The sequence below is a fragment of the Pituophis catenifer genome, unplaced genomic scaffold, assembly GCF_029215685.1.
Source record: "Pituophis catenifer annectens isolate HBS135680 unplaced genomic scaffold, rPitCat1.0.hap2 SCAF_3, whole genome shotgun sequence".
Classification (NCBI taxonomy): domain Eukaryota; kingdom Metazoa; phylum Chordata; class Lepidosauria; order Squamata; family Colubridae; genus Pituophis; species Pituophis catenifer.
In genome coordinates this window covers 45,813,248-45,885,336 of record NW_027256883.1, presented here as the reverse complement: position 1 = coordinate 45,885,336, position 72,089 = coordinate 45,813,248, and the positions used below count along the sequence as shown (strand labels likewise).

Below are 72,089 nucleotides of genomic sequence, written 5' to 3'. Positions count from 1 at the left end.
AGAGTTTACTATTATATTCTTAGATAAAGATAAAAGTGTGTAGGGGACATTGGATGGACAGAAGGAAAATGGAATTCACCAAAACTGAGTCTAACTGGGTATGACCCTCAGTATCCATCACCCTGAAAATTTCTCTTCCTTATCTCTCCTTGCCTTCACCTATCTCAACTTTACTAACTACTAATTATAGCTCTCTTTTGTCACATTAAAGAAAACTCAGATATTAGCAGCAAGTTACCATTGATAAAATCAGCACAATTACTTCATTAAAAGTCAATGAGAAAATCAAGTCTAAGTTCCCCCCCCCCATCCCAAAATAAAAACAAAAGAGACATTTTGAAAAGATATCATGAGGGACAGTTCCTAAAAAAGGGAGTATCCCGTATGTCCAGCTTATAAAAGTGAATGACGAAATTTCCAATAAAGATTTCTAAAACTCTGCAATGTTAACTGCAAACATGTCATAGATTTATCTTGAGACAGTGGAGTCTTCGGGAGGGAGGGGTCAAAAAATTCAAGATGACAAACATGATTGCATAACTGAAGCCTCATCCCTTTGTATCTGTGTACATTGTACTCATATAAAAATGGGTGGGGTTTTAATTGCATGATCACAACAGATAAGCTTGAGGTTGTATTTTTTTTAATATTAGTGGTTTCTCTTCCCCTTTCCAACCATCAGTTAACTCATGATTGATACAGGGAGACTATTATGTTCAAGTAATGCAAAATTAGAAATATCGTTTCAATGTTTCTACTTTCACAGAAGAGATTCTTGCAATTCCCACATAAAACAAATTATATTGAATAATTGGAGAAGGATGCTCAGTTCCCCTTAGTTTAAATGTACACAATTACTGGGGTAGACTGGCAACTTGAAATATCTGGGAAAGTAACTGTTTGGTTTTTTTGCTATCTATTTAGACCAAAAATGAAATATTTATTATTTGTTCAAATGAGCTCTTCTTGAATTGATAGTTTTATTCTATGACCACATGATGGCAGTAGTTTCCATAAATTGTCTTGTTAATGGCTAAAATGTAATTATCCTTAAATGTTCTTCTGAGTGATGGATTACAGTTACGAAATTTTTGGAGTTGGTTTACTATCTGAATTAAATATTAAAATATAGAAAAATAGATAATTTAAATGCTAAATGCTAAATTATTGTCTACTTTCTTTCACTTTATTTTGACAAACATCCTGACCAAATAAGAGATTCATCAAGGTACATCTGCAACATATGTTTATATTTCAAGATTCTTATGAACCCTGGACTACGGTACAAGTACGTTGCTCACTTTTCCTTCTCTCTCTTTCCATTTCCTATCTCATTTAATTTAATAATTCTGATGACGGTTTTTTAATCTTACAAATAATATCATGCAGAAATATAACATATCATTACATCCAGGTTTTGGCTTTCAATATGCTTATGTTAAATGGTTTTTTTTTTTAAATCAACTGTTTTGCTTTAATGGAGACAACTTTTGGTTTCTTGTTTTCTTTAATTAATGATGTGTATTCTTTTAGGCTCCCTAAGGGATAGGTAACTCAGCCCGCGTAACGGGGTAAGCTCTCGTTACTTGTCCCAGCTTCTGCCAACCTAGCAGTTCAAAAGCACATAAAAAATGCAAGTAGAAAAATAGGGACCACCTTTGATGGGAAGGTAACAGCGTTCTGTGCACCTTCGGCATTTAATCATGCCAGCCACATGACCATGAAGACATCTTTGGACAGCGCTGGCTCTTCAGCTTTGAAACGGAGATGCCCCTTAGAGTTGGGAATGACTAGCACATATGTGCGAGGGGAACCTTTACCTTTACCTTTAAGGGATAGGTGCTTATGGTCCCTAAAGGACATACATGATTTGGGATGGTTCTCCTTTATCAGATAGTATGGAGTGTGATTGTGTGATTGTGTGTGTGTGTGTGTGTGTGTGTGTGTGTGTGTGTGTGTGTGTGTGTGTTTAAATGCATATACATTCCTTTCAAGTTTCATCAAAGTCTGTTAATGTTTACACACCTTCATGCAAATCTTTAGACATGGAGGACTTTGAAACTACCAGTACAGGAGCTCTAATAACAAAGAGATTCAGTTAATCATGTAGACAATCTAGAGAGGCTTCCATCACAACCTTATCCTTCTACTCTTAATAAATTTGAAATAAATAATTTTAAAAAAAATTAAATAATTTGTAGGACAGCCACATCTCAACGCATATCAGTCTGAAAGCAACTCTAGATTCCATGACATCAAGCAGTATCAAAAAAACCTGAACTGATTCTAGCTTATTTATTTTTATGGATCCCTTCTCCTGGACCACTCCAATGAGAACAGACTGTGAAAATTATGCTGTAGATCCATTTTCCCATTGCAGACCTTTGTCAATTTTTGGTTCACTCTCCTCAATCTGGCTACTGAGTTTCAGATCCTGGTATAGAAACCCTTGTTTAGCAGCTTTGCAAACTTTCTCTTGTGTTTTCTCTGTTTCCATTTAATCTTTACCCCTAGAGCAAAGCAACCAAAGGGCCAAACTGATATGATTTGATTTGATTTGATTTGATTTGATTTGATTTGATTTCTTTCTTTTTCATTCATTCATTCATTCATTAATTCATTCATTCATTTTGTGTTGCAAGAATTGTAGAACTTGAAAGAGGGCAGAGATTTGGGCTACTTGTTCTCAGTATTTTTAGTCAGCAGAAATAAAGACCATGTTAGATCACCTGCAGACAGTTTATGAGAGTTTGGGGAGTAAAAATGATGATGGCATGGAAATGCCCACCATCCCTCAACTGCTCTTGTTCTTCTTGTCTTCCTGGCTGTTGAGCAGGCTACTATGACACTAAAATTATTATCAAAAGAGGAATCTTTATTATATAGCACTTAAGGAATGAGGTTATTTATGGGCTAAGCTGTAACGAACGTCTATGAATATTTCAGTGGTATTACAATTACTCAGAGAATGTGCTGCAATGAAAGAGTTGTAATCCAGGTGCTAGAACTAAAAAATATTTTGTTGGAATTAGTATCTCACTGAGGGGATGATGGAGTGATTTGCCCCCCCACACACACTTTTTTCCATTTCTTCTTTTTGCAAACTTAAAAATAGGAAGGTAAGTAGAAAAGAGCAGTGAAGTTAAGAAGGCAGACAATTTAAGAAGCAAGAATATCAGAGGCAGAATGCCTGAAAATCATCACAAACTGATGGTCAACAAAATTTATTCTGAAGAATTTTTTGTTGTCTTTTTTAAAAATATCCAGTGCACATTAAGATAAAAAACCAATGACAGTTGAGGTTATAAAAGATGATCAACTCGTTCAATTTCAAATATTAAGATTTGAACTCAATTTATAGCAAGATTTCAGTAGTCTTATAATTGTTTCCATAAAATTATTAATTCACAGTTGATTTTTAGCGATAGGTAGGTAAGTAGGTAGGTAGGTAGACAGACAGACAGACAGACAGACAGACAGATGAAAGATAGATGATAGAGATATAAATAAGATACTCTTCTTTTCTAAGTATTCCCTTTAATTAATGCTGTATTTTGAATTGAGTTGTGCATAATTCTATTTTAACATACACAAGGGCCATGGGACCCTTTCATTTTCCATCACATACTGACATCTTGTGGCCAATTTTTGCTATATAAGCATAACTACTAGGAAAGAAGAGAAAAATCTTTATCTCTCTAGATACCATGGAACAATACCTTTTGTCTTTCTTCATCACTGATTGTGCTGTCTTTGATTGCGAAGAGATAGTTCAACAGAACAACTCTTGGAGTGCTCCAAGTTCCATGGCTCTGTTTTAAGATATTCTTCATTATAGGATTCAAAACACATAGATGGGCAAAGATGGCATTTATTTGTCTATTTATTTATTGAATTTGAATGCCACTATTTTATAGATCCCTTAAAACTGCTGCCAAATCATTCTACATGCAGTGAATTTTCCTCCCAAAAAAAGATCTGTATTTATGTATTTGGAGATCTGTAAGTGAAGAATGGGAAGTTCATTAAATGTGATGTTCTGCAAAGAAAGACTTCCAAATATTTCTTACAGACAGCTGGATATGAAGTAGTTTCTGAAGCAAAAACAAAAAGAGCCCGAAGGGTATGGTGCCTGTTCTTCTGGCTCACACAAGTACGCACATAGAGTTTCATTTTCCTGGGATAGCAAAATACTTCTGAAGAAAAAAATTGGCAGTTCCTGGATGACACTCCCATGCTGATACTTCCATAAATGTGATCCAACCCTGCCTGGAAGGGAACATTTCAGTTAGTGCATTGATTCAACTTCCATTAGCATGCTGTTTTCAGGTTCCCAACACAGCCTCTCAGCCACTCAATCATTACCTTTCTCATATGTTCTATTTTGGCCAGTATTGGTGCCAGGATGTCAGATTTTAATAAGCAAATAAAATCTAATAATGGGTTTGATCAGTAAATGTTTCTTAGTATCATAATAAACAACCGCAAGAGATTTATCTTAAACTTTCACCTTTAACATGAATCCTAAACAAGAAATTCATTTTTCTCTGTAGCCTAAAGATACTTTGTTTTAAAGATTCGATGTAGCACTTTTTATATTTTTGTAGCTGAATCTATAGGTATGTGGACAAGCTCCATTGTAGCCCAAGGTTAAATGGATATCTTGCATCCCATCAGGAATGGATTACATGGAAGTTTGAGCTAACAGGAAACCAGTCCAGCCACAGGACCTTAAGAGCTCAGTTTTACCCACAAACTCTCCATAGCTTCCTTTCGTAAAAGGGAAATTGCTCAAATTGTAATTTGAGGTACACCACAAGTGGGAAATCAATGAGGTCACCTGAACAGAAGGCCTATGTGCTCTTTCTGCCTGGCCTTTTACAAATATAAGTTACTCGCTGCTGCCTGAGTACAGAAGTAGATGACACTGTCCTTTTCCTATTCCTGATGAATTATGTGCCATCAATTATGTGTCAGTTCTTAGCAACCCCAGAGACAGATCTAGCCCATAGTATCCTGCATCCTTGTTTTCCAACTTCAGTTCAATGCTATCCAAAAATCCAAGCTGTGTTAAGCACTTCAGAAAGTCATTATCCCAAAGTGCTTTTTCAAGAGGCAACTGGACTTTCTGGTTTTTCTTTGAAGATGTTTCACTTCTTATCCAAGAAGCTTCTTCAGAAAGCTTGAAAAAGCACCTTTAGGACAAACATGACCTGGACAACTGAGAATCTCTATAGACAGAAAGTCATAGCAATTCTAGTTCTGATTAGCTGCAATGCCTACACGCACCCCCCCCCCCCCGCCCTCCTTCCAGTGATTGCACATGACATTATGCAGCATATTCATCCTGGTCTGCCAGGCTGCTATGTTCTCTACTGGTTGGCAATTGCTATTTTGTAATTCATCCAACAACGGCTCATTAAATCAGTGAACTATCTTCGCCCTAAAAAAACCTTGCTCTATTCAACACCTATATCACCCTTTCTGTTCCTGTTCAGGCTTCTTTTCCTTTGCCCAAAATACTGCAAAGCTTTTTTCCTCCACTCTACTATTTAACTATAACAGCATAGTAATGTCCCTGCTTTCTTTCCATGAAGTCAAGTTACCCATTCTTCCTTGCTATAAAATTTCCACAGATCTACCAAAAAAAAAAAAAAAAAAAAAATCATAGGAATGTTCCTCTGCTCCTACCTGTTCCCCTATTGGTCTGATTACTGTACCATCAGAGCAATAACGGTACCACATGGAGAAAAAATAAAAAATGTGTTCGTGTTAAAGAAGATAATGTGGGAAGGAGGTTGAGAGAATGCATGTGTGCAAACATCTGAAAAGCAAAGGAAAGTAGGCTAGTGAAGACAGAACAGTCCCTAAAAGGAAAAGTAGGGCAATGCTAATCAGTCCATACCGGAACCAGCAAGCCTGATTACAAGTCAGGCCTTGTAGTGACTATAGTTCAGACTGAGCCACCCCACAGCAATTCAGAATGGTATTTCTTCAGTTGGGTGTAAGAAATAGCTGGGAACAGTCAGGAAATAAGCAGCTTAGGTTCCAGTGTGGAACTGCCCAAGGACAGTAGCATGGAATCACACAACTGCAAACATCTGGTATGCAGACACTCAACTTGTATTAGCACATCTTTTTCTAAGCATGTTTGCTTACTGGGATATTTTTTTAAAAGCTGAAGGTCATAATTTAATATGGCTGTGTTGTCCTATTATAGAAATATTTCCTACATTTTGCACTTTGCTTTTATATATAGATTATACTGAAGACTGTCCAAAAGCCATAACAAAATTATTATAAATAATATTGTTAACTTATTTAAATAGCACTTAAGGCCAAATCATAATACAAAACATGAATAAAACCATATAACTAAAAACAAAAATTCAAATCACCATCCTTATAATTGTAGTACCCTGATATACAAATGTTGGCTCCCTATTGCTCTGTTTCATTCAAAGAAGAGACCATTTTATATGTAAAATTTGGGTTCCCACATAAAATATGTTGCTCTAGACTCCACATCCCAGTGAGCCATCCATCTTATATATGTTTCAAAATAATGATAACTTCCAGATGCAATTCAAGATTCTGGTTCTCACTTGTAAAACCTTCAGAGCCTAGCTATCTGAGGAACCACTTATATCCAGTTGTCTCTGCCTACTCAGGACAGTTTAGTACTGTACTATAAATTCTTCCCAAATATACACTTAATTTATTTCTCCCAACCCTCAATTGCAATAGTCCTTGCTGTAAGACTGAATATTAGCAAGTCTGATCTGGGTCCAATGACTCTGTATTCAAGGGTTCAACAGCTGCTCCAAATAATAATGAACTCAGGCTGTCCCTCTCATTTACTAAATACTGAGAGTGCCAATATCCTTTCTTCTCCTTCTCCTCCTTCTCTTCTCCTTCTCCCTCTTCCTCTCCTCTCCTTCTTCTTCTAAACACAGTTGGAAATTCTTTGTTTCTTAGTTGACCTAGAATTTAACCATCTCTCAAATCTTCCAGGCATCACCATTTGCCTTTATCAGCCCATCGCGCAGCCCATCGCTTCTTAGCCTTTTGGCTAAGATTAAGTGTATTTAACATTAAATAACACTTAAATAAGAACTGAAATGCTCTGGAAATATTTGCAAGAAGGTAAGAATGGTAGCAGCAGCAAAATACTTAAGAAAATCAGGAAATCCCCTAGATTAAAACCATTTTTGCTGCTTGTTAAAAAATAAGGGAGCAGAAGAGTCATTGGAGGGGGGAGGGAATTCAACTCTGGAAAAAACTGAACCTTGAACTGAGACCAGACCCATAGCTGGGAATCAGCCAAGCTGGCAAAATGTTTTGCAATCTTAAACTTTATAGATCTCTTTGTAGATGTACTGAGATAACACGTAGAATTCCCAGCCAGGATAACATATGAGAATTTGAGGAATTGCAGTCCCAACATGTCTGAAAGGTGCCAGGTTGGGAAAAACTTGTTTGGTAGATCAAATCACTTGGCTGTGGAAGCAACAAAAAAAAATCCTTTTGAAACAACTGTGAAGACTGACTGCAAAGAAACTCTTCCACAGAGAATGTTAGTGTAATAACATCAGTTACTATTTAGCGTACTGAGTTATTTTATAGTTATTGAGAATAAATCAGTCTTGATTATCAAAAACCAGCAAAGATCCTGAAGAAAATCCTGTAAAATGTGAATCTATTGCAACAGGGTTTGTAGGGGTTGCAACAACATCTGGAACAGGCCTCCATCTAGATTTAGATCATCTGATGTTTGCAAGCAGACCTATTTTAATTCATATTCCTCTACGAAGCTGAAATAAAAAGTTACTTTAATCTATGCATTCAAAGCCAAATTTGGAACCAGGAATACACTAGTTGTGTGCAAAATGCTGGCTTGGTAAAAAGGAGAAAGATTAATGAAGTGGCTAAACAAGCTTTAGCAAAGATATCCATGCTAATTGAGCAGATGCATATTAATCAAATGGGCTCCTCCCTTTTACTTTTGATAAAGTTACTTTAATTTCTCTTTTGTTTCTATTTTTCTTGCTGAGGTCTGCAAAAAGTCAAAAATCCCTACCTGGTTGACCTGTTGTCCACGCATTTCTGTCTTTAAGTTAGTATAAGAACCTTTGAAAATAGTAACAATTTTGGAGGTTTTATTTTTAAGAACGTTTGAGAAAGCATCCCTCACATGGCAGCGACTAGGATTGTGTGTTCTTTGGAGTTTGTTTTAACCTGTCAGCAAATGAGTCATGTCGAAATATTATTTTGCAATCTTTGTTCTTCAGAATGTTAAGTATTGCAGTCACCTGGACTGATAAAACATGTTTGAACAACCTCATGAATCTTTTTCTAATAGCAGGGTTGAATCACACTAAACATGAAAAATCATGTACAGTATCTGCATTTTCAAACATGCTTTGTGGGAAGTATGTGTAGCTCTGCAATAATGTCAAACCTTCCAGAGAAGGAGGATGTTCTTTTCTTTAGTTTTGGCTATCTAAACTAGGTAGGACCAGTTTCTCTGCCAGAGACCAACTTTGGCAAAAGAAAAACTAGAAAGTTTTATCTTTCTTAGAGACAATAATGCACTTTCTAGATTTATAGCCCTCCCACGCATACAGCCCAAAATTTGGATCCAGTATGTAGATACCACAATAAAAAAGACCAACTAGAGAAAACCCACAAAATCAACATTTTCAAAAGAATAAAACACACAAGAGAAGAAGACAACACATGCAACCTTCCTGACTACCCTCATCAGCAGAAACAGTGATGACAAATTAAAAACACAGGTCTATTGTGAAACTACCCACACCATCCAAGTGCTCCACAACCAAAGTAACAACCCAACCTCCCATAAGAGAAGCTCTGTAAGTATACTATTCATATTAGCACAAACACACTGCACCATCCCTGAACATTAGAAAAACAAAACTAGAAGACATAACCCACATATAATCACAATATTAACTAAGAGATGGGGAGAGAAAGAGCAGAATGTACAGGGGTCCATCAACTATTGCTATTGATCCATTGCTAGCTAGCTATTTATTTATTTATTTATTTATTTATTTATTTATTTATTTATTTATGTATTTTTCAATTTATATACTGCCCTTCTCCCTAAGGACTCAGGGCGGTGCACAGCCAGAATTAAGAACATGAACTACAAATATTAAGAACAATTAAAATATATATAAATTTGGCCCAAAAAATTTAAAAATCACAAACCAATTACTGCTATGGACAGTCTTCAGGCTCTTGTGGAAGTCAGGAAGATGGTAGCCAACCTCACCTCAAGGGCAAAGATGTTCCAAAGGGCCACAGCAGATTTCTTTCTCGGCCCAACCGGTCAGAATTCCCTGACCGACGGGGTTTGTATTTGGGAAATAATTGGAAAATAATCCTAAAAATCAGACACCAAAACATAAGAAGAGTAATGTAGTGTATTCAATCCAGTGCAGGGAAGCGTGTTCAGAGCTCTACATTGGAGAAACCAAGCAGCCTTTACACAAGGGAATGGCCCAACACAGGTGAAGCCACACCTCAGGACCAGAATCAGTAGTATACCTTCATGTAAAAGAAAAAGGACACTCTTGACGACAATAATATTCACATTTTGGACAGGGAAGATAGATGGTTTGAGGAAGGAGTGAAGGAATCCATTTATGCTAAAGTGGAAAATTCTTCCCTCAATAGGGGTGACATATTTTTTTATGCTGCTTTTTCATCAATCCCCAAGATTGATTAGGACCACTTCAGAGGTTCAGCAGAGAGGTTGCACTTAGTGAACTACCTAGGATAAAGGATTTAGGACTTGGAACATCTACATTCCAATGACTCTCTGTCTAGTCACTTAATAAGCATATCCAGATTAGGTGAAAAATGAAACTCCCTGGAAGACATGACACCCTAACCAACTAACCAACTTGCTCAGACTGAAGAAGCTACTTGTATAAGCAACAAAACATTTCAAAGCAACAAGAAAAGAAATCCAGTTGCCATGCCTCAACTTCCAGACAACTGTACCTGAATGACTGAGAATTTTCATCAACATCAAAGGAGGATGTGAGATGTTTGCAGTCTTTGAACTGATTTTCTGGTTTAACTTTAATTGAAAATGCAAAAGATAGACAATAACATTTGCACAATTCTAGCTGTCCAAATTGAAGAGCAGGATTTGCAATTTCATATAAATCTTGCAAGAACATATGTTGAATTTATACACTTGCCTTTTCTTAAAAATGTCACTTCTTTGCCACTAAGGCAAAAAGAAGCTGGTATTTTCCCATTTTATATCCATCTCATGCACAAAGCCAGACTGATGGCCAAACTGAATTCACGCTGATTGGCTCATGTGCAGCAAGTATCATAGTATTGCTGGGCAGACTAGAGTCAGCATACAACAACTTCCAGTGACTCATACTGCCTCTCCACCCCAATCATCCATTGTCCCTTGGGACAAATGACTCACCCCACCTATTGGTAGAGCTAAATTAATAACTAAAGGAATGTGTGTTGATGCATGAAATGACATTTCTATATAATTGCAGTTACAAACAGTACTGTGCGACTTTTCTGTTTGTTCAGCATGAAAGCTATAATGAAAAGTTAAATGCTTGGGAATAATGGTGGATATATATTTTGGAGTTCCTCAAAAAAGTTATTGCATAATTCATATATGGTGCAAATATTGTATTTATAATGTCAAACAGTGGGCAAAGGTTATATACATAGACCTTTACTTTTATTTCATGCAGCCTTTAGCTTAATTTCAAAACTGACGTGCCAAACATTATCATGATTCTCATAAGGCTCATTTGTCCTTTCACTCTCAATATATTCGTATGAAAGAAAAGACGAAGGGGAAAACAGTGAGAGGGGGACAGTGTCCTTAACCACTTTAAACTCTGGATTAGTATTGCTCACATTCCAATTAAATAGTTTCTTTGCCTTTTCAATCCATTTATGTTGAAGAGTTAGTCATGTATTCTATTTGTGTTGAATAAAGCTTTTCAGTTTTTCATGGTTCTACTAATAGAAACATCTACTTGAGGCTGTGTTTGAAAGCAACTTAGTACTTGGACTTGGATGGAATATGGCCATTCAAAATCTCATTGGAGTTATACAAATATAACTTATTGTTCAACATGTTCTCTCAAAGAATTTAAATGCTTTATATTTCACCTGAGATTTGCTAGATATCCTGGCTTAAAGCACCTGCTGTGTTTTATTTTGGAAAAAGGTTGTCTAGGTAAGAACAGCATGAAGATTTGACAAGAAGAAAATGGATTTCATTGGGTGTTTTATTAAGCTCCTGTGTGCATAACTGAATCAAGGAGAAGAACCTATATAGTGCTGTTGATTAGATTCTGGATAATTTCTCCAAGAGAGTAGAATTATGCCTTCCATATCTAATTAAAAACCACTACCTTGCCTGCCAATCTACAAAGGCTAACTTCTCAATTTGCCGAGCCTGGCAGCAAAACAATGCAATGATTAAATATTACAATGTCTGCTAATGGCAAGACAATAGCTCCAGGAGTCTTTACAGCAATACTTTGTTCTTAGCCTTCTTCTGTTATTAGGTAGCTCTGAAGAAAAATAAATTGAATTTTCTTTTTACTGATCAAGACATTCACCAGCTATTTCTTTCAGTACAAAATGAGGTTTAAGGAAGAGAAAGGCAAAGAACATCATCCTGTCCTTTACTATGCTATCCAAGTCAAATTAACAATTTATTATAAACGCATTATCATTTTTATCTCTTTAAAGTGGGCTTAGGACCTATGGCTCTATTATGACTTGTGGACTTCCACTCCCAGAATGCCTGAGGCAGCATGGCTGGCTCAGGCATTCTGGGAGTCAAAGTCCACAGGTCTTTGACTCCCAGTCAAAGTCCATAGGCTTCCAAAACTTAGGAAGAACTTAAAGAAAACCAAGATGGTGGTAGTAATTGGTCAAGTTTTAATCTCTGTACCTTTGATTTGCTTAGATTTTCTTTGTGAAATAGTGCAGGAGAAATTAAGAGAGTTACCAATGAACTATGGGAGATATATGGATGTGTATCCATATATGTATTTCCATTTGCTAGGTAGATCTTTTTTTCCTCCAGAAATCATGAATGATACTAGAGTACATTCAAGGGGAAAATAATTAATTAGGGTAAGTCCCAAGTACAGAGCACATAATTATTTAGTTAACTGTAGCATGTATGTGTTTTTTTTTCTCCCATTCAATCGTGTCTAATTCTCAGAAACTGCCAAGAAAGTTCTTGCAGCTTTTTTGCAAGGTTTTTCTAGAAGTTGTTTGTCATTGCCTCCTCCCTAGGACTGAGAGAAAGTGACTGGCCCAATGTCACCAAGCTTTCTTTGTGCCTAAGGCAGGACTAGAATCTAGTCTCCAAAATTTCTTTACGCTTTAACCATACTACCAAACTGGTCAACGTTCAGCCAATGTATTTAAACACAAACATTGCTTTGGAAATATCTATTTAGCGTACATTTTTTCCAGATTAATTTAGATCACTTCTTTATTATGCTTTCCAACCCTGTTTTAGTCAGGGTTGGAAAAGTATCTTAAAACCTATTTTTAATTACTTATAACTAGCAATCAGATATATATTGCTGACTGAAAGAGAAAACAAACATGAAACAACAAAGCAAAGGAAAAAAGAAAACCTGAAAAGCAAAGGAAAACCTGAAATTATTTATTGCAATCAACTTTTAACAAAATTTAACAATTAAATCTTTTGACCTCACCTCTTTTCTTAGAATCAAGGATGAAGATTGCATTTTGGCCAAAGAAATGAACTAATTTCAGGTAACTAAATTGCCAGCAATATGTTCTCGGTGAGCAGAACCATTTTACTGCATTCAAATTGACCCAGATGCCTGGTGCTTGTCTGGTGCTTTCCCAATAAATGCATGGGAAAATATACATATATAATCTCTTGAAATTACCCTATAAGGACTCTAAGTCTCCTCCATGGATCCTATAGGAAGCATTTTAACATGAGACTACACTTCAGAAGAGCTATTTTACCAGTTTTGTAAAACAAAGAATTAGTCCCTTCACTAGACAAAAGATTTCTCTTTCAAAAGCAAACTCCAAAGTAATTCAGTTTTTAAAATAATCCACATTTATAATCTTGGTGCACCATAACAGGAAAATTATTCCTCAAGTTGTGATGACTGACTCCTTAAATCTTAGTAAAATGTATGAATGAATAAAAAACAAAATATCGGCTCAGATATTCACCCAGAATTCTTTTTTTTTTCTTTCTTGTATTTCCTTCAGGATAATTAAAATGACAGAAGGAATGGTTTTATCTAGATATATTATCTGAAACTGTATAAAATGATAAAACTGTGCAACTGCCTATGAACTGATCAGATCACAGTAATTAGCTAAACCGACCTGTATATGTTTATATTGTGCTTAATTCAACATTTGTTGAAAGAAAAAAGTGAAAGCAACAATGATTTTCAGTGATCTGGGAGAATGTGATATTTTAAAGCATAGCATATCCAACTCCAGTGAAATAGGCAGGAATAAAATAACTTAGAAAAATACCTTAGTAAAAATGTACATTGTGCTTTTAATCTGATTTGTATTACAATTTTTTTACAGCTGGATGAATTTTACTGTATCATTTTATATAAAATTGGCCAAATGCAAATACAATATAGCTGATACACAATAATGAGATATAATCCTTGATAAATCAAGGATTAAATACAATTGACAGAAATTGCTATGTAGTAATTGGTGAAGATTGTAATTTAAAAATGTATGTGTAGGAATCTAACCCTGTAACAGTTAAGAACCATTCTGGCTCTATTCTTAATCTACCATCACTGAAGCTGTCAAAATCCATACAATCAGAAAGTTCTAGAAAAGATTTACATTGTGCACTCAATGCTTGGATTTTTCACTCATCAACTCACATATAAAAACTGTTCCTGCATTTTCTTCTCTGTTAAATGTCATTTGATTGACAATGGTATTCAAAGCGCATCATAGTTATTATATAACTGTGCAACTTTGCAACACTTGTAAAGGATTTTGACTCTTAATTATTTTTCTGCATTGTAGACAGAAAAATGGTAAAGCCTGAGCAGTAAATAAACTCAAGCTACAACCTCAAACTATATCTATTCTTCCCAGTGAACATTAGTTAGAACATTAAAGAAATAAGCAGGTTTTACAGAAGTTATCTTTATTTTTACACAAAAGACATTGTATTGTTCATGTAAAAATGCTTTGAAGATAGGAAGTTATACACCATGTTTAAACAACTAGAAACTACTTAGAAACAGTTGCAAAAAACAGCAAATCATTTTAAATTGGAACATACTTTGCTGGTAAATTGTGATACTTTTAACTATATTTTTGTAATTTAATACATAAAATTTCAACTTTACATATTTAGATTTAAACATGCATTATTTCAGTCTTTACCTCTTTCCAAATGAGAGATTAAAGACTACAACTTTTAACATTCTTTTTAAGGGAGATTTTTCTTATTAATCTGACAAAAATGCATAGAAGGGACAAGCGTATGTCCCATTCTAGCCTGAACTATAGGTCTCAGCATTGCTGTATAGGAAAAAAATCTGAATAACAACCAACAGAACCAAAACTGAAACAGAGAAAGAAACCTAGAAAGAGGTTTATCTGCTATTGACCTGATAAAAACATCCCTAGTTTTAAAAAAATACAGACACCCTAATATATTTGCATTCCATAGCAATGAAGAATTCTTAATAATATAATTAAAAGATTTGCTAGTACAGGAAGTCCGACTTATGACCATGATTGAGCCCATTTCTGTTGTTAAGTGAGACATTTGTTAAGTGAGCTTTGTCCCATTTTACAACCTTTGCTGCCACAGTTGTTAAGTGAATCACTGCACTTGCTAAGTTAGTAACCTGGTTGTTAAGTGAATCTGGCTTCCCCATTGACTTTGCTTCTCAGGTCGCAAAAGGCAACCACTGGACACTACAACCGTCATAAATCTGAGTCAGTTGTCAAGCATCTGAATTTGGATCCCGGGGATGCTGCAAAGGTTGTAAGTATGAAAAAGGTCACATCACATTTTTCAGTGCCCTTGTAACTTTGGTCACTAAATTAAGTGTTATAAGGACTGCCTGTACTAAGTAGTTATAAAAAGAGGAAAGCATAGAAAACCCATGTCTAATCTACTTAAAAACCAAAAACTATAATAATATATGTACAAAACTTTGCCTGAATGTTCGAAGCACCTCAAATACAGTGCAATACTAAGTATTATCCCTATATTACAACTACAGGGCTCAGAAATCAACAACTTGGCTTAAGCCAAAGGCCAATTTTATGACCAAGAAAGCTTAACTGAAGATGTCTCAGTCCTTGTCACATGATTTTAACAATACTGCATGCGTTCTTATCAATTTTATTTATACCAAGTCTGATCCTGAATTTCTATTTTATCCTTAGCACATTATTTTCTTTTTTCTTCTTCTCTTAATTACAGCCATAGGCTTTTATAATGACCGTAATTTTTAAACTGACAAAAATTGAACTTGTTTTAATAAACTACTGGTAACACAGGCACTGGCAAAAGTTTGATAAAGAGAAATACATTCAAATCTAATTGCTATTTTAAGACAATGTAGCATTCTTTAGAATATAAATTATTCTGGAGGGTTTTATTTTTTATAATAGTTATGAAGAGGATACATTTAAATTATAAATGTCATATAACTGGGAGGAAGGGAAAGGAGCAGAAGATGGAAAACCACAACTACCCTCTATGGTTATAGTCATATAACCGTTAAAATTTACATGTAGTACTACAGAGCCACCAAATATCAGAACCTCCAGTTATACTGGACTAGAATTCACAGAATTCCCACCCAGCATTTTTGCTTAAATGATGCATATGTTTATCAAATAACTAAGATAACTTTAGTTAGTTTTAAAAAAAGTTTTCTCAAAACTTACAAAGTAACCCATTCTCTATGATTTTTTGGAAAAATAGTTAAGAATGAAGCCTTGATAAAGTCCATTTTCTTGCTTGTACTTAATCTTTTAAAGTTCACATTTGTTTTTGCCCTTAGTTTACAAACATACGAGTAAGCTAAAATTAGTAAAGTCTATCAAACTAAAAATAATGCAAAATGCAGCGACTATTAACCTGTTCCACTGCTTTGAGCGTGGCTTAGTAAGATTAAGTGGCCACACATGGGATGGACTGTGAGAAAACACTATTAAATTTCAGAAATTGGAGTCAAGTTGTTTAGTAAAATCTTGATCTATAATTTATTTCCTATTTTTCTGAGTTATTTCTTTTAATATTTAAGATATTAGGTACATCAAAAGTAACAGGATTTTGTGCTTTTATATCCAATTATATCAGACCTGGTCATTTCCTATTGATGCACTTAAATGTTCATATCAGGAATACAACCCGAAGTACTATTAGTAACAATAGCAATAGCAACAATACTTTTCTTTGAAACTATTTATATTCGCTAGTACATATAGCCTATCAGAACTTTATCTCTTATTAAAATATCTGTAAAATGTATCTGGACTCAATTGTATTTAGAGCACCTTAATCAAAATTAATTAGATAAATGGGTTATAATTTTTTCCAATTATTTACTTTAAGGAAGATTAGAACCAGCTCCATATTGAGGCTACCTGTGAAGATAAAGCTTCAGTCTATAAAAAAAAAGTACCTTCAAATACTATATACTTCTTGCCATTTTTTATGATTATAGATTTCTAGCATCCTATGTATTTCTCCAATTCTCTAAGTATAGGTATACAAATATCATGAATCTATATTACACCAGGATAATAAGGATCATGTTAGTTCATGCATAAAAATTGCAAAGCATGATTCATTACATGAATGGAGAGTCAGCACACATTGTCCCTTAACCAGTTTGGCTCTCTAGTTTGCTTTTGATGAAAGACAACAAAATGCAGTGCTGATATTAGTAGTTCTTCCCCGCCCCCCGCCAAGTTTTACCTCTGCTTATGATTAAAAATTACACTAAAGGAATAGCAGTAGTCCTCAGATGACCAAGGCAAATAACACTTTAATTTAAACTCTTGGAGAAAATTGTTGCCTTTGCATTTTGCATTTTCACTTCTATGCTTGTTTCTGCAAAGACATTAAATACATCCATTTATGCTAGCTGTACTGTTAAGATTATACACTAAATCATTTCTGCTTTTCATTCTGTGTATTGTCTAATTAAAAAGAGTTATTTAACACAGACATTTTATTCTATATAAGCAATTTTTTTTGTTAAAATATCTTTATTAGTCAAAAGAACAACATCCACATAAAAGAGGAAAGCATTAGCAGACTAAGGGGGAAACCAAACTTTGCCAAAGTACCCTTGCCAGTCTCCACTCCCAATCCTAAACAAAGATGATAAAGCCCAATTATGCTCAGTGATCATAAAATACTGGGTGTTTGCTAAGGAGAAAAATAGAGGAAAGCTAGAGATTATTTGACTGTAAAGGAAGGTCTTACAGAAAAAAATGGCATCTTGTTTTGAAAACAGAATCTTTGTTTTCATAAGATGCAAATAATTAATAACTGAAATCCTTTGTCATTTCTCTCTATAAAGCTAAAAATTTTGGTAAATTAAAGAAAGCTGCTGACACCCAGGCAAAAATAGATATCTTAAGGCATAATCCCTAAAAATAGGAAATAGTGAACTTCGCTTTCCTATGGTCAATTTCCCCAGTGGGGATATTCTAGGTGTGGCAGAGCTGCCGTTCCCAAAATTCCTAGTCATCATGGTTGAAACCTGAAAATTATGGGAGTAGCAGCCCCAAATAATCCCCATGAAACCCAGAAAAATAATAAAACGAGAATCTGTTGCATTTGGGAAGCAAGTTAATTACAGATTGACATTACAGCTAAAGAGAATCTAAAACAAAATAGAATGCAGCACCTGAAGTTTAGATATAGAAACCTTAGTCCTGAAAAACCTAATGTTAGGATGTACTTTTGATTCACCACCCATTACAGGAAAAACAAGAAACATAAATCTGGTGTATTCAAGATTTGAAACAGCTATTCTGCACAGCAGTGATGATTTTCCACCCTGTCATCTATCTCTTCACGCAGGTTTCTGCTAATGTCCTAAACTTTGGTTCCAACTGATCTAAAAAGTCAAGTGCCTCTTCTTCTTGCTGATCAGTACAGCAGCCTACAGAGCCCGCTGGCGATCCTCTTCCTTCATAGTTATATGAAAGAATATAGTCATCGGAATGCTTATGCTCTTCATCTTGCCCACAGAGATATACTTTCTGCATAGGAAAAAGAAAAAAAAGGTCATTTGTTTCCTTAAACTAACCACAACATATGCCATAAAATAAATTTCATTGATTTACCTTTTAATGTTTAATTTTTAATCAGAGTGTGTCCTCTAATGGGTTCCTATATACAAAAAATGCACATGATTGGTCTATATCATTCAATCTATGAAGACTTTAATAAAAAAAAAATCAGATTCCCACTGATCACAAATATACAACTTAGCATTTCTAAACCAATTGCAAATAAAATTAAATAACATTTGTATATAAATTAGTAATGATACACTGGTGGATCATACTGGCTTAGGTTTATTATTGACATGTGTACCTAGCCCTTCTACAACAAGGAGTCTCAAATTTTTAAAAATCACTTGTTTGGGTCAAATAAAGAAGAACGAACAGTATGACAGGTGGGGACAAAACAAAGCAAACAGACATTACAAATACCAAGTCCAAATATACAATCTTTCTAAACAATATGATAATTTATTAGCAAAGCAAAAAATATTTCACCTAAATCCAGAGACAAGAAGGCAAATAAAAAGAAGGTTCTATACACAGTAGATAATTCTTTATTCAGAGAATTCAGTGAGATTCCAAATAATTTATCAGACTGTTTCACAGATTTAGATAGTTAAGTGCAAGACTAAAAATACATGCTAAAGAAAATGGTTAGCAACCTTACCTCATTCAGACGAGGGTGTGTGAAATTCTGCCATTCTGAATAGTTGTATCTGTAGGTATCCATCATGGACTGCCCATATCCTCTTCCATCTACAGTATAATGCGCTCCTTTGGCAGATCCCAAGGTGTGTTGTTCCCTAACCGATTCTATGTTCTGGTTTCCTTTGACCATTTCGAAACTTTCCTGTCCCCCAGTTTTTACTCCAGAAGCAACCCCATGATCAGACGTAACTATATTTCCTGTTTTCACAGGAAGTATGTTCGGATCCTGAAAGGGGGGAAATGGCAAAGGTTTTTTTAGAATGTTTGAAGAGAAAGCAGTGAAGATTTAGATGTTATTTTACAGCTGCTTTAGATATTAGAAGAACCGTAGAAACAAAAAATACAAACTTTTCCAAGATATTCCATTTACGATGTGTAGATTTACTATGTGACCAATTTATTAAGCATCCCTGAACCTGCTTAATTGCAAGTAACTGTAATTTGTTTATCTTCATCACCCTTGTGTATGACAGAATCTGGAAAGTTCTGTGATATTAGGATTAAATGATTACATCTCATTTCTACCAGGCTGCATAGATTTATTTATTTTATTTATTTTATTGAATTTATATACCGCCCTACTCCCGAAGGACTCAGGGCGGTGAACAGCCATAGAATAAAACATATAAATACAAAATTTAAAATAAAATAAAATGAATTAAATAATTTGGCTGAACAAATTTAAAACCCCAATAATTTAAAAACAAATTTAAAATTTCCATTTAAAAAGGGGAAAGACTTAGGTCAGGCCAGATTGATGAAATAAGAAAGTCTTGAGCATGCGACGGAAGGTACGCAGATCCGGGATCCTCCGTATCTCCGGGGGGAGCTCATTCCAGATAGTAGGTGCCCCCACAGAGAAGGCTCTCCCCCTGGGGGCCGCTAGTCGACATTGTTTGGCCGACGGCACCCGGAGGAGCCCCTCTCTATGGGAGCGTACTGGTCGGTGGGAGGCTATTGGTGGTAGCAGGCGGTCCCGTAAACTTGAAGCCATCACATACAACCCATGGTAGAATACCAATTTTGATTCAAAAATCACAATCCAGTGGAAATTGATATTACATTTTTGTCAATGCCATATACATTCAGAAAACTATTAATCTAATGGCCAAAACTGAAAATGTTGCTCAGCATAGCCAATTCTATTTAAAACAGGGCAGTATGTGCATTAGAAAGTAACATATTTGCATTATTCTTGAGCTATTAAAATAATTCTATTGAAATAGCAGACTCCCGTGCAATATAAGAATCTAGCTGATACTCAGAATTTAAGAATTAAATGAAAAGATCTGTTTTTTAAATTAAAGCCATGATCATTTTTTAAAAACAAGCCTGATATTAATGGAAATATTACAAAATATTTGTTGAATCCCACCAACAAAGCTATGGCTTTCCCTTCCAGGCACTGTAAATAATGAGAATTATCACATCACACCTGACATTGCCATCAATCTCCAAGATCCTTAGGAAGAATCCAAGGTTGCATCAGTAGCATCACAAAAGTTGTAGTTGTTACTGTTGTTATTATTATTATTTTATATTTAAGGAGAAGTTCAAGATTTCTTCCTCCAATGCAGATTTTTCTATCCCAAAAAAGGATTCAGGATTTGGGAGGGCTATTTATATGCTATTTATATGCTGAAGTTTACATATTTTTTAAAAAAATATTTTCAGTCTTTCAGTGTATCTTCTTCGCATTCTCCTTTCCCACATTGTCCTGTGACTAACTTGCATCTTTCTTTTAACATCTGGACAAGAAGCTACTTAGACAAGCTGGCCCTACCTATTCACTCTTACAAGCTGTGCGATAACAAAATTCCAGCTTTAACTCCAATCAGATAATTATTTTCTTCTTTTGTCTTAGCAGCATCCAATGCCTACTAGACATCCTCATTATTATAACCTTCCTTTGTAGATGCTTACTCTGGTGGTGGAGGGTGAAAGAGAGGTCACAGGGCTGTAAAAACCTGCCCAACCAAATCTGCCCCTTTACTGTTCACTGTGGCAGATGGAGGAGCAGCCCCTGGTGCTGTAATTAATAGGAATAATTTAAGTAAATATGATTCTATTTGTTACAGTCCTAGCACTTGTTTTAATAGCCTCCTGCTTTGGTATCCATCCTATAAATTCTAAAATAAATGAGCAATACAAGAATTTCAGAAAAGGATTAAGTACTGGCATCGATTGCAAGCCCACTTGCTAAGCATCATAATGTGACTTACCATCACTTCTTCTCCAGGTGCTTCAGTATTAGATATAATTAAATTCTGATTGGCTAAATCATCATGAACATGCTTAGTACCAGCCATGGGTGCACCACCAAAACATCCACAAAGCGTGATCAGGATTACTACAGAAGGACAAAAACCAGTAGTAATGAGGTAGCAATAGCAATAGCACTTAGACGTATATACTGCTTTTAGAATGCTTTACAGTCCTCTCTAAGCAATTTACAGAGTCAGCATATTGCCCCAACAATATGGGTCGTCATTTTACCCATCTCAGAAGGATGGAAGGCTTGGACTGAACTGCCAAATTCCAGGCAGCTGGCAGTCAGCAAAAGTAGCTTGCAGTACTGCACTCTAACCCCTGCACCACCGCGGCTCATATTTAATATCAATTAAATATCAGCACATTTGTTAGTAATATTTATTACATCTACTATCCATCAAAGATAGTGTTATTTTCTCTGTCTCCCTCTAATAGAGCCATTTCACTCTCTAAGTCTCTTAAATTTCCAGAAACTGCATGCTAGCTATCATCATGTCAAATTTTAAAAGCAATAAACTTGCTTATTATTTGCCACTGCAAATAACAAGAAAGCTTTGAGCTATTTGTAGTTCCCCTATCATTCAAACTATGACAGGAAGACAAAAAGAGAGCTATTCCATCAAAACATTGTACGTTAATGTGGTCCACCTACCCTAGAACAAGAGTTTCTCTATAGGGTGAATGGAACCACCTTCCCTCACTTTTCCAAGGGGTTGGAGCAAACTAGGAGAGCTTGGCAAACAGGTAGAGGAAAGATGTAGGCTGAAACTTGCCGATGCATTCAATGTGCAAGAAAATTTACTGTTTTAATATTTGGCTGGCCCACAGAAATTCCCAATTTGGAATAATTTGTTCTAACAAAATGCCTGAAATTAATTTAAAGGGGCGAGGGAACTTTTTAACTTCTAAATAAAATAAAAAAATTACCATTGGGAACATGTGTAGCATTATATAACTACATTTAGTTTCAACAACCTTCAATACAGGGATAACTGAAAATGTATCTTCACGGCCAGTCCAGATTCAGTAGCATTTTAAATGAATAGTAGTTGGCCCTGGTTTATAGTGCTTCTGGTACAATAAAGATAAAGCCTTATATTGACTGAAAAAGAAATTCTAAAGCTTTTTAAGCAGAAAATTGGTCAACTGTGAAGTACAGTAGACTGGTGAAGCTATTATTAAGGTTATTTACAATGTCTGGCCTGTTTAAATATGAATCGACTATTTTTTAAATTTTACAGATATGCAAATTGTTGTGTTATATGTTGATGTAAAGAGTGAGAGAAGGAGAAGACTGGGATAAATATGCAATAAATGCAGCCTTCTTAAACGGCAAAACCGATTCCCCTACAGCCCTATCTAAGTATGCCATGCTGACCTCCCTGCATTAGGATAGGACAGAGACATGCAAAACCAGGGTTCAGTATTGCAGCATCTAAATAGATTGAAATACTGTCACAATATCTTTTACTTGCTTCAAATATTTCAAAGGACAAATTTATACATGAACGAATTATAAATAAATCAACTAATTTGATTTGCAACCTTAAGATGTCAAAAGCATTCCATAATTCATTACCTCAGTTTTATAGTCAAAAGAAGAAAAAATAAGCTTACACAATAGCAGCAGTGATCCCAAAATCATAGCAAGGATGGCCCAAATACCCAGAGTAACATCTGAGCCCTGATGTGGTAAATCTCTTGGTGGTTTGTAAATACAATCTTTAGGAACTGTACAATCACACAGTGAAACTTTGATTTCAGAAATCCCAAAGTTGCCTTCATTATCAGCTACTCTAATAGGAATTATGTACTGGCCATAGCTTAAAGCATCGGATGGTTCCAGATACACTGATCTCTCTGCGGGGGGAAAAAAATATTTAAAAGGAGTGAATATTATTTCAAACATATTAGGTCAATTGTAAAAGATTCAGATTTTAGAAATGAGTACCTACCATCATTTTCAGTTAACTTCCAGTTTTGAGTATCTCTTTCAGGAATGGAAAAAGTAAATGGAACTGTGTGAGGAGCTATGTCAGCATCCACAGCAGTAAGACAAATTGGTTTTCGGTCTCTGCATATGATATACTCTTTTGGAACAATGACTGGGTAATTATCATTCTCATCTAGTAGATTAACTACAATTGTTCCAGTGCCTGTTTTGCCACCTAAAAAATATAAGCAATTTTAGAAACAGATGAGAAGCTCTTGTATTCCTGGGTTCCCCTATCCAAGTATAATCCAAATCTAACCATGATTAGCTTGTGAGCTAAATACAAGTTTTCAACAAAGTAAAAGCTAGTTCCAAGAATTAATACCACACCTAAAAATTTCACAAGGCTTTTCAGGTTGACTTTTCAATTTTGCATATGATCACTAGCATTAGGAAAGGTAAGACTTTTGCAATCAATATAAGAATATATAATTGGCTTCATTCGCAATATAAGGAAGACGATTCTCTTTTTCACATGGAAGACTGGGAATATTATGCAAATCCCAAGAGAAGGCCAAACAGTGTATCATGTAATCAAGGTGACATTAACAAAGGTATTAACACAATGGCTGAATGTAGCTCCTCCAAATCCAAGTAAATTAACACCTGCTTATTTGCCCAATATTTTGTGCCCTTTATAATGTTAATGTTTTTTTTTCAAAATAATATTAATAATCATTTTCTATATATTCTTTTAATTTTGTTTTACACTGCACAAAGACATTTGTTTGTGAGCAAGGCAGCCATGTACATATGACAAAAAATAAATAAATGAATAAACAAATAGCAATACTAGGAACATGAATATCTTTTAAAACTGTTTGGGCTTATTTCAACTATATGTATAGAACTTCAATTGTTGCTATGCATGTTTAAACTGAGGACAGATTCTCTTTTTTTTATGAATGAGGAGGAAGCATTGTACAGGTAGTCCTCAATTTACAAACATTTGTTCTAGGTTACAATGGCACTGAAAAAAAAGATGATTTACAACTAATCCTCACACTTATGACTATTGAGCATCTTCACAGTTGCATGAACACATGCTTGACAGTTGACATGTATTTACAATAGCTACAATGTCCCAGGATCATGTGATCACCATTTGCAACCTTGTCAGCCAGCTTCCAACAAGCACAGTCAACAGGGAAAGCCAGGTTCACTTAATGACCATGATTCACTTAACAATAGCAATAGCACTTAGACTTATATTCACAGTGTTTTACATTGTGGTTTACAAGCGGTTTACAAAGTCAGCATATTGGCCCCAACAATCTGGGTCCTCATTTTACCAACCTCGGAAGGATGGAAGGTTAAGTCAAGCTTAAGCCAATGAAAATCGAATTGCTGAACTGCTAGCAGTTGGCAGTCAGCAGAATTAGCCTGCAGTACTGCATTCTAACCACTGCGCCACCATGGCAATTATGGCAAAAAGGTCCTAAAATTGGGTGGAACTCACTTAACAGCTGCCTTGTTTAACAACCCAAATTCTGGTCCCAATTGTGGCTGTAATTACCTATACTGTCAAAAACTAATTAAATTGGAAATGCCAGATGATAGTAGCTGGTGTTTGGTGGTAATAAAAGAACTGGTACCACTGCATATTAAATCCTTTTGACTTTCAATTCACAAGCCTAAATTTTGACTTGAAAGTGTAACTATGTGAAAATGAGAATAAGTTAGTATCTTTGATTCCATTTAACCATATCACTTAACGATTATGTTGCCAATCCTGACTGCCATTTGTAAGGACTATTTGTATATCCAATATATTTGAAAAATAGTCTTAATATGCTGCTTTACTTTTATGTTTCTCATCAATACTCCTTGCATTTCTTTAAGGGAGGATCTTTCATAGAAAATCATAATAAACATAATAAACATACAGCAGAAAGTAACTTAAAACATGTATGATTTGTGGAATTTCTACTCACTTCGGTCTACTGCTGCAACTGTTACGTTACATTGATATAACTGTAAATCTGGTGCATCCCTGTCTAACATTTTAGTGGTGCTGATCTGACCTTCATTATTCATGGTGATCCAGTTACATGGGTCCCTTAGTATTTTGTAACTGCAAGGGGAAAAAGTAACATGTTAGAAACAAACACATGAAATGTTTTCTTCATAGTATCCTAGATATCTTTAAATGGTTTGCAAAACAGGCTAGTGCAAATGTATCATTACATCAGTTCCACAAAACAGCTAATTCAGGAGTATACTTTTATGATTATATAGGCAGAAAAACAATTATTTTGAATCTTTGTCATCAATTTGTCTCAAAAATTCATGAAGCGGAACGACAGTTTTCCTAAATTTGATCCATCCCACTGGTATTCAGGAAATATGTTAATAGGAAAATAAGGCTTTGTAAAGATTTGTAAAGCTATATATGCCAACAGCAATAGAAGTGCACATATACTCTCACCAATGGATGAAGATGGAACAGCATCCTTATCTGAAAATGAGGTTTTTAATTCAGGTTTTAAGGGTACCCTAATCCCCAGCGCACCATATTTCTGCAACCAAATACAAAAATTTTTGCTAATTTTTTTTTTAGTTAATGTGGGGAATCAAGGTTTCAATCATGCACGCCATTTTGACACCACTAACCCCATCCTCCTGCTGTGGAAGAAAAATTCTCCCATTTTAATTCTTAAACTTTCTCCCAATTCCCTTCCCCATTGCAAATTGAATTTTGGATCATGGAAGGCTGTTCAGATTCAGATTCAGACGTCAGATTCAGACGATCTGAAGATTGAAAGTGGAAGCAGTTTGGTCTCTTCGAAGTTTGCTACTTCCATTCTCACTCTTAACACAAACCTGAATTGCCTCTGTCACATCCTGTAATCTCACGAGCTTTCCAGCACAACAAACCCTTCCAGCTGCATCAGAAACTTGCCAGTCTCTGCTCTATGCTTATAATTCCTTAACAGCAAAAATTGTTCATAATAAACAGGACAAGAAAGTGAATTAAGTCACAAAGTACAATACCGTATGTCTTCACTATTTCCGGTCTCTGGATCACTTGCAGAGTAATGGCCAACCACTGTTCCAGCTTTCAAACATTCTTTTATATCCAAAATATATAATTTAGGATTGAATTCAGGCCCTTCATCCACATCTCGTACTTTAACAACAACAACACAAGTACTTGTAGAAATTGGTCCTGAATTCGGTGCCAAAACGTAAGGTACTTCATTATTCACAACAATTTCTAATCTTCTCTCCTTGGTCTTTTCATAGTCCAGACCCTAGAAAATATATTACAAGATTTGCTACATGTTAGTAGGGTTCCATTCTAAGTTATAATCATGGAAGTACAAAACAACATATATATATATATATATATTTTTTAAAAAAAAAGCAATTTCCTGTTTAGCAACAATTTGAGGTTTAGGAAAGACAAGAAGAAAAGTCAAATCTATCTCTCTCCTTTCTTTTTGCTGATTATAAATTCTGTTGAGGAAAGAATGTTCATCTCTATGCTTCTGTTAATAAAACAAACTCAGAACAAACAGCAACATAGAATCTCTAACAGTGCTAATCTAGAATGCCATTAATTTTTTAAAGTATCCGCATCTCATTTGACTTTAATGAATAATTTTCGGATCAGGCCCACGCAAAATAGCTGTTGCTGTGGTGCTTGAGTTTTTTTTTTTTAAAAAAAAAAAGCTTAAATGCTTCTGATTCTTTTTTTGTGTCTCACATTTTGATTGTTTTGTAATAAAAAGAACATTTCATCAATAAAAATATTTTTATTTGGCCCCAAGAAGTCAATTTGGTTAGGAATAAGAGGGAGCTTGGGTAACTTTAATGCCCTGGATAAAACAAGTAGAACCTGTAACAAAACAGGATAACATAAAGAGGGTCCCATTTATGACTCCTTTTCTCCAGTCAAGTTCAGCGGTTTGTTTTCTTATTATTTCTTTGCATTTCTGCAAACCTGTTCCCATTTCCTCTTTGTGTAATGAAAATGAGAGAGCCATGGCGTTGGAAACCAATATAAAGCACTCAGCCATGAAATTGGAATAGCGTAAAGAAAAACAGTGTATTCAAATGTTCATAAAATAAAAACTACATCTGCTTTATAATAAAAATAGTGAGAAAACTAAAATATGTAGTCAATACAGCAAACACAACTACCTGAAAAAATTCAATACTGAAAAATTATTGCAACTGTAACTTTTAGGGGGAACTATATAACTACAGTGTTAGCAGTGTTAAAGTATCATGATAACCACTGCCACCTTCAATACTGGAAAACAGGACTGCAACTCCCAATACAACTCGAAATAAAGGTGGAAATATATATCCTGTAAAGTTTTGCATAATTCTTTTCCTTATTACCTTTTTAATACATAAGGTCCCAGTGTTTGAATCCCGGTTTGTTTCAATCTTAAAAGAATCATCTTCATTTCCCTTTATAATATTGAAAGTAGCATGCCAGGCTGGAGTTCCCTGTACGTCTTTGTCTATCACACCAATTTTCGTTACTTCTGCATTAACTGTGTTTTCAAGTACAAATACTTCATACTGAAATTAGCAAAATGTTCATAGATTAATTTCATTATGCAAAGTTTAAAAGTATATTATTAAATCAATAAATCAATTTTATTACAGTCATAAACCAGAGACCAGAACAAATAAAAACACTCAGTAAATATCCAGTTAAAAATTCTAGAATAAAATAATAAATAACAGATAAAATCTATATTAAAATCCAGCCTGTCAATTACACATGACCTAATTTTACTAAAATAGCAATTCATAAACTGTGAGGCCCTTAGTCAATTAAATACTAAAATGCAAAGGAATAAGCAGTGCAAAGGGTTTGCCACATTTGTTGTATGAAACAGTTATGGTGGATTAGACATGTGTTTCTGACGAATCCCCAGTGCTGCTGGCAGAATCTAGCCACTGTGCTGTAGTTATGGACTATTCAATCTTAAACAGCCGCTTAATAGTTATGGACTATTCATCCTTAAATAGTGTTGGAACAGCCAGGATACCTAGCAATTATTATTCCAAAATGCAATAATCCCAGATAGCACTCTTTTTGCTTTTGTGCATACAGACAATTATACAGACTATATCTAAATCAAAAGACTATGAATTCTGTTCCTGCCTTAACCACAAAGCCAGGGGGGTGACCCAGGACCATTCACTCTTTCTAAGACCTAGGAAGAATACCAGAGCAAATTACTACTGAAATCTTCCCCCCACCCCAAAAAAGAAAAAAAAACATGCAAAGACTTCTCAGGTAATCATCAGGATTCAAACAATGGCTTGAAGGAATAAAAATGAATGAATGAATGAATGAATGAATGAATGAATGAATGAATGAATGAAGCAATAAAGAAATAAATAGAAACCCCTTTCCAATTACACTCTCCCTCCTTTACCGATCTCAAATTTTAATTTTGTTATATATTATTTGTAGATTAAGTCATTCCAAACTAAATATGGAAGTGTTGTGGGGGAGATCATTTGTTTTCTCTGCAACCAAGAGGAGGACAGGAATCATGGCTTAATAAACAAGTTAACTTGTAGGTTTCCTTGGGGCAATCATTTTGTGTGAAATTTTTCTGGCATGGCCAGTTTACAAGTTAAGATACAATTCAATAATCATATCAACATTTGACTTCCACAGACAGATTTCAACTGGGCTTATTTATCTGTCAAAAATAAATTGGGAAGGGGGGTAGAAGGGAAAAGCTCAATGGAACACTCCTGCCGCACCATCCCTTTATTAGGTATGGAGAATACATTCCCATGGATACAATAGAGAAGGGAGAGAGAACACAATCAGATTTGCAAGATCACTTTATCATAGCCAATCTAAACTAGTCTTTACTCTATTGGAACTTATTTCTTGGCTTCATAAAGCTGAGGTAAAATTGCAAGCCTGGCCGTGCTTCCCCTCTTCTCTGTTTTATACTTGTGGAAATTAGGGAGTTTGCATACAGTATGCTTTCTACATGTGCCAGACGTAGTGTATGTTTTCCTTCACATCTCTTTGGTAAAGGATCTCCCCTCTCTTCCTCAAAGCCATTCTTTTTACTCTCTATACTAGGCTAATCATACAGGAGTAGATTAAAACATGCAGGAGGTATACATATATTCAATAGACACATATATGTATAGACACATACATAATGACAAAAGTAAAAGAAAATTAGCTTGAACATGTCAGACATACCACACCATGTTCACACATCGGTGCATGGTCATTTGCATCACCAACGTCAATTATAACCGTTCCAGTGTTGCATAAACCAAAACTCTGACCTCCCATATCTCTTGCTTCCAGTAATACCGTGTATCTATCTATTTTCTGAAAGAGAGCATTGTAGACATCAATATTGTTTATTCATTGTTAAAAACCAAATAAATTACATACAATTTATAAATATAAAGAGTAATGAATCATGAGTGGTTTTTTAAAAATATATATATAATGACTATTATAGAAGTCATTATAGAAGAGATAAAGTTAGGTAAGGCTGCAATAATTTTTATGATATTGTTGCATTGCCAATTACATACTGGTGACAATTTCTGTGATTCCAGAAATCTGTTTAAAATACTAAATGTTAGTATGGAAGAAAAAGAAAAATAGCTTTTACCAATGTATTATTAATGGACATGTTCTTTTTCTATTCATTCTGTGGAATGAATAGCCTTACAACACAGAGAAGGAAAGGTCCTCTTTTACACTGTAATTATCTCAAAAGTAAAAGCTGTCAATATGGAAAATTACAATCTTCTTCATCAAACCATTTTCTACTGGGAATTTATTTCTTCCAGTTCTATGTACCTGGCTAGCAACTGACTTACCAACCCATTTCCAAGCTTCCATTGCTTCCCATACCCTCTTTGAAAGTGCAGCCCAGAGAATTTGCATATGCCCTTGTCTGTACTTCAGATACAAATATTTTATCCACCATCTTTCAGTCAAGTCAAGATAAAGGACTAAATCCAATTTTGTTAGGACCATCAATCAAATCTGCAGGATGCTTAAGAATCTGACGATTTAAATTGGCTCCATGATCAATAAAACTTTTATTACAAAGAAACTGTACATTCGTTAAAACCACTTCAGGTCTATAGTTCAAGGGCAGGACTCTGATTCCAAACCCTCTTTAAAAATTGTCCCTGAAAGTTGCAAAGGTAAAGAACAACATTAGGTTTCAGGGGGGGAAAAATTACCTCTCTATCCAAGGACGGAGTATGCAAAGAAATATCACCAGTATCTGCTTGTACAGTAAATAAAGAGCCTCGAGATGAAACAGGAGTTTGTCCCACAATTCTGTATTTCAGTTTAGTGTGCAGGGTGCCAGGTTCATCTCTGTCTGTTGCAGTCATTTGCCCAATGAAGGTTCCTACATGGAAAAAAAATGCAGTTGTCTACCATAATATGCTTCTCACATTATTATTAGAGAGCTAGCTTTTAAATAGTATTGTATATATGCTACTTATCAAGCAATACTTAAATTAATGCAATAAGGACATTTCCAGTTGCCTTTAAGTTTCCCTCTTCCCATAAAAATTTCTACAATTTCTCAATATATTTCTACAATCCAGTCTTGCTCATTTTACTAAAGCTGTGATTTATCATACTGCATGCAATTAGTCCCGTTTTCATCAACAACACTTAAATTTAAAACAGCTGAAAGAATTTTAGGGAGTGTTTATTCACATATATATACACACACACACACACGCACACACACACACACACACACACACAAGCATATAATGTTTAATGAAGGCTATATCAATTTCTGTCAATTTTGCTACAATATTACAGTGTATCCTTAAAAATAAAAATATCCAGCAAATTAATAACAAGTTTGATTTCACTGTTCACATTAAAATGCAATACTCAAAACATATGATCTAAATACAAACTTTTATATTCTAACCCTAAACCTAAATAACAGAAGCTTCTTTAGTTTTTTATTAATGGAGTCAGAAAAAGATTCAGTAATGTATCAAACTGACCCAAATCATCAGAAACCAAATCCTATTGAGCAGGGGTGTCAAACTGGCGGCCCACGGGCTGGATATGTCACGTGCAGGCCATGTCCACCCCAGTTCCACAAAGAGAAAAAAAATCACGAAACGTCATGTAACAGCAATGTGACACCACAAGTTTGACACCTGTGCTATTGAGGATCCAAGGAACTTCAAAGCAGTAGAGCAGTCTGAGCAACACAGATATAAAGTGAGTCAGATATTTAGGTGAAGATATTTTCAAGATAGAAATGGTCATCTGTGACTGTTTCCAAGGTAGAAAATTTTACCTTGAAATTCCAAGTTAGAGAATTTTATGGCTTCATTCCACATAAAAATATTAATAGTTATATGTAATTAGTGTACTTTTATTTATTAAACTATCCAATTCCAAAGAGTTGATGTAATCATTCTTTTAGAAACCAGGTTCAGTAACTATTCACTCTTCATTGGCTGAAATTGTTATCCATTAAACTGCAGTCCCAACAAGGTATTAAGTTGTTAACAGAATATAAAACTAAAATGTTTTCAAATTATATGTATGCTTACCAGATCTGCTATTCTCTAAAATAGTGAAAGTAACTGTATCAGGATTAAAAATTGGAGGATTATCATTATCATCCTCAATTCGGATTAAATGTACAAGTGGAATCTCTGGTGTGTAGCCATCTAACGTCTTTGCATAGCAAATTATCTGTAAAAAAGAAACTGTTTTAATTTGCTATCTATGGAGAATTGATTTTCTTTGCTGATCTATTTTAACAATTAACATATGTTATTACATTCCTTGCACACAAACCTTAGTATTTATTGATTTATATATTTAATTTGCACACAAACATACTTCCATAACTCTGGGCAGTTCACAAACTAAAAAGCAACAGAAAAAAATAACAATAAAGCCATATGATAAGAAAGAAAGAGCAAAAGATGACAAAAGTGTGCAACAATGAAATCATTACAGAGTGTTCAGAAGGGACTTCAACCATCCTAGCCAAAAGCCAGGTCTTCACCACCCTATGAAACATCAGAAGATTTGGGGGCAAAGGGGGCTTCAATCCAGACTGTAGACTCTGTGACAGAGAAGATGAACGTCTGGCATAGCTTAGTTTCATTGAAGGAATCCAGAGTGCACCACCTTGTCAGATCAAAGGAAGAGAACCATCATAACCCAGTCCCCCATCACTAAGTCATGAAGTCAAGACATCATGCCAGTGATAACAAAAGTCTCGGAGAGATCAAGAAGCACAGACACAAATGAACCATCCCCATCTTGGCTCTGCCACAGGACATCTACAGCGCAACCAAAGTTGTCTCATTACTAAATCCCAGCCTCAAATCTCGCTGAAATGTTTCCCTGAAAATAAGACCCTGTCTTATATTTTTCTGAACCCCAAAATAGGTGCTTGGCCTTATTTTCGGGGAGGTCTTATTATTTTGGGGCTCATGGAGCAAGATGGGGCTCCTCTTGCCATCTTACTCAGGTCCACATTTAAATATTTTTGGGGAGGGCTTATTTTCAGGGGGAGGCTTATTTTAGTGCATGCGCTCAAAAGCCTGATTGGGCTTATTATTAGGGGATGTCTTATTTTCAGGAAAACAAGGGTAGGTATAATCTGCTTCCTCCAGAGTACTCATCAACTTAAGGACAACCACTTTCTCAACAACCTTCCCCAGAATTAGAAGCCTGGAGTTTGAACAGTACTTATTGAGAACCACTGAATCCAAGGACAGCTTCTTGAGGAGGCCATGCAACACAATTTCTTTCAAGGAAGGAGATACCACCCCATCTCTGTCAAAAAGGCTGACACCTCAGCATGAACCCAAATGCGGGTCACCTCCCTTGATTATGACTCTGATTCAAGTCACTGATAGCTGAGTTGACAGCACAGAGAATCTACTATCTACTTCCTCAGGAGTCACCAGCTGAAGCTTATCCTAGATCACATCATCGAACCATGTCACAGTGTATTTCAATGATGCTATCCATCAGATAGCCTGAATAATTCTTACAGTGTTCCAACAGTTACTCCCAGGGGCCCTCCCTTCCAACAAAGATCAAGGGATCTTAATCAGAGCTGATGAATGGCAATTAGCAAATGCAATAAGAGTGGAGAAGTAATAATAGCTTAGCAGCCAGGTCCTTTTTGAAATGTACTAGTATGATTAACTTTAAATAGAGTCTCCAAAGGATGAAACTGCTTTTCTGAGTTTCATAAAATCTAAATTTTGGCTTTCTTCTAATTATTAACAACATGAACGAGTCGTACTTAAGACCATTCCTCAGCATTCCAACTTTTGTGGTGTCCGCACAATCATGTGATCGCGATCCAGGTGCTCAGCTTGTAATTGGTAACAGGTAACAGTAACAGAGTTGGAAAGGACCTTCGAGGTCATCTAGTCCAACCCCCTGCTCATGCAGACGACCTGTACTAGGGATTCAAACCATCGAACCGGCCGACCTTTCTGATTGACAAGCTCAGTGTCTTAGCCACTGAGCCACCTAGTCAGGATAGGTGAGATTAATTATAAGACTGGAGCATCCAGCAGTTACTGTGACTTTTTTTTTTTTTTTTTTGCAGGATCAATGGGGAAATCGTAATTGGTGACCATGTAACATTCTTGCTTAATGACCCATGGTGATGCACTTAACAATAGCAACTACAACTGCTGGAATTGCCATAGTTAAGTGATTTGGTCACATGACACTTTGCACTTTACAACCACATCAATTCACCAGTCCCAATTGCTATCATGAACTGAGGACAAACCTATATTTTAGAAAATGGTAAAATTATGACTCTTACCTGAAATTCTGCATACTCCTCCCGATCTATTGGGCAAGTAACAAAGAGATTTCCAGTTTCTTTTTCAATGTAAAAATAATTCAATGGTGGTTGATCCACACCAGGCCCACCAATGGAATAGGTAATGTTGTATTTTTGAGCTGTATCAGAAGATAGCTATAAAAAAAAAAGTTGGGGGAAAAAGGAAAACATAACCATATCCTACATCCCAGAACTGAAGTAAAACAATCCTCCTCTCCACAGAAAATATCTAAATTTTAAAAAGTATTCAATATACATGCCAAAAGATGATAATGTTGCTGGATTGTAACACCCTATTTCTCATTGCTTCAGATAGCAGTTAAAGTGGATAGGAGTTGGAATTTAATATCTAAAGGGCTACATATTGCCCATAATGTATATATGTATTAATTATATATTGTTTGATGTATACTAAGAAGGTAAATATAAACACCTAATATGGTTTTAAGGAGATTTAAATATTCCTTAAACACTGCAAATAGTTGGTGTACAGAGAAGGCAGTAGTTAGAGATAAAATATCTATAATTTTCCTTTTTTTCCAAATAACTTTTCCCCTTTTTACTTATAAATAATAAATAATAATAAAGAAGTTAGTATTGAGTTCAATGATATAGACTTTTTCATATTACAAAACAATTCAATGCACTTTGCAACTTTTAATCAATATTATATTAAACATCAACTGTATAATAGAAGTGTGTGTGTGTGTGTGTGTGTGTGTGTGTGTGTGTGAAATGATATTTATTTGCTATTTGGAAGGTTTTATCTACTTTAACCATTACAGCATTAACAGTACACATATCAAAATACACCTCAAAAATTGCAAAGATTATTGGTTTTGCTGCTCAACTTTCCTTTATTGTGTTTGAGAGCTATGTCAGACTAGATGTTTAGCACACATTTGCATCAGGAAAATAATTTAAAAATCAATCTCTTACAGAAGTCCTTAGAAATCTCAGTAGGAACTACACATATAGCAACTAATCATATTCGAAACTGCAAAATCAGTTTATATTATTGTGCTGTTCAATCTCAGTATTTGAACAAGGAGATGAAGTCTGCCAATAGCTTCAATTCATAAAATGTGAGTCAGATATATACTAGTATTTATTTAACAAAGACACATAAAACAATGTGTCATAATTCTTGAAAAAGAATTATTTGTATCCTCAAAAGCAGAATTTCTTTATTTATCAAAATTTAATTGGAAATAGAATGGTAACTCATTACAGAGTTTGGATACACCATTCTTCTAGAAAGGTGGTGCCAAAATAAAAAAGGAAATTAAAAACTAGATTTGTATCATACTGTGGTAACATTGAAACAACTTGAATAACAAAGTGACTAAGTTATATCAGCAACCATTTTTATGTAATTTGCCATTTGAGCAAGATGAGCAAATTATTACTAATATTTTGTAAGTGACTACACAGGAGACTAATTGTATTACATATAGGTTACTAGTAATACATATTCCTATTTAAAATAGGAAAAGGAAGCTTATTAACTTACCTGCTGAATTTGCATTGGGAAAGGTCCCAGTGAATTTTCCATTATAGTGGTTGGTACAGGAGCCCATCTTCGTTTACTGCGTCTAAGAACTATCTCTCCTGTTTTATGTGTCTAAGTTCAAAAGATATACAAACAGGCAATAGCAATACATTTGCAAAATGTATAATTTATTCTAGTATTTTCAGCTGACTTCCTTACTTATATTTTTCATGGAATGAAATGGAAAATATACTTTTTTCATGGAATGACTTTACTATCATCATTCTTTCTCCAACACAACAGTTCTAACAGGATAAACTAAGAATTTATCTTTCATCTATAGCTAAAGGGATGCTAAAAACTTCTGTTAGAACTATATATTCTAATGACATTTTATAGGAACTGCTAGGCTGTCAGAAGAGTGTTGTCTCTCTATTATTCTCCTTTATACAATGTGCTTTTAAATACATCACACATTTAACATTCACACATTGCCAAGATCCGAAAAGGAACTTCATGTCTACAGATTCTCGCTATATTTCATCAGTCAAAACTCCTAGAAGAATGTTTTGATGTCAAGCATTTTGATTAATTCAAATTTCCACAATATGATTGGTCCCCATCATGGTGTCAGCTCTGAAACTGGCTAATGTTGACTGATTAATCTAGAACAGAGGTCAGCAACCTACGGCTCCAGAGCACCATGTGGCTTTTGGGGTCCTCTGCTGTGGCTCCGTCAGGTGATCCCACCATTGGCTGGCCCGCCCCTTGCCTTCCCCTCCCAGTCACTCCTCACCTGGCCTGAGAAGGTAAGGGCAACGGCGGGGGATGGAGAAGCAGCCAGGGCAGAGACAGAGAGAACAGAGAGAGGGGGGAGAGAGAGAGACAGAGAGAGAGACAGAGAGAGAGAGAGAAAGAGGAAGAGAGGGAGGGAGGGAGAGAGGGGAGAGAGAGAGATGTCAAAAGGATTTTGTGGTTCCTGGTGTTTTCTAACAACTGGTTCTCTGCCCTAATGACCAGCTGGGTAGGCATGGCTGGGGGGGGTGTCATGTGACCGGTGAAAGTGAGTGACATTGAGTTGGCCACGCCCACCAGGTTTTGTGGCTCCTGGTGTTTTCTTTTCTGTGGGAAACCCAAAAGGCCCAAATGGTTCTTTGAGTATTTAAGGTTACAGACCCCTGATCTAGAAGTTACCAGGTTTGGAAGAGCTGATTTACATATGAATGAGGATAAAGTAGTGGGGAAAAAAATCATCAGGATTTTCTTAGAATCAGTTACAGTTAATTAACTTTCATAACATCTAATTCCAAGCCACTTACTTTTGGAGCGTGTGACAGTAAATTAACATGGATTTGCTTTTGTTGACTGTTTTGCAAATTCTTGAGCAATATGGTGAATGTTTTCTTCCCAGAAGACAAAGAAACTGCATTTGCTGTAAATATAGAACCATCTTCCAGAACTATGAAATCAGGGTCACTGGTACTGATCAGGTGAGGAGTTCTAAGACACCCTTTCAAATTTACTAATAAAAAGATGAAAAGAAAGTTGTTAAAAATCATTCTCAATATCACCCAAATAGACTAAAGATACAGGTGTATAATCTAAATATTTTACACTGTGTACATAAGTGCATTAAATAAATCATAGTATAGCAAAACTGCTTATAATCCTCTTTAAAAATATGTGTGAAAATCAAAAATTAAATAAACAATCAAGAAAGTGAAAACATTTAGGAATGCATAAAATTCCAATATCCTCATAGGACATCATACAATCAGCAATCTGTACAACTCTGGCTGTTATTTTTTAAATGTATTGGCACCAGAACTTAAAAGGGTAGGTAGATGGGATTGTAAATCATATCATATACATAATACATTTGACCATAGATAAATAGACAGACAAACATACAAAGAAAAAACTTAAAAGGAATCCAGCTTTAAATGTCTATTTTCACCTATTTACCTTGGCTTAAATTATCTCTAAATAATAAATTTTAAATTAATATCACCTGGTTAGACATTGCTCAGAAATGCTGAGTGAAGCAAATGAATTGCATAAAATAAATAAAATGAAATGGTTGCTGGTATTCCAAATATATGCCAAGGTAGAAGGAAGTAAATAAATAGCTAGTTCCATCTATTTCAGGTAAAAAATGTAATTTTAGTATACTTTCTCCCAAGGTGACATTTGGTCTGTTCATTAGTGTATTTTTAAATTTAGAATCCTAAAACCTTGCTATGTTTTACTCTTGTCTCACTCTTCAATAAACATATTTAATATCCAATACTCTTTAATCAGGAAAATTATCTTTGAAATACAATACTTGAAGAAAAGTTCTTGGTATAGGGAGGAGGAGGGGATAAAAATAACCAGATATTAGATTCTAATTATTATATTTAAGAAACTTGTCATTTTCTCACCTTGGCCAATTGGTGTGCCTGGATTTAATTTTGGAGGCACATTTAGGGTAACCTTTTTACAAGCTTCACAAGATAAACTTAATACCTAGATGGGAACAAAAGAATTAGCACTCAATTATATTTGTATTGCAGAATTATAAATAATGGAAATAAATATTATTATTATTTATTATTATTATTATTAATTTAATTTGTATACCGCCCTTCTCCCAGAAGGGACTCAGGGCGGTGAACAGCCAAAATTAAAAAACATACAAATGCAAAAGTTAAGATAATTAAAAGAATTAAATCATTGGCTACCCAAATTTAAAACCCCAAATCCATAAAATTTAAAATCCCAATTAAAAACCATTTAGGCTAGGCCGGCTTGATGAAATAAAAACGTCTTCAGGGCTTTACGGAAGGTCCGGAGGTCCGGGATCAATCGTATTCCAGGAGGCAGCTCATTCCACAGGGCGGGTGCCCCCACAGAGAAGGCTCGCCCCCTGGGGGCCGCCAGCCGACATTGCCTGACCGACGGCACCCCGAGGAGGCCCTCTCTATGAGAGCGTATTGGCCGGTGGGAGGTTATCGGTAGCAGCAGGCGGTCTCGCAAATACCCTGGCCCTAAGCCATGGAGCGCTTTAAAGATGAGAACCAACACCTTAAAGCGCACCCGGAAGACCACCGGGAGCCAATGCAGCTCGCGCAGGAGAGGTGTTACGTGGGAGCGCCACGTCGCTCCCATAATCACCCGCGCGGCCGCATTCTGCACCAGCTGGAGCCTCCGGGTGCTCCTCAGGGGGAGCCCCATGTAGAGAGCGTTACAGTAGTCCAGGCGTGACGTAACCAAGGCATGAGTGACTGTGCACAAGGAGTCCCGATCCAGAAAGGGGCGCAACTGGCGTATCAGGCGAACCTGATAAAAAGCCCCCCTGGCCACGGCCGTCATATGCTCTTCTAAAGACAGCCGTGTGTCCAGGAGGACGCCCAAGCTACAAATATAGCTTTGTACATCCCTGCTACAATTTGCCAATTATTTAAAATAGTAAACATGAATTATAAATTATGAAGCATTTATTAACAAGAGAAAATCTAGTCTTAGTATATATTTTTCCGTATAAAAGAATTTGATGCATGCTATATCACTATGCATAGAAATTTCCAACATTATGCAGAAAATAGACAAAAAACGTATCTGGTGTATTACAAGCAAAAATTGCAACACGTCAGTTAAGCAGAACAAATTAACAGGACTCCATGACACTCTGACCCTACATATTCTTTATTTATTTATTTAATTTAGATAATTTATATAGCCCCTGATAAATATATAAAAAATAAAAATAATAAAAAGTAAAAAAAAATAATAAACCCCCCACCTCTTTCAAAGTTTAATAATATTATTATAATACATGAAGATACAGAAGTTTTACAAAGGGTCATTACCTGCAGAAACAGTTGCGCAAAATTATGTTTCCATTATGGAAGGGAATGCTACAATTTCCATCAATTAATCCATGCACATTTACTAGGGACTACAAACCACATCACAATGACATGCCACTGACTTCATAGGAGAATTAATTTACGATAACATACTACAGGCAAAGTAACCATGTATATATAGTATGTTTCGGCAAGCAGGTGAAACCAGTTAATATTCAAGCAACACATCGCACATCAAGGGACACAATGCAAGGCACAAAAAATAGCAAGGCCTTCTTCTTCAATGGATTTGGAAGAATATATTCAGTTCTTAGTTGAACCAGAACTAATTTTGCCGCTTCCTTATGCCTTGCCTACAGTATGATTCATTTGAACAGAGCCATTGATTGGGGTTAAAGAGCCTACAGACTTCTCCAGTTCATTATGGCACCAAGAATACCACCATCATGCCCCATTTCAAATATAACTTATTTTATAAGGCAAAACTAATGAACAAAGGAGAAATGCAAATATCTAAAACAGCACTGAAGGCTCAACAAACTCTCATAATAAGCATTAGCAGTTTTCCTTTTTAAAAAAGGGTAAATCTGGCAATTTCTACAAACACAACAAAAAACCTGATCATATTGTTCAAAAGTCTTTTTCTTTGCCTTTATTAAAAAGACTTTTAAATATTGTATTATCAAATATTGGCAATACAATACATAGTGAGAGCAGTGCTTTTGTTTAGATGTCTTCTTCCTATGTGGTACAATAATTCTTATAGCCAATTTGTTGATCATTCAATATTTTGCATGTTAACAATCCTGTTCATATCTACCCTGGATGCAACAATAACAAGAAAATATAAACCGCATGGATTAATGTTGCAACTGGAATGGGCAGTAGAAAGGATGCCAGGAATTGCAGTTCAGCAATATATGGAGGTTTGCAAGTTCCCCATATCTGCTCTAAATCAGTGGTTCTGATTGAAGTCAAATGCATAAATATTTTAAAAATACTCAGTTTTAACTACCAATACAGTAAATATTGATATATATTCCACATAAACCAAAGTTCAAAGCTTAGGGTCCTCAATCATTTTTAAGAATTCAAAGGGGTCCTGAGACCAAACTGTTTGAGAACCATTGCTCTAAATCAAAGATGCCAATTGTAGTGAATAAAAATAGTTGTAATGCTTTAACAGGGTTTCCAGGGAAGTTTCTCAAGATGCTTTATTGGAATATCATCAATACAGTAAACAGTAATTAGATCTAGGAGGTCATTCTATTGTGAGTGCCTATAAACCTATAGTTAACAAAATGGATATAAACAAGGTCAGCATTCCAAAGTAAATTGCAATCACTATATAGACACAAACCTCTAATCAATAATAAAGGTAGCCCTCACTTAGTAACACTATCTGGTATCAGAAACTCAGTTAAGCAACATGGTCGTAAGTCAAAAACCAGCATGACCGCACTATTTAGCAATGGCAATTTTGGAAGTCCCAGTTGCCATTAAGCCAGGACCATGCATATCATTAAGCGAGAGTGTCATGTGACTGGGTCTTGTGACTTCCTGCCAGCTTCTCCATTGACTTTGTTTGTCAGGTGGTGGATATGGAAAGTTTCAAATCACAATCAGGTGACTTTGGGGATGCTGTTACAGCTGTAAGTATGAGAACAAGTCACAACTATCACCCATTCAGCATTGTCATAATTACAAATGGTCAAGAGCCAGCTATGTTTCTTCTATGATAAAATGCTCTTATAATTAGAAATTTAGAATTTCCTGGAGAACAATAACTGATAGAAAACTGTAAGCAATAAGTCCCAAAGGTGCTTTTTCAAGAGGCAACTGGTCTTTCTGGTTTTTCTTTGAAGACGTTTCACTTCTCATCCAAGAAGCTTCTTCAGCTCTGACTGGATGGTGGGGAATGGAAGACTACCAGTCAGAGATGAAGAAGCTTCCTGGATGAGAAAGTGAAAGGTCTTCAAAGAAAAATCATAAAGTCCAGTTGCCTCTTGAAAAAAGCACCTTTGGGACAACCATGATCTGGATGACTGAGAATCTCCATAGACATGTAAGCAATAAGGGTCATTACTGAGCCAGTCCACTGAAAAGTGTCAAATTTATAGAATTCTTCTTTTTTCCAAAAAGATATGTCTGCAAAGTGTGTGTGTGTGTGTGTGTGTGTGTGTGTGTGTGTGTGTGTGTGTGTACATGCTTCTTCAAGTCAGTCTTGACTTTTAAGGACTGCAGGGACAAGTTCCTGCAGTTTTCTTGGCAACATTTTCAGACCCACTTCCTAGGGCTGAGAAAGAAAGGTCACTCAGTTAACTTCATGCTGAAGGCAGGACTAATGCTCTAAGGAGTTGTTCTAAAAAAAACAAACCCAGACCAATCCTCAGGAGACCGAAAACAATGACATACAAGTTTAAACTGAGGCACTATAATCAGAAGCTGAAATAGAATCTATGGCACATATGAAGTATCTTTACACTTCTCTATATAGGATTGTAGAGATGCAGCCCCAACACGTCTAGCAAGACAGTAGCTAGCATTTTGTTGGGCAACTAAGAGTTTCGGCCCAGCATGTTGAGCAGTTGCAGTAGAAGGTCATGATGAGTTGAGATATCCTATGAACTTAGGTTAAGTCAGTATTTTTGCTATAGTCACTCACAAAGACCACCAAAAATATTGGTATAGCAAAATAGAAAACACAGATAATGAGCACCACCATCAGGAAACAAGGATTTCAATTCTGTATTCTTTATGTAGCTATTTATTGTATGGAAGAGTAGCAATATTCATGCTATTTTAGGGACTATTAAAATGACTACAACAGCACATATTTTTAAGACATACTTAAATGCAGTGAGCTATAGTTCAATATTCTCACAGATTTTAATAGCCTATTATATATTAAAACAAAGTAAAAATGTTAAAACATTTGTATATTATTTTCTATTTTATTAATCACTCAATGCTAAGGAGGGATTCAGGAGATACAGCTCTAAAGGCAAATCCTTCAATCCAGTTCTTTGTGTTATAACAAAATTATAAAGGCTGGGAGAGGGAGAAGTTCAAATTGCATGTAAATCACTGAATACAATGGGAAAAAAGGACGTTTGCCACTAAGACCAAGTCTTTTGTTCCTAAAAGGTTCTTGAGCAGATGATTCTTCCACTCTACTTAAGTATATCCAATAAATAGGGGCACTTTATATTTCTGATTAACTGGTCCTATTGTCCTTATCGTAGGAAAGGGTTTTTTTTAATATTCAAGAGGAATTATTTTCTGTAAGTTTAATTATTTATTCCTGGTCCTAAACTCTGGAATGAAAGAGAATGACTTTTGATCTTTTCTGTATAACATCCCTTCTGGTATTTGAGAATGCTGTTCTATCTCTCCTCAATCTTCTAAACTCAAAACTAAACATGTCAACTCCTTTAATCTTTTTTCACATAACTTTAGTTTCCCATTTTTTTATTATCTTTTTGTTCTTCACTAAACCCATTTGTTTCTTTACCTAATCCTTCTTAAAAGGTTATGTGCAGAAATGATATTGTACTTGAGATGGGCTATGGTCCCTGCTTTGGAAACTCTTTAAGGAAGAATCTCTTTTGAGTCCAGTTTCTTTATGAAACCATCCGTGCAATTTTGTATGGAAGAACAGGGGAAAGTTTGCCTTTGGCTATTATTATTATTATTATTATTATTATTATTATTATTATTATTATTATTATTATTATTTGCTTCCTAGTCTAATTCTGCATTGTTATTTTCAGGTCTCTCATCAAGCATAAACAAGGTCCAATTTTGCTTAGTTTTTCAACATTATCAGAAGACATAAAATTTATTGCTGCAAACACAAATGTCAGCAAATAAGTTACAAGTAGTGTTTAATATAACCAGTACACATTTCTCATTAATTAGAACAAAGAGGTTTCACTAACATTCTTGGAATATTGCCAAGTATTAAATGTTAAATCCAAGAGCACACCACGATTTCATTAAATACCATTAACTCAAATTACTACTTTGCTTATAATATAAAATGTTACCAGTAGCAAAGACTATTAAAGGGCTACAAATAGAAAGCACCTTACCATAAAAAGAAGAAAAAAGCATTTTATCATCTTCAAAGGGGAATAAATGAATGATTTATTTATTTATTTATTTATTTATTTGATTTTATCCTGCCACAGTTCTGTGAGATGAGCTGGGTTGAGAGACAATAACTGATAATCCACTGACTTCTGTGTCTAAGAAAGGAGTGGAACTCATGTCTCTATCTAGAATAACTAGATGCACATAAACTAGATGCTTATAGTTAAATGCAATAATCAGTGTTTTAATACAAAATTATTCATTGTTTTTATTGCATTAAATAATCATAAATGTTCATTAAAATCAGTTATCTATGAAGTTAGAATAAGCAACCACATAGTTACTTGTGTCATAAGAATAATACAAAGATTTTCACATTTATATTTAAGTTTTAAGAGTAAGCATAGTTCGACCATTCTAATTAGGAATGTATTATGAACTAAAAATTATATTCTATTAATATTGTTATTAAATTTTCTGATAATTTTCAACCACTCATTTTTACCACCATTTTCATTACCTTGTTGGAGAAAGGATTAGATAGAGCACAAATGCAAATATTATAATTACCTGTTACTCATAAAAAAAGTAAAGTATATGATCTAGGAATGCAACTATAACAGAATTGTGCAGTAAAATGTACACTTAAACATTATTCTTAGGACGAAGCAGACAGCAACCTTGCTCATATATGGACTGTCAGATTGGAAAGTACACCAATCAGTAAAAAGAGTTTAGAGTTAGTAAACTAGTTATTACATTCATGTTTTATCAGAAATAAAAATACCGGTAGGTCTCTTTGAATAATGAATTACTGGATTTACAGCTGCATCCAACTAAAAGTATGTGATGGTATACAACAAATCAAGCAATATTTCCTGCCCCAAAATCCACATTAAAAAAATGTGCGTATATGAAGAATACAAAAGGGAGATCATAATTAAACAACTAAAGAAACACCACTCAATCCACTCAACTCAACTGGACAAAGAAGCCAGGTCTTAACAGCTTTTTAAAGGAAAGCAGAACTGGGTCCTTTGGTATATGGATGGGGAAATTATTCCAGAATCATTCCAGAATATGGGGGAGCCAACTAATTGAACTGTCAAACTATGCTTACTCTCAAAACTTAAACATAGAAATTCTGGAGTTTATTCTTACGACATAAGCAACCACACCCAGTTTAAGTGAGTTAATTGTATTTTTAAGTTCTGCTTCTTATTCGAAATAAAATGTACTAATCGCTTTTCAAAATCATTACTATTTGAGCTCATTATGATTACAATATATTTCTTGAATGTATCAGTATCAATTAAGGTATTTTGTTCAATTCTAACTTGGATAAAGAGTGTTTTACAGTGTGTGATATATAGATCCAGGAAAATCAGTATAAATATTTCCATTCAAAGGAGTAGCATTCTAAAATGATTAAATATTTCAATTTCACTAAACTGTACATACACTGCCTCTTTTTGAAATTAAAGAAGGATATATTCTCATTAAAAATACACTTCCCAAGAAGTGTGCGTACACTTCATTTGCAGAATTTGGCTAATTCCTTATTTTCCTTTTTGTCATTAATATAAACACTGTAGTTCATAAACAGTTAATTTATACAGCATGTGCTTCCGTATTTTGTTAAATAACCATCTAAAATTATCATTCATGACAAATAAATACAGTCATTTTCAATATTAAATTCATTTCTCCAGGATATGGAGTACCATCTAAACATTATAATGATCTTGCTGTTTTCTCTCCAGAGACAGAATATTTCCTTGGGTTTCAGCATAGGGATATGCAAGCAAATTAACCATCTAATTGGTATAAACAGGTAAATAGCTGCTTTCAAGCAGGAAACAGGAAACATTATTTCATGACAACCCCAGACAAATCAAAGAAACAAATAAACTATAGTGCAGCAAAGCCTGCAAAAGGTAAATGCCACTCTTTCAAAATTATATGCACCCTAAAAGATAAAGCCCTTCCAGGGCATGAAATATACAATATTTGGTTCTATCTTCTCTTTCTTTGCATTATTTCTTCCCACACGACTCAAAAGCTGCTTAAATTCCAACTTTTTAAAGAACTCCTACTCGCCTACCCACCCTTCAACCTTTGTATCAGGTTAAGGAAAATAGGGATAAACTTTTATTTATCATCTTTTGTTCTGGAAGGGAGGAGTGTGAAGTAGCCTTGGACCGTCACCTTATTTTAAAAGCAAATTCCACGCTTGGCATAGTTTGATCCTCACTTCCACGGAAAAGTCGATGCCCGTTCTTTAAAACCAGCCACATTGTGCTATCTAATCGGCAAGGTGAAAGACCACACCTTCCACCCAATCCTCTTACTTCGCTGTCCTTCTTCACAATTTTATTTATCGGATTCCCCCCCCCTTTTCCCACACGTGCGGGCGAAAAAAAGAGAAGGAGTGAAAGAAAAGGTTAAGCCTTTAAGGTTTTGCCTTTAACTGGCGTTTTCTCTCTTTAAAAAGAATAGAAAGAAAACAAAACAGTATTTTTTTCCCCCAGTGTTATGCCAGGCGTAAACTTTTGATCTCTCCGAACGGACTTTCCACCGCGCCAGGGCGCAACTCGGCACAGGCGCTGCTCCAAGCAAACAGTTCCACATCGGCGCAAACTTAGCTTTTGCCACACGCGAGCGCAAACCTCTCAAGGTCCCGCGTGGGCCAGCGACGGCTTCGTGGGATTTTGGCCTGCCACTCCCGCGACCTTCCTGCCTCCCCTCATTCCGGAAGGCGACCTCCCCCCACCCTTCCCAGGAGAGCCTCACTCACCAGGAGGCTGAGGAGGAGCTGGAAGCAAGCGGCTCCAACCGGGCCCCCTCCGTGCCTTGTTCTTGCCCGCGGGACCATATCCGGTGGCTGGCGGTTTGGCGGGAATTGTGGCCACTGGGCTGCACGCCGAACTCCTGACGGCTCCGACCAGGTGAGTGTGAGGTTTCCCCCGCCCGGCTCACCGGCTGCAACTCCAAGGGCGGCCCTAATGAAGAGGAGGAGGAGGAGACGACTTTGTTTTCTCTGCCTTTCTTGGTTTGCTCAGGCTCCAGCTGGCGGCTCCTCCCGTCCGCAGTAGGATTTCGCTCCTAGCCAGGGTGGGGCCAAAGGAGGGGAGGAAGGTTAGTACGGCACCTTTGAGATAACCTAATTAGTTTCCCTCGTTCTATTTGACCAGGGAATGGAGCCCCAACCCCGCCCAGCTTTGGGAAGGTAGGAAAAGAGCTGGAATTACATGCCCGGCGCGGCTATTTTGTCCCTGACTGCATAAGCACAGGAATGTGTGAGATCGGGGTAGGCGAACCAGAAAGGCGGCTCCTCCTTCAACTTCGTTACCTCTTAGTAATTGCCTTTGCCTTCGGCTGGCCTTACTCTCTTTAGACAAGTCTGCTTGCAGCGGTGTAACTTCGAAACGACGCCCTCAAAACTCCCTCCACGAATGGACTTTCCTTCCTGAAAAAAGGGAGTTGAAAGGACTGAATATATTTGTTCCTAAATCCCATTTGGCTCAGGGCGTCGTTAACCTCGTTCGCTTTTTCAAGTAGGAAGTTCAATGGTTTTAATTTCTCTTTAGCCGCGTCGTCCGGCAACTCGAGGCTTGTTTCACCAATGGTCGTCATTTCTTTTTCCTGTTCAACTCTCGGTTAAATTAATATACGCTGTTCTTACAGAGCTTGTTTATCAATAGAATTTGGAATTTTACAGAATAAGCCATCTCCGGGAACAAGGTGGTCTTCAAAAGAAATTCTTTAATATACACAATGGGGGTCAGTGTGTTGACTAACACAATGGTGCCTGAGAAACTATTAAGAACATTTTAGCATTTGAAATTGTGGCAGGATAAACATTTACCTATTTGAAATGCAAAGTTAAACACACATATTGTCAGCCCTTCAAATTATTTCAGACAGGAAACCAAAAACACTTTAACTTTCAGGTTACAGCAACAATCTTTAAGTCTGAAAGCACTTCTCCGCTTTGTTTACTTTTCAGAAAACTAGGGAGAGTCCCTTCCGACACACTTTCTCTATCCCCAATTCTTCCTTTGGACTCAGATTTTCTCTTATCAAATTATTGTTTAGCCTGCTGCTCACATCCTCTTGTTTCCCAAGGCTATTTTTGCAGTTCATTACAATATAGAAGTGTTTTGTGAGCTATATATATTCTATTGATAGAAGTGTATGCTTGGGGAAAGACATAGTATCTGAAAACATTTTAATCAAGATTTTCATACAGTACCTTTTTCATTTGATTAACTAGATGGCAAACCTTTTTGCCATCATGTGCCAGGAAGGGGGGGAGGTTCACGCACACCCACCCATAATTCTATGCACCCCACCCTGCTCATGCGAGCGCCTCCCCCTTCCCCCCCCCCGCTCCTGGCACGTGATGGCCCGGTAGACCCATTTTTCTTTCTCACCTGGCTCCAGATTCTCTCTATGCATCTGGGAGGGCGAAAACAGCCTTCCCCAGCCTTCGCTCGGAGGCCCTCCTGATATGCCATAGGTTCGCCATCACTAGAAATAAATCATCTGCATGAGTGTCAAGGCAAGCATATTTTTGCCTTGATTCGGATCTTGGGAGGCCAAGGAAATTGCTACAGAAAAAACTCCCCATTAAGCAAGAATGGTCAAATTGGTAATCTTTTGTAATATTTGTAATCAGCTATGCTAAAGCAATTTTATAACACGTATTTGTGAAATAAATAGTTTCAGAGGCTATTTTGGATGAGGAACATTAAGAAGCTTTGGAAAAAAACTGAAAGTAGCAGATGGTAGGAGACTTCATATGTACACACAGGTATGTGTTAATTAATAAGGTACATTTTTACTTCAGTAAAATTCCATTTACTGAGGGGCCATCTGAATAAAGGTATAAAAGAAGATGATGTGTCTCAGATCAGGGCCACTGGCTGTAGCTATTCCTTGCTGGACCTAGCTATCGTCTCAACTCATTGCAATGGGTTATTGATGTAAGTTGTGTTTTGATGGCTGCTCATGTTCCAAATTGCTCATGAAATAAACCTCTGGATCTTAAAGTAAGAATTGTTTATTGTATTACTGTCTCCTGTTTTCTTATTGGAATATTTTTATTTCAGTAAATAAAATGTGATAACTAACAAAGTATGCATCACTGTTCTTGAAAATGATTTTATTGAAGAAATAGAAATAAGTCTATTTTATTTTGATCCAGAGTAATCCAAATACTTAGCATACGTGTATTTATACATAAGGCACCAGACTCAATATTCCTTCTTGTCATGGCTGTTTCTGTTTTCTTTTCTGCATCTGTGTATTCATAATTTCTTGTATTTATGCATGCTTATATGTGTACTGAAAGTAGATATCTGAAATCTACACTTAATCTTCATTTTTCTTTCTTCATATTACCTATGCTTATGTGAAGCTGTGTGGTTAAATAAAATGCTTAATTTATTCATCTAGCAATAAATATTATATTCAATATCCATGTTTAGATTAGTTAAGTACTACAGAAGTTCAAACATAGGACTAAAGACAGACAGTATAATCAGTATATTTCAGCATAATCATCAGCTTCATTGAATGGATAAAAATCATACCTAGGAGTTGGGAAGAAAGCGATAATATAGTATAAAATGTCTGGTATACCACTAAACTGACAGGTTCTAAAACAGTAGAGTTAAAGTGGTATCTGTGTTTGTATAAGTATTATAGGTATGGATTTTATGCATGCTGATTTCTGCCATTATTTCTGAAAGGAGCTTGTAACCTTTTAACTTTTTAAAGCCAATTTTAATGAGCACAAATTGAAAAATATATAATTTTGTATGTAAGTCCAGTATGTCATTGAAGTAGCCATCAGCTTATCATTGATATATTAATACATCTAATAATAGTTTTTCTGTGGCAGTCCTTTATCATTTTCATTTCATTACAGGAAAATCTATAAAAACTGGATGGAAATGCATATATTCATGCAAACACTTTATGAAAGCAGAACATCCCCCCTCTATGAAGAGACAGGTTAAGCAATATGTTATACTATATTAACTAAATTTGAATTTCTACAAAATTTATTAAATGGACCTAGTACAAAAATCTATAGGATTTATTAAATGGCTTAAATATGAGATCAAGTGGCCTTCAATCTAAATTGAAGATTATTTTTTTTCATCTCCTTATCATCATAAAGGTACTGGACAAAGATGCTCAGTTTCTCCTTTGATTAAATGTACTTTTATAGCCAGTGTTTGCTATCAGTCAAAATAATAAAGCACATGGTTTATCTCACAATTAATTAAAAATATAAGTTAATATACAGGTAATCCTCAATTTATGACCACAGTTGGGATCATCTTAAAATGAGGATCCACATAACTCGTCCTGATTTTGTGACATTTTTTGTGGCAGTCATATAGTGAATCACTACAGTTGTTAAGCAAATCGACAACTTCTGAATTGGCCTTTTTTGCTGAAAACCAACTAAAAATGCCAGGAAAAATATTGTAAATCACAGTGTCCCCTCTGTCTGTTGGACTGTCTTAAAAACAAGCCAAGTCCATTGTAATTTCAAATGGTTATTAAGCAACTGGTCATGAGTCAAGGACTACTTGTATCTTGATGACATTGCATTGCTTAATTTCAAATAAATAATATCAAACTTCAGCTCTGGCCTTGATGTATTTCAGATAGATGAGATGCTGAAGTTTATGATGATTGGTTTACATCAAAATTGAGGCCAATAGCCAAAAATTGTTTTTCAATATAATAAAAAATATACATTTTCTATATGTATTGAATATAGTATTCTTATAGCATAGTGATATTTCTCAAAGCACATTAAATATGAGTAAGATCTTAAAGAGGTTTCTCAAAATAATGGAATATATTATATTTTGCACAGAATTAATACAGAGAGGGAAAGAGGGAATGAGAATACATGCATATTTTTGAAAACTCCATAAATTTCTATGGGATTCTCCTGTTCTGAAGATATCTTTGAAAATGCTGGAAGTATGAGTTAAAGATGAGGATTTGAGTTTTCTAAATCCTGAAGTACATTCTTTTTATATATTTTGTGTACCACTGTTTACCTCAAAAGGGGATAGTGGATTGAGTATAGAAATACTTGTACTTTAAATTATAATACACATTTTGAACAACATAGTTATTTAAGGATGTAAAAATAAGTAAATTTGTAATTGAATTATTCACATAAATCAATTTCTGTCAGAGATTTCAAATCCTTAATAATTTAAATCATTTTTTCCATTGTACTCTGTTTAAAATAATTCTTTAAAAAATTCCAAAATATCCCATAAAGAATAAATGGGTAGACACAACTGTGGGGAAGAAATTCTTTTCAATTTCATTACAGTTAACTAGGGCTTCTCAAGACCATTCATTTCAATGGAATCTGCACAGGGGAATTTCCTAGTGAAGTGTGCTGATTTTCAGGAATAATTTAAACGCAATCCTTCTGTACAAAAACTTCAACTAATGTCCGGAATGGAGGTTCTGGCTGGTTTAAAAAACTCAGTTTTTCTTCTTCTGACTCCCCTGTACAGGAACTTAGAGTACCAGTTGGTGAGTCTTTGCCTTCGTACTTATATGCATGTAAATACTCTTTAGCCAGGTTATGTTCTTCATCTTCTCCACAAAGAAATACCATCTAGACAAGGAACAATAAAAGTATAATCACCATTTTTTAAAATATGTGTATGATGCAAAAGTACATTGTCTTCTAATTGTCTGTTACCTCTTTGTCATCTATATCATACATACTAAATTTCACACACATAATAAAATGGATTTTTTTAAAAAAAAAAGTATCTTTTTTAGAAGAATGTACTGTTTTATTTGAGAGAATACAACTATCATTGTAATTCTGTCCTAAAGTGCTTGTCTTAAATTTCAGCATTAAGTTTTTCAAGTCAAATATTGGAAGCATGTTAACAGCTGTTTTCCCCTATATGGTATATTCTAGATGTATTATCTTCAGGTCTCAGATTCCCTATAGCTGTGTGAATTGATGTAAATGTTTGTATGTGTTACCAGAATGGGAATATGTGAATTAAGATTGCTGCAAAATCTGGAAAATTGTGCTGATTTTCATCATGCTTCCTGTCTCTTGCTTGATTAGCTGCTCACATTTTAGATAATTGATATACTATTTTTATATCAATGGGATAATAATATTGTTTTTTGTAAAGCCACCCATTTTGGATTATTTTTAAGAACTGTGATACCTTAATAATAGTACCTTAAAATTAATGGCATAAGACCAATATGTTCTTTCCAACTCTGTAATACTCAAAACTAGAAAATTATACGTTGTAAGAAATCTGTGTTAGAACACTTACTTCAGATAAGCGAGGGTTAGTGAACTTCTGCCATTCTAAACAGAAATCTTTGAATGAATTCCTTAAAGAAGGCGCACAGTTTTGTAAAGATATTGCCAAATGATTCACTTTTCCTCCCTTGATTAATTCTGATGTGGAATGCCATCCTCTTTTTCCTGCTTCCAAATCTTTCCTTTCAGTTTTTATTATATCTGTATTCATATTTATGAATTTATTCATTGTTGACACGGGAAATATATTTAAATTCTGGAATGTGAAGAATAGCAATAGAATTTCATTCTATTTTAGAAAAAAATTCTACATTTTTGAAAAAAAATACAGTCTGTACCCAGATCTAATTGTATATTCCAGTGTGCTTACTGGCTGAATAATAATTCACTTGTCCCCTAAACTGTCATCCATTTCTTCACAATGTTTATCCATTGCCTACACTCAGGATTCATATAACTTTATAGCCCAGTACATCCCAGCCAGTGGGATCAACTATATAATGTTTCAGTTAACTTATTACTCTGATCATATGCAACTTCAAGATGTTTTTGGTGCTCTCTGAGCTTGGTCAGAGAGCACCAAAAAACCTATATCTTGAAATTTCATATGATCAGAGTAATAAGTTAACTGGAACAGCATATGGTTGACCCCACTGGCTGGGATGTACTGGGCTATAAAGTTACAAACTAGATGCATCATCACTGTATTCATTATCATTATCTAGTTTGCTAATGAAATTTCTGCAAGAAATCACCAAGTTTAGAGAGCACCAAAGACCTCACAGTTCATCCTGATTCATAAATATTCTATTCTGTCAAAATATTCAGAATATCTACCTTTTCTGAATTCAGCCAGAGCAGTTTTTTAATGGAAGATTTACACTTCTAAACATTTAAATAGAAAAGGACGATGATAGATAATACATTCCCATGTACAAAAAGTAGTATTTAGCTTTAAGCATATGAGCACATCACAATCCCCCAATTTACTGATACAAATGCAATGTATTTTGCTTTCTAAAACAATGAGACAGTATCTTTTCCTCTTACACATAATCTATCGGAATAAATCTGTTACATTTGCTAGTATACAAGGCAAAGTGTCACTTAGTGTATTTTCTGATGCCTCAGTATTTGGTCTTGTGTTTCTTTCACCTGGTACCTCAGTGTTTGGCCTTGTGTTTCCTTCATCTGGTGCCTCAGTGTTTGGCCTTGTGTTTCCTTCACCTGGTGCCTCAGTGTTTGGCCTTGTGTTTCCTTCACCTGGTGCCTCAGTGTTTGATCTTGTTACATTCTCAAAAGTTAAATCAGATTCTTCCTGAGATGTGTGACGTTTTTTATAGAGCCAAACACCATAAGGTGCACCAAAGCCTACTGCAAGAAAAAAATACAGAAAACAAGACGGCTTATTTATGCATTTTAAATAAATACATAAATTACAATTTATTAAATAATGAAATTAAGTTGGGGTTTAATTTTATAAAAGCAGAGGAAGCATGGGTCAGACAAAAAAATCTTTAAAGATAGAATTTTTCTTAGACACAATGGCTATATAGGTAGCCATAGGTAGGAAATAAGCAGCTATCCCCTACATTAGGACCTAGGACCGTAATGGCGAACCTATGGCACATGTGCCCAAAGTGGCATGCGGACCCATGTCACCTGGCACATGTGGTGTTGCCCGTTCCTCTTCAGGTGCGCATGCGCACGCAACAAGCAGCTGGCCTTCGCACGCAAAGTGCTCCCTTTTCAGCACTTGGTGCTACACTCATGAACTCACACTCCCTTTTCGGTGCCGAAAAGGTTTGCCATCACTGACCTAGGATTTTCTTTTTAGCTACATTTTTAAAATATATATACCCACTCCTCATTTAGCAATAAAATTCTGTTCCAACAATCAAGTTAGCAAAATGGTTGATAAGTGAACATTTGACTGAAAGCAACACAGCAAAGATCATCGCTTTCTGCCATCTCATTTAAATAAAGTCCTCATATGTCACATTCTCTCTGGCTTGCATTATTAAGCACACAAAATTTGGTCAGAAATATGTGCATTTATTGGAAAATGGATTTTTTTATATAACCTAAAGATAGTTTAGGTATTTGCTAAGCAAGGACTGAATGCAGATTGACCCTTCACAGTTCATGTTGCTTCTTTAAGACCTACGCATACTTACATAGCATTGCAAGTGAACCCATGACCATTGCAGGAATGCTCCAAGCTCCTAAAACAGGTGCTGCAGCTGGAGTGCGCTCTACTTGAATGTCTGAAGGAGAATAATCCAGTGACCTGTTTGTGGTGGATTCGGAGCAGCTACTTGGAACTGTGCAGTCACAATAATGAACTATTATTTCACTTTTTCTGATGCTTTCCCCATTACATATTCGGAGAAGAATAGAATAGTAGCCATAGTCTATATCTTCAACTAGAGAAAGCAATGCTGATGCATCTATGAAAGAAATAATTCAAAACCACAAATTACACTTCAGATGATACTTCGTTAGTCACAATGTATTTTGTAGATATTAAAAACCAAAAACATACCATCATTTGGAGTTAACTTCCATTTTAAGTCCATTGGCTTCTCTATTTCAAAATGAAAAGGTATAGTGGACACTGGCAAATCAATGTCAGTGGCGTTTATACAGATCGGTTTTTTATCTTTACACATGACATAGCGTTTACTGGTACTCACTGGGTAATTGTTCTCAATCATAAGTGCTATCACAATTGTTCCATTTCCTGTTTTACCACCTAGGTAAATTAGAATGCTTAGTTTAATACAGTAATGAAAGTAACTTGATCCAATCATATAACATTACAAAAGTATTGTTTTTCTGTGAAAGTTAAATAAAACATCTTATTGATTTCACAAAGTGTGCTAATCCATAATCCAAAGGAAGAAAGCCATTGTAACAGAATAATAGGGTGGGTGTGGACCCTGGATGTCTTCTAATCCAACCCTCTGCTCAAACAAGAGACCCTATTGCCGTGATGGTGAACCTATGGCACGGGTGCCACAGGTGGCACGTGGAGCCATCTCGGTGGACACGCGAGCTCAGCTCTGGCACACATGCATGTGCTGGCCAGCTGATTTCCGGGCCTTCTGGGCCCACCAGAAGTCAGAAAACACACTGTTTCCGGCCTCCAGAGGGCCTCTAGGTGGGGTGGGGAAGGCCGTTTTTGCCCTCTCCAGGCTCCTAGAAAGGCTCTGGAGCCTGGGGAGAGTGAAAAACAAGCCTACCGGGCCCACCATGCCATCGCGTGCCAAAAGTGTGGGGGAGCATGGGGGGGTGCATAAAATTATGATGTGGGCACGCGTGCGTGTGACCCCACCATGCTCCCCCCACTTTTGGCACGTGATGGCAAAAAGGTTAGCCATCACTGCCCTATTGCATTTCAGAAAAATGGCTGTCCAATCTCTTCTTCAAAACCTCCAGTGACGGAGCACCCATAACTTCTGGAGGCAAGCCGTCCCACTAATTAATTGTTCTCATCGTCCTTAGTTCTAGGTTGGATCTCCTTGATAACATTTCCATTACTTCTTGTCTTGCCCTCAGGTACTTTGGAGAAGAGGGTATTCCTCTCTTCTTTGTAACAGCCCCTGAAATATTGGAAGAATGCTATCATTGTTATCCCCAGTCCTTCTCTTTGTTAGAGTAGACATAGTCAGTTCCTGTGTCCTAAATTATCCTTGTTACTCTTTTCTCCACTCTTTCTGGAGTCTCAACTTCTTTTCTGTATCACAGTGACCAAAACTGGATGCAGTATTCCAAGTGTGGTCTTACCAAACCAGTATATAGCAGTAGTAATACTTCATGTGAACTTGTTACTATTTCTCTGTTGATTCAGTCTAGGACTGCATAGGCTTTTTTGGCAGCTGCAGCACACATCTACAGAGTTGTAATGTAGTTTGTTAAACTGCAGAATTATACATTGCTAACAGAATGAATTACTGCCAAATATATTTGTTGCCTAAATTCTCAGAAGAAAAGTACAGTAAATATCTAATAAATGCAAAGGTAAATTAAATAACAATCAGCTCATGGTTTTCTACTTGATAGATGAGATCCTGCAGAGACTACAGGGTAGGGTGGACAAGGGTGATTCAATTCCACTATAGACAATATAATTCAGGCTCTACACCTAAAAAAGATGGATTTTGAAGAAATGTCAAATAATTACCCCAAGTAAATATTGTGAAACAATCCAAAGGAGATTGATTTAAAAAGAGATGTACAATTAATGGATTTCAAATATTAGGCCTGTCTACTTAGGGCTACAGATCAGAGTTGCAAAAATTTGAGTGATCATTAGATTACAATAAAAGAAAATATTTTAATACAGCTATCAGTATCTGATCATAGTTTTGTAGGCCACATCGTGTAGCTTTATCCATGTAGCAAAGATACCAACATTTCACAATATTTGATACTCACTTTGATCAATTGCAGATACTGTTACATTACATTGACTGTATTCTATGTTTTTTGAATCTCTTTCTAAAATGTCAGTTGTTCTAAGGTTTCCTATTTCATCAATGGTGATCCAACCACATGGGTCCTTTACTATTCTGTAACTGTTAAGAATAAATATTTTAACAAGGTTATGTACTTCAAATTTATTATAACAATGTAAGTTAATTATAATTGCTTTATGTTACAACCTATAAATGAACCAAACAATATAATAATTTTGTACCTCAAATGTTTGTTTCCAGTTTCTGGATCCATTGCTTGGTAATTACCAACCACTGTGCCAACCAACAAGCATTCATTTATGTATAGAATATATTCACAAGATTCAAATACAGGTCCTTCATCCTGATCCTTAATTTTGACTACAATGCTCGCCATACTTGTTTGAAGAGCTCTTGAATTTGGAGGTGGAAAATAAGGTGCTTCATTATTTATGACAATTTCTAATCTTCTCTCATGGCTTTTCTCATAATCCAGTTCCTGGAGGAAGTAAACGCTATTCAAATAAATAGACTTCTACTAAGACATTTTACTACTATGATTTAAGGTTATTGATGAAAATACAGTGTCTATTATTATTTTAAAATTTCATTTGACTTTCCTCTCCCTCCTTTACCCCAACGTATTTTAATGGAAAATAGTATTACATTTTAAAAACGTAAAATATATCTTTAGAAATTGATGAAAAATATATTTCAACAAGTAATTCACACCTTAAAATTAAGTAAAATTCAATTCATATTATTGCAGTAACACTTTTTACTATCCATAGTTACCTTTAAAGTGCTTAAACACCCAATATTCTGCTGTTGATCAACTCTAATAGCAAAACTATTATCTTCATTTCCTTTAGTAATAGCAAATATACTCATCCATGATGATGTTCTGGGTTCATCTTTATCTTCAACAGGAATACATAATATTTCTGCCTGTTCTGTGTTTTCATATATCTCCACTATATACTGAAAAAAACAATTTTAAAATATTAGTTTATGAATAGTTCTAATGCCAGATAAGATTCATCTAATAATCATGTGATCCTGCTCAGTTTTACCTGGCTTGTTAGCCAATTGCTCAGATCCTTTGCCAGTTTTTTCTAAAAAAGCAAAGACAGCATTTGCTCTCCAATCATTTTGCAGTTTTTCCATCTTTAAGTATTAATACAGATAATATAGCTAATTGTTAGGCATCAACAAGTTCAGTAGTATAAGACAGAATTCATCTCATCCTGAAAATTCTTTCCAAGCTAATAAATATTTTCTGACTATCTCAAACTCTAATCCTTCTACTTTAACCCTCCCCCCTTTTCACCCATTACCTTCTTATTAGAGAAGACTGTGCCAAAATACAATTATTACATTTCTTTATCACCTTCTAGGATGTTGTCGTGTTACTGAGCAGCTTTTTACTATGTTGGTTTTTTTAAACATCTAGTTGTTAAGCATACTTGATGCTTTTTTGTTCCTCATTCTGACTTTTAACCTTCTTGATACTATCTCTATTCTTTGAATGGATTCTGGTCCATTGGTAAGATAAATTTTAACCCTTCCAATCCCATGGCATCCCCAAAATTTGCTTTGGAAGGGTGGAACAAATTTGGGACATGCATGATGAAATAAGCAGAGGCAGGGTAACAGAAACTCCACAGTGTAAGTGGAATTGCCCAATTATTTAAAATTTAACATTCACCGTAATTGGGTTAACACCCTAAAAATATCATACAGAAGTAACATCCTCAATAGGTTTTACTATGATAGACTTACCATACTTTGTGCTATTTGAGGAAGATTATCATTTACATCTTTAATCTCAATATGTACTGCTGCTGTAGTGTACAAACCAAACTCCTCACCTCCCATGTCTCTTGCTTCTATGTATACTGTGTATGCTGACATAGTCTGAAGAACATTAGAAAAAAATATAGGCATAATTTTCCTGGGCTGATTAAAAATACTGTATTTTTAAACAACAAAAGCAAAGGCCATGGGATTATTCACTTAATTAAGAATTTATTCAATATTGCCATTTCATCCAAGGGTTACTCTGCAAAAATATAACCTGGCTCTGTTTAATGCTCAGACACTCATGATATATTTGCTTCTTTCCCTTCACTATCCCACATCATATCTTCATATTTTATGAAGTAGGTCATTTTATGAAGTAGGACTAAGACATTGTTCCAAAATTACCCACTAAATTATCTGAACTTGGCTTCACAATATCTATATAACTTCTAACTACCAAAAGAACTTTTGACTTCAGCTTTATTACAGCTACTCTATCTAAGACCAATCTATTTTATACTTTATTAGTTTTAGGCTATTTCATTTATGATTTCACAGTTTTTGGTATCGCACTAAATTGAAAATTACCTCTCTGTCCAGATGTAACGCTACCGTAATACAGCCTGAATCTGGATCTATAACAAATTCCTGAAGTTTCTGATGACTCTGGGATATAATTCTGTATTTCACTTTGCTATGCAGTGTATTGGGCTCATCTTTGTCCATTGCAGTCACTTGTCCAACTAACGTTCCTGTATATAGAAGGCATCAATTTTTGATTTTTATAATATTCAGGTCTTCCTTCTTTAGAAGAAAAGCTTTACCCACATTATTGAAATATCACAGTGAATTACATCAATTTCCCCATCTAATATCACTCTAGCCAATCTGTTGGTTAAGGCAGCAGGCTAGAAGCCAGGAGACACTGAGGTTTAGTCCCATTTTAGGCATAAAGTGCCCGTGGGTCAGTCATACTCTCTCGGCCCTAGGAAGTAGGCAAGGCACTTCCATACAAAAATTAGTTGACATGTTATTAAACATACCCCCCTACTGCTACCATCACATTTTATTATTAATAAATTTTGCATTCCTCAATAACAAAGTCTATATTTGCATTTAAATAACTGCTGTGATACTTTCACACAAAACATATCAAAACAGATACAGGTAGTCCTCGTTTACTGATGGCCTTGTGCAGTGACCTTGTGATGGTGAAAATAAATAAATTAGCAACCGATCCTCCCATTTACAACCTGTGTAGGTCTCTAAAGCAAATGAAAGCTGAAGTAAGATCAAAAGCATAGTCACAATTTCACTTAGTGATTGTTTTGTTTAATAACCAAGTTGCTGGCCCCAATTGTAGTTGCTAAATGAGAGCTACCTGTATTCCAAATCCGTCATCTGAGATTTATTTAAAAGTACAATTACCAATTATACTGTTTTCAGGTACATGAAAAGTATAAATATTATACTCAAATTCTGGAGTATTATCATTATCATCCTCTATTTTGATGATATGAATAAGTGGGATTTCTGGGGTATATCCATCCGGTGTCATTGCATAGCAAATGAGCTGCAGAAAATGCAATAAAAGAAACACTTATTCCTCTGTAGCAAATGAAAAATTTCTGATAAATCAGGACACAATTATTTAATCCATGTGCTGTACAGAATTTATTTTGATGAATAGCTATTAACCATATTTGTATGTGCACAGGGTGAATGCTTCTGCATTAGTAAACTCCTTTCTTATAGCAAGGTATATTGCTAAGTTCTAGAGATGTTAAAAAAATATGTAAAGAGCATACAAGTATCAGACATAAAGATGAGCTACAGATTAAGTAAATGAAGGACATAAGGCAAAGCAAGCTATTTTAACTTAAAATGACATAAGAAACCATAAACATAAAAAGATAGTTACGAACGTTGGTAGAAGAAAGAATCAACAGAAAATATTAGTTATTTCCCTAAGAGTGAGGAGGCAAGGAATGTTGCAGGTCCAGTCCCTAATGAGATATATCTGATGGAAACGAGAAGAAGGACCTTCTCCGTGGTGGCTCCCTTCCTGGAACATCATCCCTCCAGAAATTAGACTGACCCCCACCTCACCCCGACACTCTTTCAGAGGGCTCTGAAGTGGTGGTTTGGTCAGGAGGCCTGGGGAACCCAGGGTGGGATGGAGTCCATTAAATGGCTGGTATGAATATGTGTTGTCACTGGGATGGGGAGTGGGGGTTATTTTACTATTTTTATTTTTTATTATGTTCATTTTATATTGTGTTTTAATTTCTCATAAGCTTGAGTCACCTGTGAGTAAGTAGGTGGCAATATAAATTTTCCAAATAAATGTTCCCTGCCTTAAGTTGCCCAAATATAAAAAAGACATTAGAAGAAGAAGAATAGGAAAAAGAACCTATTAAATAATCAAGGAAAGGAGAAAGATGCAAAGGTCATAGAAAGGATGTCTTTGTGTAAGCACAGAGACTTGATGGAAGAATACTGATAAGACACTGGCTAAATCAATATAAACCCAGGGAAAATGATAAAGGGTGAGATAAGAAAAATGAAAGTTCAGGTGGGAACTGAGAAAGAACTATAAGGTTTGCATTCTTCTACAACCCATTATTATATCCATAAGATTAGTGGTGGACCTGGACAGCCTCTCATGGATATGTTCTTTATTTCTAGGTATTTGTAAACTCTCTATTTTTCCTGGCAGGATTGGATTATAGGGAAAAAGTTAGGAGCTTTTTTGAAGGAACCTGGTAAGAAGGTTGTGTGCTCAGGAAACTTTGTGACTGACTAACAAGTTAATGCTGTTTATCCCATACCTCAGATATAAAAAGTTCCTACAATCAAATAATTCTCATTGTATAAGTATGCTTTTTAAGTATAACCACAAGAATTCTCCAAAAATTGCCCCAAGTAATAATTTTTAATGTAACAGGAGGTAAATATTATTAAATAAATAGAGAGTAATTATATTAACACAATTTAATTAATTTCATACTAGCTGTCTATTATGGATCTGATTCTTAAATATAAATTCAAAGAATATTGACAGATCAAAGTCATAGGTCTGTCCTTCTTAAATCTATGCAGTGCATACAGAGTCATATCATTATTTGTGTAGTGTGTATATATGTCTATGTCTATGCACAGAATCACATACCTGAAATTCTGGGTATTCTTCTCGATCTATTGGGCAAGTAACAAAGAGATTTCCAGTTTCTTGCTCAATGTAAAAGTAATTCAGTGGTGGTTTGTCAACACCAGGACCAGTAATAAAATATCTAATATTGTACTTTAGTGCCATGTCAGAAGACAGCTGAAAATAAAGACATGAAATTAGATTGACAAATATAATTCTTTACTTCTTGTCTACATAATTCACTTCAATTGAACTGAATTCATTGAAAATTCATTAAGAATATTTTGTGCATTGGAACAGCTAAGAATTATAGCAAAGGACTTCTTTATAGATCATTAAGATCACATACACTTCGGTGCACAATAGGCACCTTATAAGGTGTGTAACGTTGTAACCTGCTAACCAAATGGGTTAGCATATGGTATAGCATATTAACTGTGCTAGATCAAACTCATATTTCAATGAAAGGTCTATAATGCAAGTAGGCTATCTCAACTAAACTGTTTCAGAATGCATCTAAGACTATCTTAATTTCAAAAAAAATTAGCAATCAACTCTAAAGACAAAATCATTTAAAAATTTAATGGGCACTTATAATTGGTAGACTCTTATATGGAGTTCCATCAGATGTTACTGTATGCATGTTATTTCTAGATCGATTTAGTAGCAATTTAATTTCATTTCTGAAATTAAGTAGAATGCATTTCATATGCCGTATATGCTTTAGTTTAAGTACCATATAGATTTCTTCAGATTACAACAAAGAAAATATTATACTCATTGTTGTGAGGATAATATTTTCTTTGTTGTAATCTGAAGAAATCTATATGGTACTTAAACTAAAGCATATACGGCATATGAAATGCATTCTACTTAATTATGTGTCTGCGGTTTTGCAAGTGATAGGCCTTGCTTGGTGAGACCCTTTGCCTCATGGAGGTACTTTGCCTTGCTTCAGCACTGCAAAGGATTTTGCAGAGACACTTTGTTTCTCCTCAAACAAGAATCCCCCAGTGCTTTAAAAAACTAAAGGTTGGTAACAATCTATTACAGGAAAATTAGGAGGAGAAAAATTTACATTCTGAGAAGAAAACTACTTCTATGACTACATTTCATTCATTGGCAGGTGTAACTTAGATGTGGAGATCATTGAAATGTCAAATGAAGACTACTTAAAAACATGCCTGTTGAATTTGCATAGGATAAGGCCCTAGTGAGTTTTCCATTATAATAGTTGGGACTGGAGCCCATCTTCGTTTTGTTCGTCCCACAACAGTTGCTCGGACACGTCTTCTCTTCGTTTTAGAGTCCTAGAAAAGAGAGAAACCTAAATACATATCTATCACAATCATCCTTTTGTTTTTAGTTACATCTTTTAATCTCTGTTATAATGTAACAGGTAATATTAATTCCTAACATAATTGTAGTGAGGGAAAAATATCTTTTGCTTTTTAGAATAATTTTAATACTTTACATTTCAGATTATGCAATTAAATTGTTTTTCCAATTATTAAAACATTAATGCCGCTGATCAAGTTTGTTTGATAATCCATTTTTTATTTCATAAGAATCCATAAATTAAGAAAAATGCTAACAGTACATTTTCACATTCTGACTTTTATACCAACATCATATAAACAATATAATATATATATATATATATATATATATATATATATATATATATATATATATATATATATATATATAATAAAATAGAAATGCTAAATGATGCAATGCAAACATGAAAATAAAACATATACATATTCCTAATATGCAACATTATGCAAAGCACAGAAAATAAGTAAGAAACGGTAGGCAATCAAAAATGAGATAAGAAAAAAGGAAAGGAAAGATCAAATTTAATTTACTTAATATGAGCTTAATTACCGGTGTGTGCAATGGACATATCTAATACTCCTTCCTCCTCCTATTTTCCCCACAACAATCCTGTTTGATGAGTTGGGCTGAGAGACAGTAACTGGCCCAAAGTCACCCTGCTGACTTCCATGCCTAAGACAGGACTGGATGCACCTTCAGCACAATATTGAGCCTCGTATAGAAGGCCAATAATACTAGCATGGCTAAATTACTTTGTTTTGATGGTATTAATGGTAAATTAAATAATAATATATGGATAAATATTTAAACTGAATCAGTTGCTCATATATCTTGGAGATCAAAGCTAATATCCCTATTAACCATAAACCATTTGAACTGTTCCCATCATGTTTCTGTGCATTTCTTACTGTATATTTTGAATTTTCTAGAAAAGAGATAAAATTTTGGGCTGCAGCAGTTATTTCTAAATGTCGTTGAATCTGCATGGCATGGGTCCAAATTACTTGAGGAACTGCCTCACCCCATCTGAACTGGGTTGCCCCACCCCTGCTGGCAGAGGAGGCTTACTATGGGCCCATCAATCAAGGAATTCTAACTGGCAGGGTCCAGGGAAAGGGCCTTCTCTGCCATGGCTCCTGTCCTTTGGAACATCTCACCCCTTGAGGCGAGATTAGCTCCCACCCTTCCAATCTTCTACAAGAGCCTGAAAACCTGGCTCTATCAGATGGCTTGAAGCTCTAGCAGGGGAGCATAATACTGGAGGTGATTGATGAATTAAGAGGCAATCCCATCTTGCCCACACACATCCTGTTCCCTTTCTTCCCATTATTTAACTATAATTTGATTGCGATTGCGATTTCTATTTTTATTGTTTTAGAATTATTTATCTGTTAGGGTTTTAGTATTTTAAAACTAAATGACCCAAAGTCATTTTGATATGAGATGGGTGGCAAATAAATTTAATAAATAAATAAAAATAAAAGTAATCCAGTTATGATTACTTTCTGTAAGAGGGACTTATATTGGATGCTTTGTTTTTTATTTATTTTGATCTATGGCTTTCTCTCATAATTTAATAATTTAGTTTATACCAACACTTCTTTATCCTTGCGAACCATCCTTATGATAATAAACTGTTTCATACATTGCCTTTTGTGCTTTAAACTTCTCACCTTTCCATTTTTGAGAATGTCATTAACTCCACCCAACCACATCTTTTGCCTTCAACCCATTCACTTTTCTCTGTTATATTTGTTATGCAATTCAGTCCTCATTCATTCTCTCTACATCACTAAGTCTACTGGACATACTTTTTTCTTCCTGAACATCCATGGGTATTCATCACCTATTCATTCTTGAGCACATGTCTTGTTCTTTTATCAACATACTTAAATGCCCCATTTTCACTTTATTAAACTTACTGTTACGTTACTCTCAAATAAAGTAAAATGAATGCCTTGGTAGTACAAGGGTTTAAGGCACCCTGTTATTAAGCTTATTAAGACCAGCTGCCTGCAATTACTGCAGGGTTCGAATCTCGCCAAGGCTCAAGGTTGACTCAGCCTTCCATCCTTTCTAAGGTAGGTGAAATGAGGACCCAGTTGTGGGGGCAATAAGCTGACTTTGTATAAATATATACAAAAAAAGGATGAAGGCTATTGCTGAGCACATTGTAAGCCGCCCTGAGTCTTCGGAGAAGGGCGGCATATAAATCAAATTAAAAAAAAAAATGCAAGTAGGATGATAATATGTGTGTGACAGTGAGTGATAGATTCAAGAATGAAAGAAATTGTATGTATATAATATATTTTAATTATATATACCTTTTGGGGGTATGTTAGCAAGCTAACATATATCCGCTTTTGCTCATGTGTATAAATATTTTTTAAAAATACAGTAACAATACTTTCATTTGTAGTCAAAGAAATAGCATTTTTGGTATACAGTGAACCATCTTCCAGAATTATAAAATTGGGATTGTTTATGCCAATAATTCCAGTATCATTAAGACAATGTTTCATTTTTACTGTAAGAAAAAAAGAAGAAGAAATTCAAAAACCAATTGAAAAGAGAAAGGGCATAGAGAATAATCCAAAATCACCCAATATTTGGGGACAACTTAAACTCTGACCCTCCCATTCTAACCACTACATTGCTTGACCCAACTGTACAATTCATTGGGGGGGGATGTAACTCTTAAGGCCTAAATAATTTAAAATAAATACATGCTTATATTAAATCATAGGAGTCAGAACTTTTCTAGCTACCACTTACAGTGATGACATTGTTAGCCTCTAGCAAATTGCTGTTGCTGTAAAACACTTTTACAAAACCCAGATTCAAATTCCAGTGTCTACAAAGCATGGGAGGGAGGTTGTTATCTCACCTCTGCCAATAAACATTCCCATCTTCATTTTATGAGGTACATTAAAAGACACTTCATTGCAAGCTTCACAAAATAAGTCCAAAGCCTAAAGGAGAGAAAGAAAATACATAAAGCATTGCATTAAAACAGCCTTTCTAACATAAAAATTCTATTCGTTGACTAACAATATATTTGAAAAGACAATAGCTTTCTCCAAATTATTTGGTTTAAAAGTCAACTTAGATTCACTGAGAATGCGGCAATACACTTTTTTCTGTTTCATATTCCATTTCAAGAAGGTGATGTTACATTGAGTATTGGTGTCATTTCAAATAAACTAATTTAAACATATGTTCAGCAATTCAGGTATAATTATCTTACTAGCAAGGCAAAAATCTTTACAAAAGGTATAGAGAACTGATTCTCAGTCCTGTAATCTTTTTTTACCAAATGTGTTTGTTCATCCAAATTAGAAAAATTTGCCAATGGGCAGGATGAAAAAGCAGAATATTTATCCACTGATTTTGTTATTTCTCAGACATTTTCAAAAGAGACCATTTCATTTCCTCATTTTACCGATCTCGGAAGGCTGAGTCAACTTTGAGCCGCCTTCTTCCAAACTGCTGGCAGCTGGTGATCAGCAGAAGTAGCTTGCAGTACTGCATTCTAACCACTGCACCACCTCGGCTCATATTCAATTAATTAAAATGTATGTGTAATACATTGATGTAAAATACTAAAAGTGTGTCTGTGCCTATGTATGTGGAGTGGGTGTATATATGTGTGTATGTGTTGTATGTGTTTAGTCTATTCAATCTATGCTTGAATACTAGTCTTAAAATGATTGCTTATTCAGTATATTTTTTTTTATTTCTATACTGGTGCTTCACATACAGCAATTAAAAAAATGAGTGCCAGATTTTACATTCTACAGGACTCAGTACAGTTTCTAAATAGTCTTCAAAGGTACACACACACCGACATTTTAATTTTAAATTTGGAAATTCCAGTCTAATCAGATCCAAGCACCACCTTCTAGGTTTTCAATTTCTCTGGTGCACCTGTCCATCTTGCACTTTCCTTAAGACTGCTGCTATAGGCATCTGCACAAAATGAATTGTGCAAAATTATTACTTATATTGCCTAGTGACATCATGATGTAAATTCCATCCTTAATTTGCATCCTTAGTGGTTGATGTAAATGTTTAAGTCATCTTTTTTTTTTTATCAGGACATGCCTTCATTATTTGCTACCCATAAATGTCTCTGGCTATTGCTCTACCAATGAGGCTAGTAAAGGAGGTTCTTCTAAAGCTATAGAAAATCTTTAAGTTGTAAAAAAGACAACAGAGAGAACTTTCTCTTCTTTATCATCACCTGGGCCTCAAGGAAATAAGTAATATGTTGGAGAGAAAGGAAGGAAAGCTATAAAGTCTTCTTTAATTTTGGTTTTAATTGTGCTCGCTGGGTACACTTGTGTACGTGTCTCATCTTTGAAACAAGCATATACAGTTTTGTTTTCTAAGCCAAGGAACAAGAAATTCAGTGAGTTCACTAAAGTAGTGATTGTGAAACTAGTAGTCTACAGACGTTTCTCTCAGTGCCTCAAAACTCCACCTTTCTATTTTCACAGTTAGACAGCTGGCTAGACCAGCCACTTATCAACTCAATCCTTGCAACACTGCCAAACAGCAGCTCAGAGCCCACTTCCACCTAAGATTTTGCCTTGCCATGTTAACTTCCAAGCTTTCTTGTTACTGATTCATTGTGGAAGTGGTTCAGTGGTTCATTAAAACACAAAAGTTTTGATCCAGTATGACTTTTACAAAATCAGAGAGCTGATGGAAATAGCAATAGCACTTAGATTTATATACTGCTCCATAGTGCTTTATGACACTCTCTGAGTGGTTTACAACATCATTATGTTGTCTCCAAAAATCTAGGCCTTTTTACCAACTTCAGAAGGATGAAAGGCTGAATCAACATTGAGCCCCATCAGGATTGAACTTCTGGCTGTGGGCAGAGTTTGCCTAAAATACTGTACTTTAAGGACTGTGCCATCAGAACTCTTTTAAAATGATAATAGTGAATTGGTCTTAAGAGTAATTACTGATTTTGAATCAATGTTCTGTGATAAATTAACTTGTGTTCTTGCCTAAGGAACTCCAAAATATCAGAAACAGGGCAATAGGATTTCACTGGACTGAAAACTGACTTGCCCCTAGTTCTATTGTACTCAGAATTTTCTACTGAAGAATATTTTTCAACAGCTTAATGCTAAGAGCTGCTGTTATATGGTATTAGGTACATAATTCAAGTGGTTAATTTTAGATTAATTTTTTATTATTATTTTCATTCTAAAACTAAGTAAATGAGCTCTCATGTACTAAATACAAAAAGTTGAAGAAAGTGTGTGTTTAATTGAGTGGGTTCCACATTTCATCACTGCAGAAAGTGGTATATCACTAGAAACTTTGAGAAACATTGCACTAAGGAAACAAATTTAGGATTTTATTAACTATAATAAAAAGAGGAAACAAAAGCTTGTATAATGAAGAGTAAGATGTTGCACAAACATGAGATGCAATTCCACTCAACAATCAAGCAGGGAATGTGAACTGCTGGGAATGTCAACTTTGATTGTCACTCAACAATCAAGCAGGGAATGTCAACTACTCTTCTTGCATGTACAAAAGAGGATTAGACATCACACATACCTAAAATAAGTGGGTTTCAGCAGGTTCTGACCAGTTCTGGAGAACCGGTAGTAAAAATTCTAACTGGCCCTGCCCCCATCTATTCTCTGCCTCACAAGTCCCAGCTGATCGGGAGGAAACAGCGATTTTGTAGTAACCTTCCCCTGGAGTGGGGAGGGAATGGAGATTTTACAGTAACATTCCCCTGCCACGCCCACTAAGCCATGCCCAACAAGCCACACCCACAGAACCAGTAGTAAAAAAATTTGAAACCCACCACTGACCTAAAAATAGTAATATACTACTTTTGTAAAGTCTAGAAGAACAGATTACCAATGTTTCTCGGAGGCAGAAACTTTCTCACAGGAAAGAGGAATGATAGTTTGCCCCCCCAAAAAAGGAGGGACTGGCTAGACTTGAAAGAATTTAGGGGAAGAAGAGATGATAGCTGATCCTAGAGGATGAAGTACTCTAGAGAAAAAGAGGGGCATGTCTTCTTGACATAGATATCTCAATAAAGCCTCAAGGAAGGCTTAAGAAAGAAGACCATATTTTTTAGCTCAAGAAAGAATATCAGCACCATAATTAACATCGTTGCTCATCTCTAAGTAGAAACAGGATTGCAGGTAAAGCTATAAATAAGTACAAGTTTAGGATAACTTCATTACCAATAGTTAAGATAGAGTCTCAACACAACAAGCATTTTGCAGGAGAGAAAAAGTAAGTAAAGAAAATTGGTTAACTAAAGAATTTTTAGAGCAGGGACATGGAGAATGTAAGATGAAATCAGAACAATTGACTGCAGATAAATTTAGTTTTCAATGGTTTTAATTTTGAGTAGACAGTTGAAGGAAAATCTGAGTAGATAATAGGACATTTGGAATTTAGCAGCAGAAGACAGAATTTGAAGTCGAATTATGTACAAGTGATAAACATAATTGCTAAAATGTTTACATTTATACTGAAATTTGAAATGGAAGAAGTAGTGAAAGAATAAATGATAAAATGGGCTAAAAACTTACATAATGTATGACTAGAAACAATGGAAAAATATGTGGTTAAAAGGATCAAAATGAATATTATATCATAAAAGAGAATTTTTATAAAATGACATATGACTCCAGAAAAAATTGCCTAGAATATATAGGGTACTTCAAATTTATGTTGGAAATGTGATGACATGGAGGATCATTTTATCATGCTTGGTGGACGTATAAAAAAGCCACAATTTTTTGGGTTCAAATACATATAATGATAAAATAAATTTGAAGATCAGTATTCAACTGAAACAAGAACTTTTCTTGCTGGTGTTAATGGACAATCAATTAGAAAAGAATCAAGGATGTGGAAGAAAACCAACTATGCTTATCCGGCTTTACAATATACTGCATAAATTGCTTTAATGCCTCTAACTAAGAAACTGGTTTAGTTCTGTTAATAAACAAAGGAAGAAAAGGTGTTTGGGTGCTTTGTTTTGGATCATTTCCTACAGAAACAAGGCCCTAACAAGATGAACAATATTTTGTCCTCTCAGGCTTGCTATGGCCTGCAGCTTCACTTACTAAATTTCCTATACCATACTAAATTTTGTCCTTCTATTTTGGCCAAGAACCATTAGAACTTGGTCCATGGAAATGGATTCTGCCTCTCTACTGCTCCTAAAGTCAATGCAGATTATTTTGAATGTTATTGACCATGTTATTAAGTTTTAAGAAATATTGATAGCTCAATAAGATGGTTTGTAATGCATACTATTTTAAAAAATTTACTTGTATTTTAACAATAAGATAACAAAAGTCAAATTCTGTTTTACTTTTATTCTAAATTCATATTGGAAACACTGATTAGCCATATTTTGTGACAGAAACCATATTAATCTTGAATTAAGTAAGTAAAGTAAACCTTAAACCTCAAACCTCAAACAATTGATAATATTTTATTGTTAAAACAAGTAACAATGTCACAATTGTTTTTGCTTTTAGCCTAACTAAGGTGCAAGGATTTGCCCTACCTTGAAGGCTTCAGCAGAAACTACAAATCTGCTCTTTTAACTGACCTAATTAACTGGAAAGTTTTCCTGAAAATAGGAAATATAATGAATACATCATGTGACTTTTTATAATATTTTATTGTTACTAAGTTGTAACTTTATCCTATGACATCTTAAAATATTTTTCAGTTAGTGAGTTTGAGGGAAAGACGTTGTTATTCCAAAATCCAGCCAGACTTTTCTCCCTTCATGACTTAGTCACAATCTCATTTTTTCCTAATTGTCAAAGGATTAAATGTCACTTCTATTCATCATTCTTTTTCTTTCTCTAGCATTTTCCATCCTATTTTATTTTATATGTTCCTTGTTTTAATTGGTTTTAATTAGGATTTTCCTCTATTGTATGTTTTTAACTTTTGTTCGCCACCCTGAGTCCTTTGGGAGAAGGGCGGCATATAAATATTTGAAAATAAATAAATAATAAATAAATCTTACATAAATACTGACAGCTATTTCAATACCGTAAAAGAATCCTAAAATCAGCATGCTATAAAACTACAAAAGAAAATGTCTCTATGGTACTAACATGTTTTTTTAAAGTTATACAAATTCTAACCACTAGTCAGTATGTAATATCAGCAACCAGTTACTGATAACAAATTCATATAGTGAATCAAACAGAGACAAGAGAGATGAATAAAAACAAACTGTTTTTATTTAATACCCACTCCCCCAAAAAGCAGATATTAGTTAATTTGCTTAATTTTCTGCTATTATAGTTCACGGATTCACTTGTACTGTTACATGGAATAGAAAAAAATACACAATATTCACAGTGAAGTTCAAAAATAGATAGAATAATTTTTCCCAAAGTTGGTTGAATTGTTTAAAATTAGGGATTTTTTAAAATTTTGATACCTGGTTCTATAAAACCATGCCTTGCTAGAACTGACCCAAAGAGGTGGGACTGTATACTGTTTCTGTGTTTTTAAAAAAGTGATCTACATAATAATTATCCGAAGGCAGAAATATGCAATTTCTGTTTCTCAAGAATTACATAAGATTACATAAGATCAGGGCTACACTACTGAACTCCAGGATCAGGCACATCTGAGGAAATTGCAGGAGTTTTAAGCAATGAGCTGAGAGAGATGTAAGCATCCTCAAGGCTTAAGGCTCTTGTTTTGTCCTTTAAAATCTCCCAAGTTTCCGTAAACACAGAATATTCCAATATTCTGGCCCACAAACATTGCAGACTTTGGATGATTATGATTATGGGAGGCTACCTATAGCATTGAACCCCACAATTTATATCTTTGTCTTAATATAACAAATGAAGCATCATCTATTTATTTATCTATCTATCTCTAACACATAGCAAGAGAGAGACAGAGAGAGAAAGAAAGAGACTTTTAATACAAAGACAATGCCCTCTCTTTCTCAATCTATTTATATAAACTTCATTCTCCATGGAATACAAAAGTTAATATTAATTTTAGTATATCCTATTTCAGTTGCATTAAAACTGGACAGTAATTAATAATGCTATTGCTACTTCATCTGTTCCAAATTCTTTTCTACTCACCAATAGGTTTAAAAAAAGTTGCAGCCAGATACGTCTACGAAAGATGTTGCCTTTATCCATCACTTCAGCTGGAAGTACCATTTTCAGCACTCAGCAATGTAGCTTTCAAGTCTATTGAACTAGAGATCTGTCAAGCCCAGTGATGTTTCACTGGGAAGTGAGAGTGAAATGAAAAAGTAAACCAGACTAATAAATGAACAGCAGGAAGCAACAGGTTTATTATGCAGAAAGTGAAT

At 35.2% G+C, this 72,089-nt stretch overlaps 1 protein-coding gene, 1 long non-coding RNA gene and 1 pseudogene across 2 annotated transcripts; 1 reads left to right on the top strand and 2 right to left on the bottom strand.

Annotated features, from left to right (window-relative positions):
- Window positions 1-18,042: 18,042 nt before the first annotated feature.
- Window positions 18,043-46,486, bottom strand: LOC139315850 (desmocollin-2-like). Its single transcript, XM_070942331.1, has 16 exons — window positions 46,409-46,486; window positions 38,089-38,173; window positions 36,985-37,187; window positions 35,687-35,797; window positions 34,153-34,308; window positions 31,895-32,039; window positions 30,539-30,711; window positions 29,529-29,663; window positions 27,677-27,862; window positions 26,321-26,580; window positions 25,261-25,400; window positions 23,289-23,501; window positions 22,951-23,193; window positions 21,285-21,412; window positions 19,022-19,288; window positions 18,043-18,327 (listed from the first exon to the last, which is right to left on the bottom strand). The coding sequence occupies exons 1-16, from the start codon at window positions 46,484-46,486 to the stop codon at window positions 18,130-18,132; spliced, it is 2,721 nt and encodes a 906-aa protein (XP_070798432.1). The 3' UTR covers window positions 18,043-18,129.
- A 183-nt stretch (window positions 46,487-46,669) lies between these two features.
- LOC139314737 (uncharacterized) lies at window positions 46,670-49,577 on the top strand. Its single transcript, XR_011600212.1, has 3 exons — window positions 46,670-46,749; window positions 48,337-48,427; window positions 49,547-49,577. It is a non-coding gene; the product is annotated as an uncharacterized lncRNA (long non-coding RNA).
- A 1,496-nt stretch (window positions 49,578-51,073) lies between these two features.
- Window positions 51,074-65,712, bottom strand: LOC139314965 (desmocollin-1-like; annotated as a pseudogene).
- Between the last annotated feature and the right edge of the window lie 6,377 nt (window positions 65,713-72,089).

What these genes read in the sequence shown, in the direction of transcription:
- LOC139315850 (XM_070942331.1), bottom strand. Translation starts at nt 46,486, where the DNA reads ATGGTCCCGCGGGCAAGAACAAGGCACGGAGGGGGCCCGGTTGGAGCC. An exon ending in TACTGTCACACGCTCCAAAA is followed by an intron (nt 35,798 to 36,984) that starts GTAAGTGGCTTG and finishes TTTTGAACTTAG; the next exon opens with ACACATAAAACAGGAGAGAT. An exon ending in CTCCGTCCTTGGATAGAGAG is followed by an intron (nt 29,664 to 30,538) that starts GTAATTTTTCCC and finishes GCTCTCTTTCAG; the next exon opens with AAAATAGATAGATACACGGT.